Genomic DNA, 72,089 nt, shown 5'->3' with positions numbered 1-72,089 from the left:
TTTAACAGATAAAGAGTACAGACAGAGGTTCATTGTTTTGTAAGTCTGCAAACAGTGCTGGAAATGCAGAGTAGCCAACTGTTCTTTTTTCTTAAATCTGACAGTTACATGAATATAACCATTTTCCAGAAAGATAAAACAATTAAAAGTAGGAAAAAAAAACTTCTTACTTATTTTGTGCATTTATATATTTGGTATAGAAATGAAAACAAATTGTTTTTGTAATCAATGCTATCTTGATTTCCAATTAGGAAAATTGTATTGTATGTACATGGTCTTAACTATTATCCATTGTGTTCCTACATAAGGTCAAAGATATAGAAAAAAAAATCAACTTCCTCAGTTTCATTTTGCTTCTTCCTCCACCTATAATTTACCCTTGCAATGGAAATCACATTGGTGTGAATATATTGGCTAAAGGTACCTTGAAGCCTTCAATGTAGAATAGTTTATACTTCATTAAATCAATTGAATAATGTAATGATGACAGCACATTGTCACTGCCTTTTGTTACTCTATTTATTCTATATTTATGGAGTATTGTCCTGTTTGATTTTAATAATATTTGTAAGCCATCATGATCTATAAACTGTCTTATTACATTTCTGAATGGAATTGCAATCAAAATACTTGAGCTCATCAAAATAGTCACTAAAATTATAACCTAGTAGAATCTCCTTAATTAAGTTGATACACTAACATTTTAATTGTTATGGAGTATTTATGGAACACTTTGGTTTTTTGTCCCCAAAATACCCAATAATTTTGTAATTAATCCTCATAGTGATTCATAGTGGGTTAGAGCAGAAAAAAAATCAGCAACTTCAACTTAAATATGATTTCAATATAATGCTATTAGCATTAATTTTGAGACATTGATAAATGTATTGTCTTTCAGGGAGTAAGGTTCACGACTAATATATTGTAGTGTAGGAAGATGAGATAGTTGGACAGAGTATAGGTCACAGTCAGTTGTCAGCTGTCATTGATTATTCTTACCATTTGCCCCATTTTTTTACCACTTTGTAATCATTACTGAAGAAGTATAAGGGAGATATAAATGACAAGTAACAAGTAATTATTAAGCATCTTCTATATGCGAGGCACTGTGATAAAATCTAGACATAGAAAGACAAGCCAAAAAGTGGACTTTAGGTGGGAGAGAACATACTCATTTAAGGTAGCTCACAAAAAACACAGCCAGAAGCATGGCTGGCCTGGGAACATTCCCCAAATAGAAATGTTTCCTTAGTACTATTTTCTTCTTTCATCATTAGCTATACAGAATTATGTTCTGAACTATGTGTCCTCAGTTAAAATGGACACTTATTTTTAGTGAGTGAAACACATTAACCCTAGAAGCTTATATTCTTTTGTGTTTTAATAGGAAAGAAAAAAAATCAGTTATCATGGGAATTTAAACTATCCAAACAGAGCCTTGGGGTAAAGCTGACCACGTTGGTAACTAAAGCGTAAATATCTCAAAGATCCTAGAATGCACTATAACCAATCAAGCCTTAGGCCTTCATAAAACATTTCCATGGCTTAGTAATTTCCTTTGTCATATGACTTAGTATAACTTCTTTCCGCCTCCTGCTCAGGGGCTAATAATTGAATCAGTATTACCTTTGTTAATGTGGAAGGTATGACAACCTACTGCCCTTTAGCTCCAAGAGTTTCTAAAATTCTGAGTCATAAGGTGCTGAGCCCCAAATTCCCTTCTATCCCCACGACGATCATTCCTTATTTGGATCTTTGTCAGCCCCATATCCCATGTGTTCATGCATGTCTGTATCCTACCCTTCAATTGTGCCTTATCATTGGCAAGCTGTACTTCATATTAAATATGTGGCCCCTCTCTACAAATTACTTTTATAATAGGGGGTTTAAAAATTGTCTTTTTTTTTTCCAGAGAGACTGGCATGCCATATTACCACTGAGAGGGATATGAATTGTCATGATCTTGAGCTAAAAGACAGACAAATCATGATTGAAGTTTTGAAAAAGATATACACTGCCTGGGGAATTGTGGGTGGAATTGGAAAGGACAATAGGAGATCCCCTGAGCTGAACAATGTTAACAATGTTAGAGACGATGTCCTCAGACCTAACTAGGATTTAACAAGCTCAACTGGAGAGAAGTGAAAGTCCAAAAACAATAGATGAAAACAAGAGTTGAGCTGTAGAAAATAAAGAAAATGATTGAAGTGGGCCTCTAGGTTTCCACAGGTAACTTGGAGTAAGGAATTTAAAGTTGTTGGCTGTAACCTTCACATACACACACACACACACACACACACACACACATGTCATGCCAGAATCATGACAAAAAAAGAGAAAAGAAAGAAGCCATGAATTAGCTGCATATAAACAATATATAAATCATTGAAAGGCTAGCAATTTTCCTCTGACATTCTGAGCTAATGCAATGTATCAATAACTTTTTATTTGTAGAACCATAAAATAATAGGATGATACCATGTAAACTTAAGGCCCTCATATTGCCGCTGGAATAAAAGTGATAATTTCTGTAGCACAGTTATGGGTGGTTACATCTCTAGATTACAATATAAGAAAGATGGGGAGCATGTTTCACAGACCAGAGATCATTGGAGTATTAATCTATTTCTCTACCAAGAAGTAAAATAAACAAGGCTTGGGATAGTTTGACTCTAGCCTTTATGGAACAGAAGAGTTTTGCCCTACACAGCAATACTCCTCAATGTGTGGGGACCAATTTTTAATTGGGGAGTGTTAGCTAAGAGGCTTGCCACAATATTGGGGCAAGGTAGGAGACCAGTAGCCTCCCTCAAAACAGAACAGGATTTATTTTAATAAGAATTAACTTAAAAAAACCCACATACAACCAGGATCAGTAGGATCAAGGGAAAGGAAATAAAATGGGGAAAGGGAAATTATACAACCTGAAAAGATACCACTGCCCAGGAATCAGCTGAAAAGATGTCTCAGAACTCCTGTCCCCTTCCAGCGTCCAGCTAGAATGCCCGATTCTCCTCCTCCAATCCCAGAAAAACCCCACACAGCCCCAGCCAATGGGATGGCCACTCTGACAGTCACATGACTGCCCTCACTAGGCTTCCAATCATTATAATTTTGCCAGGCCCATGTAGGCGTCGGCGAGTGGTGATGACATGAGGTGCCAGGACCATGGCAATGGCTACAACCAGTGGGTGGAGCCCCAGTCCAGTGCACACCGAGACATAAAAACCTCAAATAACAATTAATTCTTTACAAATGTTACATTTTGTATTATTTTAAACTTAATCTCCTGTTTGCATATTATCCACCCTCCCTCAAAATAATGTTAAGCTCACTGAATATAGGAACTGTTTTATTTTTCCTTTTTTATCCCTAAGGTCCAGAGTGGTTCTTGTCATGTTTTAAGAGATTAATAAATGTTTTAGCCAATGCATTAATTATGTGCTACTCATCAACAATTGTTGAGAGATGTGTACAGTATAAGCATGTTTGTTATTTTTTTCTTATTTTTCAACAGAGAAAAAGCTTGTTTACAAAATGGGTTTTTAATTAACCTTAGTTTAGAATGCATTATCTGTTAAACTACGAATCTTGGCTTTATAGATAGAAATGTACTAAGTAATTAATTACTCAAAGTATTCAAGGTTATGGTAAAATGATGAATATTATAATAGCCTCCTAACTGATTTCACTATCTCAAGTCTTTCCCTTTTCTAATCTGTCCTAAATAGTTGCTATATAAAGTGATTTTCTTAAAGAGATCATCTGATTATATTATTAACTCCTGCTATGGTCTTGGGGTGCCTCAAAAGTTGTCTGGGGGAAATCAAGTAACCTTCTCCTTGAGAAACTAAACCAAAGGACAGACATACCTAAAGAGATAAGTGACACTGGATGTAGATTGAGTTAGCTCCAAGACCACCACCCTTTATTCCAGTCTCCCCCACCCCTTAGGGAGGTGATATTAGGTGTGGCTGCTGCCTTTGTGGTGTGAGGGGGGACAGAGATGACTTGAGAGATCAGAGCCACCTCTCACCCAATTTCCCCTAGCCACCACCAGTGGGGGATGATCCTCCCCCAATAAGGGAGGTTTCTACAGTCAGATGATCACCCCATCTGATCGCCATCAGTGATGTTGTAAGGATAAAATGAGACAATGGGTTAAGCACATAACAAACCATAAAGTTCCATATAAATGATATCTATCCATATGGATATATATCTAGATATCTATATCTCTATAATCTCTCTCTCTGTCTCTCTATATAGATAAAATCTCCATTTATATATGTACATATCCATATATATATATTATATATATATAAATCTATCCACATACTTCTATCCATATATATGTATGCATATATACATATACACACATGTATGTATAAACAAAGACTTCCTCTACTCCCATTAAGTAAAGCTAAATTCATCTTCCTTTTCACTGTTCATAATATTAGTGTTTTGCCCTATATGTCTATGATTGAAAGTCATGTCCCTTCCACCATCATTCTTCTCTGACTCATTGGAGAGTCATTTATACTTGCCCTAGTTAGTAACATGTGTATCTGCCATCTTCTTCACTCAGGAGACCAGAAGATATCTACTGTTGACTATGAGATTTAAAGGGAAAGGGGGCATTATAATAGTACCCTTCCCCTGAAGGACTGATGATGTTAGCAGTCACCATCTTCATGCCCAATAAATTGCTATGTATAAGAAGAACTGAAGACATAGCTAACTTTATTAGCTACTAAATATATGGATATAAAGGATGATGGAGATCTGGAAAGACATTTTAATGTTCATTTGCTAAACACTCTATATAGAAAGTGACTGTTGCTCCTGGAAAATGAAAATAAAAATCTCCCTTCCTTCTTGCCTCTGGTTGGTGGTTTCTACTGTGGCATTTTTTCCATCTCTTTTTTTTTTTTTGAGTTGCTTACAGTTTATTTTTATAGTATTTAATTTTAAGTATTGTGAAACTATGACTGATTACAAATGCTATGTGACTTGTGCAGGTTAATTAAATATATCATTGTGGGTTGAAAAGAGGGATGTCAGTAAAGAGTTTTTAGTACATAGGACCAAAAAAGACAAGGGTTTGAAATTTTTTTTTAAATTCTAAAATGAAAACACTGTTTTTCTCCTTATCTGTGGGCTGATCAAATGAGATAAAATATTATTATTATTATATTCATAACTCATATGAGCTCCTAAATATTAATTATTAACCATGTAACTTGAAACCATTCATACATTTCCTATTGAGTTATGAGCAAGCACGATTCATATGTCCTCATCAAGGCTTCTGGACTCTCAAGGGAAGGTGTGGACTGAGGGAGGGCCCATTTTGGAATTGTCTGAATGGAGAAAAATGAGAATGATTTTGTCCTCCCTAGCTAAAAAAAACGAATCAAGGCGGAAGCATGGAAGAGCAAGCAATTCTTACTTTCAGTTTCTCTGACACTGCCATTCCTCCTAGACAGTGCCCCCTGCTGGAAATGTGCACTAAACAAAAGATTTCATGACTTCATGGAGAATTTCCTGTTTAGAAACTAAATTAATCATTGATTTGCTTTAAACTTAGGTGTTCCACTTGATATTTTTTGTGTATTTTGATTATCAAATCCAATCCTATATGACTCTTAGTTTCATCAGTGAAATCTATGACTACCCAAAATATTTCCAAACAAAAATTCAAACAACAAAAATCAAATGAATAAAGATACTCCAGACATGAAATTACATTCCTGTAATCCCTGCTACACTTGAGGCTAAGGCTATTGGATCACTTCAGTTCAGGACTTCTTAATTATAATAGGGTTTAAGCAAATAGCATGCTGGAGCCAGTTCCAAATTAACAAATTGATTGTAAAATTTGAAGTGTGATAATTTACACCTCTGAAATCAGGGCTTGATTTATACTTTTTTTGATCATCTATAGCTAAGAAAAGTAAACAAAAAACCCAGATTATTTACAACAAAATAACCAAATGGGTGACATTTATTTACTTAGTATATCTGTATTTCTATCTCAGACAAACAATGCAAACAGACTATGAACTAGACTCAAAGTTAAATAAAAGGAAAAAAGTGGCCTGTATATCATTTAGGAAATTGTGTAGCAGTTTCATAATGTAAGAAAACTAGCTTTTCTTTTTTAAACTTTCTGTTTTGGAAAAGTTGCAGAGTACAAAGTCACTAAACTATGGAAAATGATGAATATTGTACTTATTAAAATATAACAGAAAAAGGTATGAATTGGTTCAACTATTTTGGTAAAGAATTTGGAATTATGTAACAATAGTTATTACACTGTTCATGTCCTCTAACCCAGAGATTCTGATGTTGGCTATACTGCAAAGAGAATTTTGACAACAAAAAAGATATATACGTAAAATGTAGCATTATTATTTATTATTTAAAAAGATCTGGAAACAAAATATATAACATATGATAGGAGAATAGCTAAACAAATTATAGCACATTTGTGTAATGAAATACTATTGTACCAGAATACATACAAATATGCAGAATTCAGAGAAATTTAAATTCAGTAAGGCAAAGTGGGGGAGAAAAGATCCAAAAAGAGAATATATATAGTGACTTCAGCAATGTAGTTAAAGCTAACCCTAAAATACAACAAAACTCTTGTCAATTCTATCAATATTATAGGACATTTATTCATTTATTAATTCACGTTTCAATTTAGATTATTGGGGTATTCAAGGAGGACTAGCACCTGTGCAGGGAAGGCTTACTAAGACATTTTCAGAGCTGCTTTTCAATCTTCAGTGCCTATCTGGCACTCAACTCTCACCTGTGGCTCCAAGAAGCTGTAGAATGCAAAGCAGCAACACCAAGGTAAACAGAAAGCAGACAGAATAAGCCAGTTTGGGGGTAAAACCAGTTCAAGGGTAACTGACAAGCCTCATAGTTGTTGGTGAGTTAAGGCGATGTCAACTCCAAGCATGGGAAGACTATATTTGGTGGAATGGACAGACAAGAACAATTTTTGTTTGTTTGTTTTTAAATTATAAAAGTATTTTATTATTTTTGACTTATATAGAGAGATAGTTTTCAACATCTGTTTTTATAAGATTTCTAGTTTCAAATTTTTTTCCCTCCCTCTTCTCTCTCCCCCTTCCCCAAGACAGCAAGTAATCTGATATAGGTTATATATGTACAATAACATTAAACATATTTCTGCCATTAGTCATGTTATAAGAGAAGAATCAGAGCAAAAAAGAAAAATCTCAAAAAAGAAAAAAAGCAATAGCACCAAAACCAAAAGAAATAGTATGGTTCAATCTGCATCCATATTCCACAGTTATTTTTTTTTGGATTTGGAGAGCTTTTCCCATCATAAGTCCTTTGGAACTATCTTGTACCCTTGTATTGCTGAGAAGAATCAAGTCTATCACAGTTAATCAAGACATAATGTTGATGATACTGTGTACAATGGTTCTGGTCATCTCACTCATCATCAGCTCATACCAATCTTTCGAGGTTTCTCTGAAACCCTCCTGCTCATTGTTTCTTACACCACAATAGAATTCCATTACATTCATATACCACAACTTGTTCAGCCATTCTTCAGTTGATGAACAGCACCTTGATTTCCAATTCCTTGACACCACAAAAAGAGCAGCTATAAATATTTTGTGCATGTGGGTCTTTTTCCCTATTTTATGATCTCTTGGGTAAAAAGACCCAATAGTGCAATTTCTGGGTCAAAGGGTATGCACAGCTTTATAGCCTTTTGAGCATAATTCCAAATTCCTCTCCAGAATGGTTGGATCAGTTCACAGCTCTACCAACAATGCATTAGATTTCCAATTTTTCCACAGCTTCTCCAACATTTATTATTTTCCTTTTTTTGTCACATTAGCCAATGTGATAGGTGTCAGGTGGTATCTCAGAGTTGTTTTAATTTGCATTTTTCTAATCAATAGTCATTTAGAGCATTTTTTCATGTGGCAATTGATAGATTTGTTTTCTTCATCAGAAAACTGCCTGTTCATATCCTTTGACCATTTCTCAATTGGGGAATGACTTGGATTCTTATAAATTTTATGTAGTTCCCTATATATTTTAGAAATGAGGCCTTTATCAGAAGTACTGGCTATAAAAATTGTTTCCCAGCTTTCTGCCTCTCTTCCAATATTGGATGCATTGCTTCAGTTTGTACAAAAAACTTTTTTATTTAATGCAATCAAACTCATTCATTTTGCATTTCATAATATTCTCTATCTCTTGTTTGGTCACAAACTCTTCTCCTTTCCAAATATTTGAAAGGTAAACTATTCCTTCCTCCCCTAATTTACCTATGGTATCACCTTTTATGTCTAAATCATGTACCCATTTTGACCTTATTTTAGTATACACTGTAAGATGTTGGTCTATGCCTAATTTCTGCCATACTATCTTCCAGTTTTCCCAGCAGTTTCTGTCAAATACTGAGTTCCTATCCCAGAAGCTGGAGTCTTTGGGTTTGTAAAACAGTACATTACTAAAGTCACTTACTACTGTGTCTTCTGTGCCTAGCCTATTCCATTGATCCTCTACTCTATTTCTTAGCCAGTACCAGATAGTTTTGATGACTGACCCTTTATAGTAGAGCTTCAGATTTGGTACAGCTAACCCACTTTTCTGTGCATTTTTTTTCATTAGTTTGCTTGATATTCTTGACCTTTTTTTTTTCTAGATGAATTTTGTTATTATTTTTTCTAGCTCTACAAAATAATTTTTAGATAGTCTGGTATGGCACTGAATAAGTAAATTAATGTAGGAAGAATTATCATTTTTATTATATTAACTTGGTCTATCTATGAGCAATTGATGTATTTCCAATTATTAAATATGATATAATTTGTGTGAAAAGTGTTTTTGTAATTGTGTTCACGCAGTTTCTGGGTTTGTCTTGGCAAATAGATTCCCAAATATTTTATATTATCTACCATTACTTTAAATGGAATTTTTCTTTCTATCTCTTGCTGCTGGACTTTGTTTCTCATGTATAGAAATACTGATAATTTATGTGGATTTATTTTATATCCTGCAACTTTGCTAAAGTTGTTAATTGTTTCAAGTAGTTTTTTTAGTTGATTCTCTAGGATTCTCTTAGTATTCACTCATAACTTCTGCAAAGAGTAAAGATTGTTTTTCCTTCTTGCTATTCTAATTGTTTTAATTCCCTTTCCTTCTCTGATGGGTAAAGTTAACATTTTTAATACAATGTTAAATAATAGAGGTGATAATGGACATCCCCGTTTCAACTCTGATTTTATTGGGAAGTCTTGTAAGTTATCTCCATTCCATATAATGCTTGCTGATGTTTTCAGGTAGATACTGCTTATTATTTTAAGGAAAGCTCCACATATTCCTAAACTCTCTTGTGTTTTTATTAGGAATGGGTGTTGTACTTTGTCAAAAGCTTTCTCTGCATCTATTGAGATAATCATATGATTTTGGTTAGGTTTTCATTGATGTGGTTGATTATGTTAATAGTTTTCCGAATGTTGAACCAGCCCTACACTCCTGGTATAAATCCCACCTGGTCATAGTGTATTATCCTGGTGATCACTTCCTGTAATCTCCTTGCTAATATCTTATTTAAGATTTTTGTATCAATATTCATTAAGGAAATTGGTCTATAATTTTCTTTCTCTGTTTTTACTCTGCCTGGTTTTGCTATCAACACCATATTTGTGTCATAAAACAAATTTGGTAGAATTCCTTATTCACCTATTTTTCCAAATAATTTGTATAATATTGGAATTAATTGTTCTTTAAATGTTTCTTAGCATTCACATTTAAACCCCTCTGGCCCTGGGGATTTTTTCTTATGGAGTTCATTAATGGCTTGTTCAATTTCTTTTTCTAATATGGGCTTATTTAAGGATTTCATTTCCTCTTTAGTTAACCTGGGCAATTTGTATTTTTGTAAATATTTATCCATTTCATTTAGATTATCAAATTTATAGGCACGCGATTGGGCAAAATAGTTCCTAATTATTGCTTTAATTTCCACTCCATTGGTGGTAAAAATCACCCCTTTAATTTTTGATACTGGTAATTTGGTTTTCTTCTTCCTTTCTTTAGTCAAATTAACCAGTGGTTTATCTATTTTATTGGTTTTTTCATAAAACCAGCTCTTAGTTTTATTGATTAATTCTATAATTTTCTTGCTTTCAATTTTATTAATTTCTCCTTTGATTTTCAGGATTTCTAATTTAGTATTTAATTGTGGATTTTAAATTTGTTCATTTTCTAGCTTTTTAAGTTCCTTGCCCAATTCATTCATCTCTTCTTTCTCTTTTTTATTCATTTAAGCATTTAGAGATATAAAATTTCCCCTAAGCACCACTTTGGCTGCCTCCCATAGATTTTGGCATGTTGTCTCATTATTGTCATTCTCTTGGATGAAGTTATTGATTGTTTCTATAATTTATTGTTTGATCCACTCATTCTTTAGAATGAAATTATTTAGTTTCCAATTAGTTTTCAGTCTACCTTTCCATGGCTCTTTATTGCATGTAATTTTTATTGCATCATGATCTGAGAAGGAAGCATTTATAATTTCTGCCTTTCTACATTTGACTAAGAGGTTTCTGTGCCCTAATACATGGTCAATTTTGGAAAATATTCCATGTACTGCTGAACAAAAACATATATTGCTTTCTATGCCCATTTAATTTCCCCCAGACATCTCTCATGGCTAACTTTTATGACATTCTTTTCACCTCTCTAACTTCTTTCTCATTTATTTTGTCACTAGATTTATCTAATTCTGAGCATGGAAGGTTCAGATCCATCATTAGTATAGTTTTGCTGTCTATTTCCTCTTATAACTCATTTAACTTCTCCTCTAAGAATTTGGATGCTATACCACTTGGCACATACATGTTTAGTATTGATATTACTTCATTATCCATAATACTTTTTAGCAAGATGCTGTTTCTTTCCTTATATCTTTCAATGAGATCTGTTTTTGCCCTTCCTTTGAGATGAGGATTGTTACCCCTGTTTTTGTGACTTCAGCTGAAGCATAGTATATTCTACTCCAACCTTTTACCTTTACTTTGTGTGTATCTCTCTGGTTCAAATGTGTTTCTTGTAAACAGCATATTGTAGGATTTTGGTTTTTAATCCACTCTGCTTTTCATTTCCATTTTATGGCAGAGTTCATCCCATTCACATTCACAGTTATTATTACTAGCTGTCTATTTACCTCCATGTGCACCACATGCAAGATGGGTACATTCCTAAAGGCCTACTCTAGTTAGCCTCAGGCTAAAGACCTGCTGGACTCCCCCAGCTTCACTACAGAGATGTATGCAAGTAAGACTTGAGGGCTCTGGGAATAGACACAGGCAGCTGGGAGGAGATGGCCATGGACCAAGCCCGATGGGTTCAGTACTTAGAAGCAGCTTGTGCACAGCTGAGTTGGGCCTCCAAGGTCTGGAGGAAGAAAAACGAATGAGATGCAGGAACCGATGGGCAACAGAGAGTGCAGTTTTCAGATGTCCTTGTTGAGGCTCCTGTATCAGACTGCACAGCCACACTGTGGCCTATGGCTCTTCAAAGTGCTGATCCATGGTTGTCCATGACTGGCAGAAGCCTACTATTTCCCTCCATACTATTTACCCTACCTTTGTACTTTTTCCCTTTTTTTCACCTTATTCCTCCTCACCAGTGTTTTGCTTCTTACCCCTGCCTCCCTAAATCTGTCCTCCATTTTATCAGCCCCCTCCCTTTTCTTTACCCTTTCTCCCCTATTTTTTCCCTCCTTTCAATCAGCCTCCTCCCTTTTCCCTTTACCCTTTTCCCTAAAGAATAAGCTCAATTTCTTTATCCAAATTAACATATTTGTTATTCCCTCTTTGAATCAAATCTAGTGAGAGTAAGGTTGAAACAATATTCACCCCTCCCTTCTTTCCCTCTATTGTAATAGGTTTTTTGTACCTCTTCATATGATATAATTCACTACATTCCACTTTGCCTTTCCTCTTCTCCCCATAAACTCCCATTTTAATCCCTTGTCTTTATATCATTATATCAAAGACAATTTATAGTGTGTATAGTTCTTCTGTCTGCCCAAATACATATAAAGTTCTCAAGAGTTATAAATATTATTTTCTCATGTAGGGATATTAACAATATAATCTTATTGAGTAAATATTTTCCCCTGTTTACCTTTTTAAACTTCTCTTGAATCTTGTATGTTAAGATTGAATTTTCTATTCAATTCTGGTCTTTTCATCAAGAAACCTTGAAAGTCCCCAATGCCATTGAATGTCCATCTTTTCCCCTGCAAGAGAATGATCAGTTTTGCTGGGTAATAGATTTTAAGCTGCAATCCAAGCTCCTTTGCCTACCAGAATATCATATTCTAAGACTTGAGATCCTTTAATGTAGAAGCTGCCAGGTCATGAGCAATACTGGCTATGGCTATATGATATTTAAATTACTTCTTTCTGCCTGATTGGAGTATTTTCTCCTTCACCTGTTAATTCTGGAATTTGGCTACAATACTCCTTGGAGTTTTCCTTTTGGGTTCTCTTTAAGGAGGTGATCTGGGGTTTCTTTCAATGATGATTTTATCCACTGATTCTAGAATATCAGGGTAGTTCTCCTTGATAATTTCCTGGAATATGGTGTCTAGACTCTTTTTCTGATCATGGCTTTCAACAGTCCAATAATTCTCAAATTACATCTTCTGGGTCTATTTTCCAGGTCAGTTGTCTTTCCAATGAAGTATTTCACATTTTCTTCTATTTTTTTCATTCTTTTGATTCTGTTTAATTGATTCCTGGTGTCTCATGGAGTTATTATCTTCCAACTGCCCAATTTTAATTTTAAGGCATTGTTTGCTTCAGTGAGATTATGCACCTTTTTTTTTTCCCATTTGGCCAAATGAATTTTTTAAGGAATTGTTTTCTTCAGTCAATCTTTGTGTTACCTTTTCCAAGCTGCTGATTTTTTTTTTCATAATTTTCTTGTGTTGCCCTCTGAAATATCATAATCCAAACCCTCCAATACTTTAGGGTAGAAGCTGTTAGATCTTGGGATTTCCTGACTGTGGCTCCACTATAATTGAATTGTTTCTTTCTGGCCTCTTGCAATATTTTCTCCTTGACCTGGGAGAATTGGAATTTGGTAAAAATGTTCCTGGAGATTTTCATTTTGGCATCTCTTTCATGAGGTGATTGGTGTATTCTTTCAAGTTTTATTTTACCTTCTGCTTCTGGAATATTGGAGTAATTTGCCATGACAATTTCATTGAAGATGAAGTCTAGGCTTTTTTGTTTGTTTGTTTGTTTTCTATCATGGCTTTTGGGTAGTCCAAAATTTTCAAATTTTCTCTCCTGGAACTATTTTCTAGGTCAGTTTTTTTTTTTTTTTACAATGAGATATTTCACATTGCCTTCTATATGTTTTTCATGCTTTTTATTTTGCTTTATTGTTTCTTGATTTCTAATAGTCATCTCCCTTTTGGTCATTCCTAATTTTTAAGGAATTATTTTCTTCAGAGAACATTTTACCTCCTTTTCCATTTGGCCAATTTGGCTTTTCAAACTGTTGACTTTTTATGTATGATTTTCTTGCATCACTTTCATTTCTCTTTCAATTTTTCCTCTACCTCTCTTTATTTTAAAATTCCTTTTTTGAGCCCTTCTATGACTTGAGACAATTCATATTTTTCTTGGAAACTTTGGAGGTGGGCGCTTTGACTTTATTATATATTTCTAAGTGTGTATTTTGATCTTCCTTGTCACTAAAGAAACTTTCTAAGGTCATTTTTTTCCTGTTTACTCATTTTCCCAGCCCATTTCTTGAATTTTAAGTCTTTGTTAAAGTGGGGAACTTCTTCCAGGGTAGAAGATACATTCTTCCAAGCTTCAGGGGTTTTCAGCTGATGTTCTCTGAGATACTTCTAGGAATTTGTAAGTCCTTAGCTCTTCCAAGGTGGTATGATTTAAAGAGAGATATGTTCACCACTCTCCTGGCCCATGTTCTGGTCTACAAGCAACCACAGGGCCACTTCTCTGCTTTGGAACCTGGAACAGAGTCATGTTCCCCTGTGGCTGCAAGCTGTGGTGTGCTTATTCTCTTTCCCCTCCTGGGACCACCACCCAAGGCTGCGATCCAGATGCAAGCATGGGCAAACAACAGAGTACTGCCTCAGCAGCAGCAAATTGACCCCTGTAATCTCCCTCCTAGTCAACTGCTTGACTCCCTCACCATACATGGGGTAAGTACCAGAAGCAGCTGCTACTGCAGCTGATTCTGAGGTTCCAGAGGCCTGGTACATTGGGGCTGAGTCTGTGATGGGGCTGGATATATGCTGGTTGCACTCCATTCTCTCCCTGGTACAACAAACCTTTCCTACTGACTTTCTAAGTTGTATTTTACTGGAAAATTATGTCACCCTGTCCTTTCATGGATTTGGAATCTTAAAATTTCACCATTTGAAGGAAAAGTACCCACATGTTCAAAAGTATTTATAGCAGCTCTTTTTCTGGTGAAAAAGAATTAGACATTGAAGGGATATCTATCAATTGGCGAATGGCTGAATAAGTTATGGTATATGAATGTAATGGAACACTATTGTGCTATAATAAATGATGTGCAGGCAGATTTTAGAAAAGTCTAGGAAAACTTACATGAACTGATGCTGTGATTTGAGTAGAACCAGGAGAACATTATACACAGTAACAAATATTTTTTGATGAACTATGATATACGAGGCTCCTCTCAGTAATACAATGATCCAAGACAATTACAAAGGACTCATGATGGAAAATGTTATTATCCAAAGTCACAGAAAGAACTATGGAATCTGAATGAAGATTGAGGCATTTTATTTTCACTTTTTTTCTTCATCATGGGTTTTCCCTTTTTTCTGATTTTTTTCACAACATGACTAATGTGGAAATATGTTTAACATGACTGTACTATATAATCTATACTAGACTGCTCACTGTTTTGGGGAGGGAGGAATGAAAGGAGGGAGAAGTGTTACGGTTAGAAAGAATCAATATCAGGACTCAAATTCCTGTTCTGATTCAAAGGTAATTGTTTCTTATAACTTAATCCATTTTAACTTATATTAACTTTATATGATTATGTTGATATTAATGTATATTTATATGTTACAATAATAATTATTTTATATTTATATTAATTTATCTTATAATCGACTTATATTATTATATCATTTCACAGTATAATGCTCCAAAATTATAACTGAAGTCTTTTAAATATAGGCAATCATGAAGAAAGATAGTATGAGAAAAGATAAGGTCCCAGGAATTCACACCCTCCTCATCTCTAGCTTCTGGCTTCTTTGGATTTCTTCAAGTCTGAGCTGATATTTCACTTTCTATAAGAAGTGTTTCTAGAGCCTCTTTAATGGTCAAGACTTTAAACTATTAACTGCTGATTTATTTATATAGATCTGTATGTAATTTTCCATTTTTCACTTTAGATTATGAGCTCCTTGATAGCAAGGACAGCTATGTTTTACATCCTTTAATTTTTTTACCATTCTAAGCATAGTTCCTGGTAAATTGTAGGAGCTAAATAAATGCTTGTTGACTTAATATAACATATACTTGGGAACAAGTAATAAATGGTGATGTACTAAAGAATAGTGAAGATAGAAAGTAAAAGAAGGAAGAGAACTAAAGGAGAGGAATATCACAGAAGTCCAGGGAGAATATTGTAGATTAGAAGAAAAGTTTGTCAATAATTTGATAAAATACAAAGAGGTCACGAAGTTAAGCACCAAGAATAGGTAATCAGATGATTGTTAAAGTGTATGGGAACAATTTCATAAAATAGTAGAGGTGAAAGTCATATTGCAAGTTGAGTGAATGGAATTTATAGAATAGTATTTATAGGAAATTTTTTAGTTTAAGGAAAGAGTGAAATGTTGCAGTAGCTTGAGGGAAACATAAGAAAAAGAGATTATGTTTTTAAAGAAAGGCAAAACCTACTTTTGTGCAGAACAGGTTCTAGTAGATGCATAGATGTATAAAACAAAGAAAAGAGATGCAATGATCAATGCACTATGCTATCAAAATAGTCATGAAGGAATGTGATGAAGGATAAAAGTAAATTGGTTTAGCCTTATATATGAGAAAAGTAACCTCTTTTTCAGAGATTGGAGAAATCAATCATAAAATGGTTTAAAATGTATGGGCATTTTGGGGTGTTGGTTAGAAGAAATGTTTATTCATGATAGATAACCTCATTTTTTTTACAGTAAGTAGAAGTCAGTATTACCTGCTGTGAGAAAGAAGGTGGAACAGAAGCAGAAACATGAAGCAAGTGAAGGTCAAAAAAAAACTGCAACAGGGATCCTAATGGAGAATTAATCAGGGAACACTAACAGAATTGATGTATAACAGTGATGACCCAGATGAGATTAAACAACATGAATTTGTTAAGGAATCACTTGTCATAGTTGGAAGACAACCTTCTCCCATCAGGGTTCAGGATCTATAAAGTAGAAGCAGAAAAATGTGGATGATATAGTGTTGAAGTGAGACAGTGTATAAAAGAAGCAGGCTAAAGACACAAGGGCATCAAAGATAGAAGATAATACAAATGAGCAGTCATACCATTCCTACAAGGCTAAAGAGCCATACTTTCCCTATGTTTTACATATTGATAGATAGAGAGAGATGGATAGATATAGATTGATCCATCTATCATCCATATGCCTATCTATCTATTTATCTATCTATCTCTACATCTATTTGTGTGCATGTGTCTGTGAATATGTGTGTGTTAGGAGAAGAGTGATGCCAAGGGTACTCCTTATCCTAAAAGTAACAAGACAAGTGAGCAGAGATGAGTATCCTATGAAGACTATCTTTAAACTCAATACATTTCTTCCTTTGTAATCAGAAAATATGCCAGAGCCCAGAAAGGAGCTTACTTCCTCCCCCCCCCCAGGAATCTGAAGAAGCAATGTCCTGTCTTCTACATATCAAGGTATAGGGGTTAGGCTTTCAGCTTTTCTGTATAAAACACAGTATATATTTATTGTATTTGAACAATTGATTGCAATTTTAGAGAAAATAAGAAATTTTTGTTATTGTTTCCTGAATTTGTAAAATAGCAAAAAAAAAAAAAAACAAAAACAAAAAACCCAAAACCCACATTAGTAAATTTATTAGAGGAACATAAAACCATAAAAGGTTATCTGCCAATAAGTTATCTAACACAAACACAGATCACATAAGATTCCTTGATAGATACAACCCCTTAGATAACTCAGTTTGATGATTTTATCACTGAGTGAAGCATAAAGCAAGGAATCATAATCCCCATGCATCTTCACCTTTGACATGGAGGGTGTCCATAACAAAGTCCAAGTGGAAGAGTGATTTTTAAACAGAAGGTAGTCTTCTTGATGCTATTTTATGCTGAATGTATGAATTTGAAGTATACCATCATCTCCTAAATGAGATCAATGGCTGCTCAAAAGAAATTAGCTTGACAATTCACACAGGACCAAACAAATCAATGAAAATGGCTTTGGGATAGGTCATTGGGATAAAGACCTAGTAGTGGTATTACTGTGTCAAAGGGTATGCACAAACTACAGATGGAGCAAATCAAAATTTCCAATTTTCTCTAGCTTAGACTGGAAGTTTTGGTGCAGTTTCCTAGAAATTTTCTCTCTGATTAAACAACAAGATTGGTTATTTGGATTATAGGATAGAAGCAGAATAGTTTGGTAGAAATATATCCCTTCAACTTAAAAATAGATCACATGGGGGGGTGGAGCCAAGATGGCAGAGGAAAGACATTAAATGCACAGAACTCCCGATACAATCAACCCCAAAACAGCAATAAAAGAACCCCTGGAGGAGAAAAATACACAAAAATACGGGCTGAGATTATTCTCCAGCTATAGATAGATTTCAGGGGACTGTGTATGATCATGAGTAAAGTCTTACCTTCCAATTGAACTGACTGACACACCAGACATGCTGCCAGAGGAATTTAGCCCAGAACCTCTGAATCAGCTATAGCACTGGCATCTTCTGGAGCTGAGTGTGTGGTTGGGTGAGAAGGCAGATCGGCTGGATGGGGGGCAGACAGAAACTGAAGGGGTTCCAGAGGGACAGGAAAGAATTTGGCTGCTCCACCCCAGCAGGGAACCAGGAAGAAATCCTTAGCTGTGGGAGGCTCAGGTAGGGGAGGTGCACAGGCTCATCTGAAGCTAAAAACCACACCACAGAAAGCTTTGCTGGTTGGTTGTTTAGTAAGCAGGTTTGAGGTTATCTCTGGACCAGAGAACAGGCCAGGTGAGAAAAAACAGGCCCTCCCTCAAACCAAAACACCTGGGATCCTCTGGAGCTGGGAACAAGAGTGGAGCTGAGAAGCCCCCCCCCCCCATCATCAAAAGATGAGCAAACAAAGGAAGTTCAAAACTATAGAAAGCTATTTCAGCAACAAGGAAGATCAAGGTGCAGCCTTAGATGAGGAAATCAACCACAGGGCCCCTACATCCAAAGCTCCCAAGAGAAATTTGAACTGGTCTCAGGCCATGGAAGCTCCCAAAAGGGACTTTGAAAAAAAATAGGAGAGATAGAAAGAAGAGAGAGAGAGGGAAGAAAGGATGGAAAGAGAAATGAGAGTGATGCAGAAGATTCATGAGAAAAAAGTCAACAGCTTGAAATAACAAATGGAAAAGGAGATTAAAAAACTGTCTGTTTAAAATAGTTGCCTAAGAATTAGGATTGAACAAATGGAAGCTAGTGACTCTATGATAAACCAAGACACAGTAAAGTAAATCCAATTGAATTAAAAAATATAGGGCAAAGTGAAATCTCTCTGGAAAATAAAGCCAGGAGAGATAATTTGAAAATAATTGGACTACCTGAAAACCATGACCAAAACAAGAGCTTAGACACCATCCTCCAAGAGATTTTGAGGGAAAATTGCCCTGATATTTTAGAAGCAGAAGCTAAAATAGAAATTGAAAGAGTCCACCGATCACCTCCTGAAAGAGATCCTAAAGGAAAACCTCCAGGAATATTATAACCATATTCCAGAACTCCCAGGTCAGGGAGAAAATATTGCAAGCAGCTAGAATAAAAGGAATTCAAATATTGTGGAGCTCCAATAAGGATAAAGCAAGATCTAGCAGCTTCTACATTAAAGGACTGGAGGGCATGGAATATGATATTCCAGAGGGCAAAGGAGCTGGGACTATAGCCAAAAATCAGGTACCCATCAAAACTGAATATAATTTTTCAGGTGTGATGAAATAATGGGACTTAGCAGATACTCAAAGACCCACATAGAGATTAATCTAGACTGATTGAATCAAGTGAGAGTGATTGACTGCTGATTAGTCTACTTCAAAGTTAACTAGATTGTAATCACACCCGACTATCCCTTAAGAAGGTATTGTTCTCAGAAGCTAGATTGTGAACTCAACTTGAGACCACCTTCAAAACCAATGGATTTGGATGATGCCAACCAATCACCCTGAAGCAGTGTGTAAGGACCGCCTCTGGTCCAGACCTATAAAAAGCTTCCACAATCAGCTTGCTGAGAGTTCCTGATTAAAGCAGGCTCATGGAGGAGGAATTCAGGAAGAACCCAACCAGGCTGGAACTCTAGGCTAGATTTTAAACATCACACAGGAGAAAAATAGAATTGCAATGAAAAAGAAGATTTTCAGGCATTTGTGATGAAAAGACCTGAACTGAATAGAAAATTTGACTTTCAAATAAAAGACTCTGGAGAATAATAAAAAGGTAAACTGGAAAAATAAATCATGAGGTTCATTAAAAGATTAAACTGTTTACAGTCATCCAAGAGAAAATAATACTTCTAACTCATAAGAACTTTTTCAGCAAGGAATATACAGTGAACACAAGTCTGAAATAAATATGAAGGGATGGTATTTCTAAAGCATTTATCTTTTGTATATCCTTGTTCTTTGTGGAGCAAACAAGGTGGGTTATCTGGTGTCTGTGGCAGGATTTGGACTCTGGGACTCCTGGACCCAGGTCTGGTGCTTTGTCCAATGTGCCATCTAGCTACTCATGATGACATCTTTAAAATAAGGGGGAGAGGTAGGAGGAATACACTGGGGGAGGCGGGAAGGGAGAGGAGGAATGGGGAGAAGTAGTTTCATACGAAGGAAACAAGAGAAAATCTGTGGAGGGGAGGGGAAGAGGGGAGTGAGTAAATTTCACTATCATCAGAATTAGCTCAAAGAGGGAATAACATACATACTCAAGTGGGTATAGTAATACATTTTTGCCCTAAGGAAAAGTTGAGGAGAAAGGAGATAGGGATGGGAGAAGAGGGGAAGGAGGGAAGGGAAGTTTGGGGAAGGGAGCTGTAAAAGCAAAACAATTTAGGGGAAGGAGGAAGATGTTCTGGCAGAACACACATGTATGACATATATTGAATGCTTGATTTCATAGGGAGAGATGAGGGAAAGGATGGAGGGAGGAAGAAAAATTTAGAAAACAGAATTAGCTCAAGGCTATAACCTCATCAGAGCAGGCTCAAGGAGGAATAACACACCCATCCAATAGGAAATAGTAATCTATTTAATCCTTCAGGAAAGTAGAAAGGGAAAGAGGATAAGGAGGGGAATTGTGAATGAAGGGAGAGTAGAGCGGGGTAGGGGGCAGTCAGTAGCAAAACACTTATGAGGAGGATTAGGGCAAAATAAGGTAGACAATGGAATAAGTACCATTGGAAGGGAATGGGTTGGAGGGAAATAGTTACACTGAATGACTATAAGGTCAACAATTATGGTACCTACTCTGATAGGCCTGTTGTGAAGAAAATTCTCTATCAAATTCAAGGTACTATATAGAAAATTGTGATGAACAGGATGCTATCAGAAAACCTGGAAAGACCCGCATTAACTAAAGCAGAGAGAATTGTACTGTATACAAAATAACAGCATTAGTGTAAGATGATCTGCTGAGAAGCACGTGGCTATTTTCAGCAAGGCAATGATCCCAATATAACTCTGAAGAACCTAGGAAAATTGCAGTATATCTACAGAGAAAGAACTGATGGTATCTGAAAACAGACTGAAACACATTTTTTTTGACAATTCCTTAATCTGAAGTTTTGTTTTTAATCTGTTTCCACTCACAAACTAGATAAGGTAGAATTGTTTGCCATGACTACTCATGTATAATTTATTGGAATTGTTTGAGTCATTGGGGTGGGGATGGGAGGGAAGAAGGAAGAGAAAGTGGAACACAAAGTTTAAAAAAATGATGTCAAAATTTGCTTTTACATATAATTGGGAAAATAAAAGTCTAAAAAAAAAGTGGATAGAGCACCGGCTCTGGATTCAGCAGAACCTGAATTCAAATCTGCCTCAAACACTTAAAATTTACTAGCTGTGTGACCCTGGGCAAGTCACTTAACCCCAATTGCCTCAAATAAAAAAAATAGCTCACATGGGACTAACAAATGCATCATATCATTTGACCATAACCATTACTGATTATACTCAGGATCTCTCTAGCTCAATAAAAATAACAAATAAATTAATTAAGCACTGATTCAAGGCATAAAAATACCTCAAAGAAAACAGTACTTCCAAATAACTCCTTTGGTACCTTAGCAGCTTGATTGATGATAGAAAAATAGAAGCGTAATTTGTAAAGGGTATTTTGTCCAAGAATAAACCACAATTATTTTCCCTTAAACCTTCCTCCAGACTTAACCAACTTCTATTAGCCTTCATTACCACAAAACTATAGCATCTAGATGTAATACTTAGAAAATAGTAGAAGATAGTAGAGTATTTTTCAGCAGATAAAAGTGATGACAGAAGAAAATGAAGTAATTTCCAAAAGGCACATATTTAGTAATTAGGAAATTAGGACTTGAGCCCTGGTCTCCTTATTCCAAATTTGGTATCTTGTTTTATTAGATCATACTTGTTCAATCACTAAGTTTTCATCTATTTTCCAAACTACAGCAACAGATGAGAGTTACAGAGTAGGATGAGGTAAGGTTGGAAAGGGATAAAAGTACAATATTGCCAAAGAACTACTGGAATTATGGTGGTCAGTACAATGTAGGAGAAGAGGGTTCACAATAATCCTGAAATAGGCTGATCCCAGAATTTAGTGAACATTAGACCAGACACTTTTCACTTCTCTTATCTCCTCCAACACTCTCTTTTTCTTTCTATGCATTTGTGCAACTCTGGGATGCTTAAGAAGGAATAGTATTGTATAGAGTAGGGAATGGTCTTGTTCATGTGATATTTATTTATAGCAATCAATAAAGTTGCAAGAGAAATAGAAATATGTCACCTTGATGATGGCAGAAAATTTATTATGGCAGTTAGGAGAAATGGGGGAGAATAGGACATAGAATCTCTAGAAGAAAGTCTAGGAATGTGTGTGTATATGTTTATGTATGTATATACTTACATATTTTTTCTAGATTACATTACAATGGATGGAATACTGAGTGACTTCTTGATTTTTTCTAACCCCATTTGAAATCCTGCATTCCTTTAAGACAATATTCATGTTTTCGTACTTTCAATAAATGTTTTCAGTGCATACTGTCCATGATGCTAAGTACTCTGAAGAAAAAGAAAGCAAAGAAGATGCAGGTCAAGACCTCAAGGAACTTCTCATCAAAAACAAAGAAAAATACCAACATACAAATAAAATGTACATTAATATTCTTACAAAAGGCAGAATGTAGTGTTTCATAGAGAAATATCAGTGCAGTGCAGGATTCAGAAGAGGAAGATATATATCTATATATCTCTATCTCTGTCATTTCTATCTCTCTCTACCTCTTTCTCTCCCTCTCCCTCCTTCTCCTTCTCTCTCTCTCTCCACACACACACACACACACACACACACACACACACACACATATGTATTTGTCTTTGGGGCAAATCTGTTGGATACAGAACAAGGTATTGTACTACTAAGACATCACTTACTGTTATAAATACAAGTCAAGTTCTGCTTTTTAGGATGTGCTACATCTTCCAGAAGGCAGAATAATATTTGATAAAAGAAATAATCTCTGAGGACATTTTTATTACTTGCCATCTTTATACACTGTTAACACAATAGGGTTTTCAAATGCACTTTCTTACAAGCAATATTAGAATAAATTTTAATCAATGGATCAATTGTTAAATCCAGGACAGAGAGTAATTGCCATCAACTCCAACTCATTAAGTCACCAGTCCTGATTAGTCATTTTTTTTTTCTGATGAGCATTAAAGTGACCATCTTGGATTTTTTTTGTTCATTATAAATGAATAATTTATGCCAATCAGGATTTGGTATAGTGCTTCAGTCTTTTCTTCTGCCATTCAGTCCTACATAATGAAACACATTTTTCTTATACTTATCATATAAATATAGCCAATTATCTTGCCTTGCCTCCTGTGGATCACATCCTTTATCTGCAGGCAGGTTTTTTGATGTAGCCTGTGTAATGTATAGTTGACTCCCAAGTGAAAGAATTAGTAATGCTGTAGTTAATTATTTTCTTTTTTTTTCATTTTTTGCTAAAATTTTGTTTGACTGGGGAATAAGTTTGTGTTTCAGAGAATGAATAGAAAATTACAGCTCAAGTTTTCATAAAATCCTTTTCAAGTCATTTACTTAAATGCTACTTGATATCATCATTGTGGACATTTCTTCCAATGACAAAAGACATTATCCTTCCAAATTTAGATGGTAGTAGTAGTAGGCCTCCACCAGTTGCGGAAGACCATGGATCAATGCCTTGAAGAGCCACGGGCCACTGTGTGGCTGTACAGTCCGATATGGGAGTGCAGCTCCTGAGTGACTTATAACTGGTAACTGCCGCATCCCGTGTTGTATCTACCCCATGAGAAGTATCTAGAGTGTCCTCTCCAGGGCGCTGGCCTGGGTGGATCCATATGGAAAACAAGCTGTTGCCTATACAGTAGGTTTTCCCTCTCTGCGACATTGGTGGATCCAAAGGAGAGGCAGAGCCAATAGAGTTTGGCACCAGTGCCGCCACAGAAGTTGCCAGAGGGATGTGATGTCCAACATCCATCTGCCTAAGGGACTCCAGCTCCTGATTTTTCCTCGGGGTTAACTCCCGAAGCCTTTCCCATATATGGTATAGCTAAAAGGCAGCTGAGGTTTAAAATCAGGGTTTCTTTCCCCTAGGTGGGTTGCCTGCCAAGGCTAAGGAGCCCCACCTGCCTGAAGCAACTGGTTTTAAGGCTCCAGTAACTCATCTTCATCCCTTCTCCTGTTAGTGAAAACAGTTCTGCCACGAGAAGGCCAAGAGTTGGGCTTCAGTCATCAGAGGCTATTTGAGATGCAGACCACTGGAACATTTTATAGAGAGTGGGAGCTTATCCCCACTCCCACTCCGGCATGACAAACCTTAAACAACATATCGCCTCTAGTGAGAAGTTTCTCTAAACATTGTATAAGTAACATTTCCTGGGATTGTGTTGACAGTTTTTCAAGCCTTTCATAACCCACTAGAACTTATTGACTTTCTTGAAAGAGCCTTCAAGAATCAAGAGCTCACTCCACACCATGTTATGTTAAAGGAGTGCAGTAGGATTTTAATGGAGGTCCAGTAAACAATAAAAATATATGAAACTTTCTAATCCCATTTGGGTACAAGCTCAAAAGAAAGTACTTTTTGCTAAACCTTAATAAGTCTGAAGCTGAGAAAAATAACAACCCTCTGTAAGGGGCTAAATTCTAGCTAGGATATCTAAAATCTAATGAGTGGTTGCATTAAATTAGAAGCTTTAGCAAGAGTTTAAACTTTTAATCATTTATTAAAGTGCATTAGGAGCTAGTGATCAGAGAGAAAGAGGCAAAGATACCTTCCCCCATCTATCTAACAGAGACAGAATCTCTCTTCTAGCCAAGCTGGGGCCCGGGAGAAAAAAAGCCTTTGCTCACTCCTTCCTCCTCCCAGAAGCCTCCTCACCAACATGAAACAGGGCCATCCACACACATACACACAGATCTCCAAACTAATTGGCTGGTAGCTTTGATTGAAAACTCCCATAGGTGGTTCTATAGATGTAACTTCTGAACACCAGTTAACTTCCAGACACTAAAGTCACATGGTTTCTAAATCACATGTTTTCTCCCCATGGTGGAGCTTCACTGCAATTCTTTCCCAGCAGGGGTGCCATTCCAATTGTCACACTTTAAAGGGGCATATATATACTTGATAGTGATTACCATATGGCCCAAGAACCATTGGAATTATGGTTGTCAGTCCAATGTAGGAAAAGAGTCCACAATAATCCTGAAATAGGCTGCTCCCAGAATTTAGTGAATATTAGACAATAATCCAATAGATTAGACATAATACAATTCTTTTTTTTTCTGATAAAAGTATTTTATAATTTTCTAGTTACATGTAGAGATAGTTTTCAACATTTATTTATATGATTTCCAATTTCATATTTTTCTCCCTCCCTCTCCCTCCCCTAGACAGCAAGTAATCTATATAGGTTTTAAATATATATATATATATATATATATATATATATATATATATATATATATATATATATATATATATATATATGTACGTATGTATGTATGTATGTATATGTATATGTATATGTATGTATGTATATGTATATATATGTATGTAGGTATATGTAGGTATATGTAGGTATTTATATGTATATATACACACACATATATGTATATGTATATATATATATAACATTAAAAATATTTCTGTATTAGTCATGTTATAAGAGAAAAATCAGAGCAAAAACGGAAAAACCTCAAAAAAGGAAAAAAACAACAGCACCAAAAATAAAAGAAATAGTATGGTTCAATCAGTATCCATATTCCACAGTTATTTTTTTCCCCTGGATATGGAGAACCTTTTCCATAATGAGTCTGTTGGAACTTTCTTAAAACCGTTTTTATTGGTGAGAAGAATCTAATCTATCACAGTTGATCAACACATAATGATGATATTGTGTACAATGTTCTCCTGGTTCTGCTCATCTCACTCATCATCAGTTCATGCAAGCCTTTCCAGGATTCTTTGAACTCCTCCTGCTCATTGTTTCTTACAGCATAATAGAATTCTATTATATTCATATACCACAACTTGTTGAGCCATTCCCAAATTCATGCATTCTCCTCAATTTCCAATTCCTTGCCACCACAAAAAGCAGCTATAAATATTTTTGCATTTGTGGGTCCTTTTCCCTTTTTATGATCTCTTTGGGAAAAAGACCTAAAAGTGGTATGGCTGGGGTCAAAGGGTATGTACAGCTTTATAGCCTTTTGGGCATAATTCCAAATTGCTCTCCAGAATGGTTGGATCAGTTCACAGCTCCACCAACAATGCATTAGTGTTCCAATTTTCCCACAGCTTCTCCGACATTTGTTATTTCTTTTTTTGTCATATTAGCCAATCTGATAGGTGTCAGGTGATACCTCGGAGTTGTTTTCATTTGCATCGCTCTAAACAATAGTGATTTAGAGCATTTTTCATATGGGAATAAATAGCTTTGATTTCTCCATCAGAAAAACTTCCTGTTCATATCCTTTGAACATTTCTCAATTGGGGAATGACTTGAATTGTTACAAATTTGATTTAGTTCCCTATATATTTTAGAAATGAGGCCTTTATCAGAAGTACTGGCCATAAAATTGTTTCCCAGATTTCTGCCTCCCTTCTAATTTTGGATGTATTGCTTCTGTTTGTATAAAACCTTTTTAATTTAATGTAATCAAAATCATCCATTTTGCATTTCATAATATTCTCTCTTGTTTGGTCATAAACTGTTTCCAAAGATCTGAAAGGTACACTATTCCTTCTCCTAACTTACCTATGGTATCACCTCTTATGTCTAAATCATGTACCCATTTTGACCGTATTTTAGTATAAGGTGTCAGATGTTGTCTCTATGCCTAATTTCTGCCATAGTATCTCACAGTTTTCCCAGAAGTTTTTGTCAATACTGAATTCCTCTCCCAGAAGCTGGAGTCTTTGGGTTTGTCAAACAGTACATTACTAATGTGATCTTCTGTGCCTAGCCTATTCCATTGATCCTCCACTCTATTTCTTAGCGAATACCAGATAGTTTTGATGACTGACCATTTATAGTAGAGCTTCAGATTTGGTACAGGTAACCCACCTTCCTGTGTATTTTTTTTTCATTATTTCCCTTGATATTCTTGACTTCTTGTTTTTGCAGATGAATTTTGTTATTATTTTTTCTAGCTCTATAAAATATTTTTTAGGTAGTATGATTGGTATGGCACTGAAAAAGTAAATTAATTTAGGTAGAATTATCAATTATTTTTTATATTAGCTTGTTCATGAGCATTTGATATCTTTCCAATTATTTACAGTTGATTTGATTTGTGTGAAAAAGTGTTTTTGTAATTGTGTTCATAGAGTTTCTGGGTTTGTCTTGGCAAGTAGACTCCAAGTATTTTATATTATCTACCATTCTATAAATGGAATTTCTCTTTCTATCTCTTGCTTCTGGATTCTTGTTGGTCATGTAAGAAATGCTGATGATTTATGTGCATTTATTTTATATCCTGCTACTTTGCTAAAGTTGTTAATCATTTTCAGAGTGATAATTTTGTTTCCTCCTTGCTATTCTAATTAATTCCTTTAATTCTTTTTTCTTCTCTGATTGCTAAATCTCACATTTCTAGTACAATATTAAAGAATAGAGGTGATAATGGACATCCCTGTTTAACCCCCTGATCTTACTGGGATGGCCTCTAACTTATCTCCATTATATATAATGCTTGCTGATGGTTTTAGGTAGATACTGCTTATTATTTTAAGTACAGCTCCAACTGTTCCTAAGCTCACTAGTGTTTTTATTAGGAATGGGTGTTGTATTTTGTCAAAAACTTTCTCTGCATATATTGAGATAATCATATGATTTTGGTTAGGTTTTTATTGATGTGGTTGATTATGTTAATAGTTTTCCTAATGTTGAATCAACCCCTGCAGTCCTGGTATAAATCCTACCTGGTCATAGTGTATTATCCTGGTGATCACTTCCTGTAATCTCCTTGCTAATATCTTATTTAAGATTTTTGCATCAATATTCATTAGGGAAATTGTTCTATAATTTTCTTTCTCTGTTTTTGCTCAGTCTGGTTTTGGTATCACCAACCATATTTGTGTCATAAAATGAATTTGGTAGAACTCCTTCACCTATTTTTCCAAATAATTTGTATAATATTGGAATTATTTATTATTTAAAATGTTTGGTAGCATTCACATTTAATCCCATCTGGCCCTGGGGATTTTTTCTTATGGAGTTCATTAATGGCTTGTTCAATTTCTTTTTCTTATATGGGCTTATTTAAGGATTTTATTATTCCCTTTTCAGTTAACCTGGGCAGTTTGTATTTTTGTAAATAAAAAAAAACTGTGGAGTTTATTTTGTAAATATTTATCCATTTCATTTAGATTGTCAAATTTATTGGCATACAGTTGGGCAAAATAGTTCCTAATTATTGCTTTAATTTCCATTTCATTGGTGGTAAAATCCCTCTTTCATTTTTGTTACTGGTAATTTGTTTTCTTCTTTCTTTTTTTAACAAATTAACCAATGGTTTGTCTATTTTATTGTTTTTTCTTCATAAAACCAGCTCTTAGTTTTATTGATTCATTCTATAGCTTTCTTGCTTTAATTTTATTAATTTCTCATTTAATTTTCAGTATTTCCAATTTAGTATTTAATTTGGGATTTCTAATTTGTTCTTTTTCTAGCTTTTTAAGTTGCATGCCCAATAATACAATTCTTAAGGACAAGAAAAATTTTCAATAAGTGAATGTTCTCATAACTTTGTGAATAGAGAAAAAATGGGGTCCATGGTAGCTCCTCTGCCCTCATGATAGGAACATACATGGTTGGAAGGCAAATGGCAAAGATAGATGCAACAGTAATTTGTTTACTAAGTACCATGGAACCAGTTTGTGTACCTAAAATTGTCATAATGATACCCACCAATAGCAACTCATTACAACCTTCTGGTTCTAAACAAAAATTCCTATGTAGCTACTCTATAATTAGAATTTTCTGACTCAACTTTGCTAACTTAATAATTCATCTATTATGCAGTAAGCCCACATATCTCAAAACTTCCCACATAATGACCTCATTTCTATTTGTAGTAAAGATTCTGATTTTAATTATTTTTTAGGTTTTTATATTAGAGAAATGTGTATAAACTTTAATTTATTGACTGTGTTGGTCTTAATATTCTGCATCTACATAAGAAACTAATATTTTATATTCTGAGTCACTGCTCTGCTCTGTAAATTTAAGTATAGCTCCACTGAATATAGAATTTGATCATTGAGGCTATGTCCTAGTTTATTGCTTACTATTTTGGGATCATTTAGACATCACTTATGTTAAATAACTTTAAGATTTAATGGCATGTGAACAATCTTTAAAGTTGGAGCCAAGAGGCAGCTAGGTGGTGCAGTGGATAAAGCACCGGCTCTGGATTCAGGAGTATACCTGAATTCAAACTCGGCCTGAGACAATTGACACTTACTAGCTGTATGACCCTGGGCAAGTCACTTAACCCCCATTGCCCCGCAAAACAAAAAAACAAATGAAGTTGGAGCCAAGATGGAACTTATAAATATATTTCAGAAGTTTCTCTATTGAAAAGATACATAAAACCCACACAGTCTAGCAATTTCATACCTGGAATGTTATAATCATGACTGTTAACATATGACACCAAAACAATAGTGTATCTTTATGTCAGTTAGTTATTAAACATTTATTAAGTACCTACTGCGTTCCAGGAACTGTTTCTGGGGAAACAAGAAAGGCATATGTTTTTTATGGTTCTAAAATATTTTATGTTCAATATTAATATTGTAAAAAGATTGTGCCATAAGTTTTATTATCCCCATGCTCTAGATGAGCACTCTGGGACCTAACAAAGTCAATTTTACATACTTAGTAAGAGATGATTCTGAAAGTCAAACATTTTTATTTTACTTACTGTCAGGTATTATTTTCTACTAAACTTGTGCTATCATCAGGCTATTTTGCATACACCTTGAATAAGTTAGTCATGCTAGTTTTAATATCAGAGGTCTTTGACTACCCTTCAGTCTTATGGTATATGATGTCATTTAATATTGACTTGTCCAATACAGATAGTAGTCTATCCTCATATTGCATCAACCAACATGTTCAGATTTTATGTAGTTACAAGAAATTATAAAAAGTTAAATGAATGTTATTACATTTATTTTGCCATAATGTAAAGCTAAATCAGAAGTCTAATTTCTACTCAGCACTAAAAAGATTGCATTTCCAAATGTGAATATTGTAAAAAAAAGTATAACAGGGTGAGCTGTATTTGTTACACCCACAATACCACATTTCAACATCTAAGTTTTATTTCCAACATACTAGAAACCTTTTAATTTTCTATTGACCATTTTCAAATCCTCAAAGAAATATTAACAAATTATTTATAGGCATTTTTTTTTGTACAGAGTTGACCTATATTCACAGAAACTTAGAGTAGATCAGGAAATATTGTTCCAAAGACAACTGAAATACTATGGAATGGGCAACTGAAAAGTCAACAATAAAATGTCTTTCTTCTTTAGGCCATTCTTTATTTTAATTTACACATTACTACCCATTGAAAGAAATCTCAGTTTTAATAATGTTTGTATAATAAAGCTAGAAATTAAAAATAAAAATTAAAGGAATTTTTAACCAAACCAAAAATGCATTTGAAAAGTATCAAGCATCAATTTTGTTAAGAAATTACTTATTTTTTCTCATTTGAATATGAATTTATCCTACTGTTCAAAATGAAAAAGATACCACTGTTATTTGTATTTCTATATATTATTCTATCATCTTATAATCAAAGAATTAGACATGAAAGCTATCAATACATAATTTATAAAAATCTTTTCATGATTTTCATATGTAAAACTTAAGTTGTGATATCAATATTTTTATCAGAGGAATTTGAACTAAATATCTCATTATTAATCTTCTAATCTAATTGCTTCATTTTAAAGGTGAGCCAACTGAGTCTGAGGCATTAAGTAGGTTGCTCAAGGCCCCATTGGTAACACATAACAGAGTGTCTTTTTAAACATAGGTTCCAAATTTATTACTCTTTCTATTTTATACCACACTGTAACGATGGAATAACGCCACCTGCTGGATACTAACTGTAGAAGAGTTCTGCCCATGAAGCGAGGTCTTTGAGGGCAAGGACCAGGAGTCTTGTCTTTGGTATCAGGAAGTGACGCGGGCTAGTGGGAGGAGGAAGGAGGAGACTGTCGTTCAGTCTCGTGCTCTTTCCTCTGGACTCTGGCGGAGAAGGGAGCTAGAAATGTGCTCTCCCTTTAATAGATAGGAAATCTAGACCTTTCTCTCTCTCTTTACCAAAATTCTTATTCTCCTTAATAAATGCTTAAAAGTCTAACTCTTGCTAAAGCTTATAATTTATTGGCGACCACTCATTAATATTTTAGACAGACTAGCTAGAATTTAGCCCTTAACAGATGGCTGACCACGAAGAGGAAAGCTGAACCTCACTTCTGATCTTCCGGTTGGGTAAGAAATTTCCCCTACCCTTTAAACTGCTAAGTACTGGTGTACTGGCTGTGTTTTCCTTTAATTTTTTCGAATGGACCTTTTAAACTCCCTAATTATCCTATTTTTGATTTAGTCTGTTTAACCAGACAAAATGGGAGATAAGATCATGTTAATGCTTTGTTTTTGTGGATTTTCTATTTTCTTTTTATTTTTGTAAAAGAGCCAGCAACTTACTCACACAAGGAAATATCTCTCCCTCTCCCAACCATGCTTTTCAGAGAAACCTGTAGAGATTCCCGCAGCTTTTCCCAGTTCTAACACTAATTGTTGCTCTAATTTTGCATGCCTGGAGGCAATGACCCACCCTCTAGAAGCTTTTAATCCCCTAGCACCTGGAGGCAAAGTGGGGGAAGAGGAATCCAGGCCTGAGTTTCAAAATCAAGTCTGATTCAAATTGCCCTGGTCCCTCCCCTCCTCTCCAAAACCCCACCCTCTACTCCTCCCATGGCCAAGCCCATTGCTTCCCCGGCCTGGGAATTCCAGAGATTTGATGCGCATGCTCAACTTTCTCTAACTACATTTGCAGCTTCAGGCTCAGCCCTTCCCCAGCCTGGCTGTGCTTCTGAGACAACCTTAGAAAACCCTTTAAATTCCAGATATACTCGTTTTGTTCATAATTTTGCTAACCTGCTTTTGTCTTTAATTAGTAATCTTATAAAGCATTTGTATGGTGAAAAGACTGACAGACAATATAGAGGGGTTAAAGAAGAAAAACTTAAGCTGAATAAGAATGACAATCATCACCATAGTTCAAGACTCCGCTTCTTTTGCCATGGAAGGGTATATATTGTACAGAAATGTAGAAGTAAGCAGCAAGGTACTGATATGAGTATTGGGGATTTTAGATTTCGGAATCAAGAGTGTTCTGAATTCACTCAGATTATTAATGTCAGTTCAGAGTTACATAGGATTTCTATGCTATTACATATACATTTTGGAATTAATGGTATAGGCTTATTTTCATAGAGATTTTAATGCTTTTGAGATTGTGTCTTATACTTAGTTTCTAAAACAAGGAGAATATTTGTAAAAGCTTTTTATAGTCATGCGATCAAGTTTATATTTTGTAATACTCTTATTAATATTAAGTTCATATTCATTTAGATTTCCCTAGTTTGAATTTCATTGTCTTTTATTATTCCACGTGTATTTTCTTCTATTCATTCATCTATCTAATTTTGAAACATGGTTTTGATTTTATTATACAATGTTAATTCTAGGAGTATTGTGCTCCCATATTCTGAGTTATTTGTTTTTGTTATTTTTTCTCAACTGATTATTTGATCAAACTCTTTAAAGCATTTCCCTAGCAAATTGTTTGCCATGGCAAGTGTAAATTGATTCTAGAAGTATTATTTTTGATAAGCATATTCCAAAAAAAAAAAAAGAGGGGAACATTTGTAAAAGTTTTCTTTTTTCAAAAAAAAGTTTTCTTTGAGATTCTGTTGTGCTTTAACTTGTATTTAAATATGTTCTGATTTTTCACAAAAGTAATTGTATACTAAGTAAAAAAAAGGGGTATTATTTGAAATTGTTGCATAATTATATATTATATTCTGAGTCAAGATGTATTCACATTTTTTTGCAATCATTTATTATCCTCAATTTTAAATCCATATGAGACTTGGATTATGGGAACTTATCATTTAAGACATTAATTGCCTTTATACTGAGTTATCAGATGCCAGTTGGCCAAGATGCCATCCAATCACAAGAGGAATACATGCAAGAGCAGACACTGAACTGTCACATGAGGGGGAGACATGCATGAAGTCAAGGTATGGCCGAGAGAACGGCTTTTGACAAATGTTGAGGTTGGATTCTCTTGGTTTAATATTTTATTCTCTTTTCCCCACAATATTGTACAGATGGGCTGGAAGTATTCATCCCACCCATCTCACTTCTACACCTGGCTTCTATGCTCCCTCCTATATGCCTGATGCCATGGACATCTCAATCCCATGCATCTGATTAAGTCTGACTCAGTTTCTTCCAATATCGTTCGGTGGCATGGACATATATTCCATCCACCTATTTTAAGCCTGGCATACTGTATGGCAGTACATATTGCTCAAGTGTGGGAATGCTCATATCCCATCATTTCTCTGTTCTTTTATGGTAACCCCCATAATTATCTCAGGTGTCATGATAAATACAGTGTTGAATTTGGCCTTGACACCTGTTACCAATTATATTAGATTTTTTAATTTCTCATAATGGCATGAGGATAATTAGGCAGATGATGCAAAAAGTGATGAAACAAAGATAAAAAATTATTTTTAATAATTAATATCGCAGCAATTGTCTTCTCAATTACCCTCCATAAGGGGGGGACTATAGTAATATTATAATTTTAAAGAATGGTTCAATTTTTGTTTTATTATATGTTTCATGTGTAACAACTAAGATTCTGAATTCCCTTAGACATGTTTTGAGAACTTTCATTGTTTGATTTGATTATTGACAAAGCTATTTTAAAGTTGTGTTAAGCTCAATTTTGTAGGAAATTTTCCTGGCTGATTACCAGCATCCACACATCAACCCCTGAAAAGACTTCCATTCCACGACTACACCTAGAGGACATCTGAGAAAAGACTTTCAGAGACTTTAAATGAACAGTTTTTGATTTGTTCTTTTTGTTGTTTTTTTTCTCTTTCTGTTATAATATACACCATCTGTAACATGTATTCTCTGCAGAAGGCCCTCCCTTTGCAAGACTAATGTCAAAGCGTCGGTTCATGAGGACAAAAAAAATCGCCCTCTGGACAAAACTTTCCTCTCTTCCTTTTCTATATTGTTGTTCACATATTATTAGTTATCAATAGTTATTATGTTCTTTTTACTGTTCCGTCAAGGAAACATTTTGTTTCTTGAGGAACAACAGGGGGGACTGTAACGATTGGAATAACGCCACCTGCTGGATACTAACTGTAGAAGAGTTCTGCCCATGAAGCGAAGGTCTTTGAGGGCAAGACCAGGAGTCTTGTCTTTGGTAATCAGGAAGTGACGCGGGCTAGTGGGAGGAGGAAGGAGGAGACTGGCGTTCAGTCTCGTGCTCTTTCCTCTGGACTCTGGCGGAGAAGGGAGCTAGAAATGTGCTCTCCCTTTAATAGATAGGAATCTAGACCTTTCTCTCTCTCTTTACCAAATTCTTATTCTCCTTAATAAATGCTTAAAAGTCTAACTCTTGCTAAAGCTTATAATTTATTGGCGACCACTCATTAAATATTTTAGACAGACTAGCTAGAATTTTAGCCCTTAACAACACTTTATTTGATTCTTCCTTTCCAGGACATTAATATATAGTATGTTTCCCTTCTATTGTATTTATCCCAAAGCATTACAACTACCCTTGAGACAAACAAATTTCCATGTATCAGTGAATGTTGAAATGGATTGGTGCAGTATTTAAAAAGTAGACATAATTGTTTCTTATATTAATTAATGGAATTAAGTCCACATTTAAATCTTAAGGCCCAGTTCTAGATTTCTTCAACTGCCTCAGTGGAGTAAATTTGTTTGTGGGAAATTTCAAAATGAGAAAGCTTCAGAAGACAGTACAAAATAGTGAATTAGTTTCACAATCCTTCTTGGATCCTGTCAATTAGATAGGATCCTATAGATTAGATGGGAGTGGAACTAGACTAATTTACTTGGCTTTCTTTACGGTGACCCAAAGTATACTCATAAAGATGACTCTAGATGAAAACGAAATAATTCCTCTTCTATGACTGCATATGTTTTTTTTTCAAAAGGAAAATCATTGAATCAACAAATGTGTAATAAGCACTAATAAGTAGCCTCTTGGAATAATGGATGAATGATTGGACTTGACTTCATGAAGACCTAAGCTCAAATGTTACTTCTGGCATTAAATAGATGCGTGATCATAGACAAGCTATTTAAACTCTCTGGGTCAATTTCCTCATTTGTAAAAATAAGAGCTCTGAATTTTATAATTATGATCCTTTGATTTTATATTCAAGAGACTCATGCTTGAAGTTGGTAGAGACATTTAAAAAGAGTCCTGCATTTAAAGAGCTTAAAACACAGTTGGGGTCACTGTGAAACCACAAATATCTATATCTATATATTTATATATATATCGATTTATATAATTTTATTTGATAGATTTCAAGTGGTACAGAATCAGAGAAATAGATAAGATTTCAGGGTTTTGTGGTCATAGAAAGCTGCATGAAGATAATAGTATTTGGAATGATTCTTGAAAGTAGGGTAGTATTTTGATAGCGAGAGACAGTAGGATAAGAACTTCTAGGCAAACAATCCAGAAGAATAGGTATGGAGGTAGAAATTTGATTGGCATATAAAAGGAGTTTTGAGTATGCCAGCTTGGTTAGAAAAGAGGAATCCACTAAAGGAATAGTAAGTGTTAAAATGGCTAGATAAGTGAGGGTAGATTATGAGGGTTTTGAATGTGAGATTAATGAATTTGGATTTTCTCCTCCAGGCATTTGAAAAGCTTTCAGATTTTTTTTTTTGGTCATGGCACTAATAATCATATATGTGTTTGGGAAGTTTGATATTAAAATTAATTGATAAGAATAATGACTAAAGCATGATAATCATAGATAGAAATCTTTTGCAGTAAAATAGACATAAATGAAAGAAATATTAATTGCTTATTAAATGCAAAGTCCTGGATTGAATTAATGCTAGTGATACAAATAGAAGAAAATAAGACATTCCTTGCTCTCAAGGAGCTCATATTTTTTATTTATTTTTTTTTTGGTGAGGCAATTGGGTTAAAGTGACTTGCCTAGGGTCACACAGCTAGTAAGTGTCAAGTGTCTGAGCCCGGATTTGAACTCAGGTACTCCTGACTCCAGGACTGTTGCTCTATCCACTGCACCACCTAGCTGCCCCTCAAGGAGCTCATATTTTAATGAAAGGGAAAATTTACAAGGAAAGTTTCAGATGTGAGTCAGGTGAATAAATCTCATGTTTCTTTGTTATAGTCAAAACAAGTGTTAATACCTCTTCTTTAAAATCATTTCAACTGGGGCAGCTAGGTGGTACAGTGGATAGAGCACTGGCCCTGGAATCAGGAGGACCTGAGTTTAAATCTGGCCTCAGACACTTTACATGTGACCTTGGGCAAGTCACTTAACCCCCAATTGCCTCACCAAAAAAAAATCATTTCAGTGGTTAAAATTATGTTTCTGATGTTAAACCACTTGGCAGTGCCACAGACTTTGGTGGCAGAAGAATTTCTTTGTTGACTATGATTCCAGCAATTGTAGCAGTATCTATAGTAGCAATTGTCACTACTTCATAAGGGTTACAACTTCACAATTGTCACAATTTCACAAAGGCTACTTTTTAGGATGATGGTTTAGGGTACTGGGCTGGAAGTATTGCTCTTTCTACGGCTCATGGATTCAAAATAGAGGTATGCTCTCAACAGGATCCAAGAGAAAATCATGGTCGAGTTTGTAGTGGTGATTTGAATTTCCTGCATGGTGATTTGAGTTGCCCTGAACATTTTACTTCATCTTCATTTTGCAGATACCTTGTTCCTTCAGTTAGGCTATCTTGTTTGCTCTGTTCATGGCAGCTAGTTAGTGGGAATGGCTGGCCCCTTATTCAAAGAAATTGCTTTCCTGGATGAGATTCAGATAGATTGTCTGTAAGTAAGAAGTATGAATCAAGAGGGGAGTTGTGTCACTACACCCAAGATTTCTGTGCCCATATAACCATTGGTAGCAATTAGTGAGTAGTTTGTGTTGTTGGTGGTGGGGGAAGAAGGTCAGTACCCTGTCTGTAATGATTTATGCCCTTAGTTATGGTTGTGGGTGCTGTGCTGGTGCTAATGACCTGAAATAAGTTGGTTCAATTGAAAACGTCACAAAAAAGTAGGATATAAGACATTGCAAATGAAATGCAAGAAGACTTGATGAGTAATTGAATAGGGTTACAAAGAAAAGAGCATAGCTAAAGAGATCTGATGTTTTGATCTAGTATAGACATGGTTAAGAATACAGTACCCTTGGGCAGCTAGGTGGCACAGTGGATAAAACACTGACCCTAGATTCAGGAGGACCTGATTCAAACCAGCCTCATTCACTTGACACTTACTAGCTGTGTGACCATAGCACAAGTCACTTAACCCTCATTGCCCCAACAAAAACAACACACACACAAACACAAACACACACACACACAAACACAAATTACCCTTTTTAAAACAGGCAAGAAGGATTGATATTGCAGGAAGAAAATCAATCAATGCTAAACATATTGATTTCAAAATGATCCTGGGACCATCTTAGTAGAGCTAGAGTCTACAAATTTTCCTGTTACTTTCAATGCTTGTTTAAGTAACTGTTTATTGAGTTTGAAAACCATTATTGAATGTTCAAAATGTCAATAGGTCATTTAAAAAAGTCCTTGAAGGCAGATGATTAAGTTCAAAATATATCAAGTGATGATTAGTTGTTCCCAAATTATCCTTGTCAATGCAAGGAATAGGAGAAAAGTATTTCACAAAATTATTTTTTCAGAAGCATCTACTCTAACCATATAAAGATTGAAAACTAACATGACTCCTAATAGAATATTCTATGATCCAGTCAAACTACAACATTATTCATTCTCCAAACTCTATACTTACCTCATTCAATGAACAACTCATTTTCCATGCTCTCTTTGAAACCTTTCAATTCCTCCCCACTATGCAAGGTCTGAGAAATTATTTTGTAATTACTATCTTGGGGATATAATCCTGACTCCCCCCCCACCAGCCCTCCATTCCAAAGTCCTTCTGATGAATTAAAATCAACTTTCCTTACTCTTGATAAGAACTACAAAGCTATTAGTCAAGATATTCTCCTTGGCCCTGGTCACAGATATAAAACTTTTAGGAATCTCGATAAGATAGGAATGACCCTTCTAAGTCTTGTAAGGGAATAAAAATTTGGGTTTGGGTTAAAGATTATAATTAACCATAGGTGGGGTGGTGGTTTGCTATCAGTCCTCATTTTAATGTAGCTGCCCTCCAAATTAAGTTAACCAGTCAGAATTAATTAGGCATCCCTCAGGAACCCTCCTCTTTGAAGGGTTTTCATCTATTACTCCACCACAATTAGGGTTCTTTGGTCTGAAAGGACAGCTTTATACCTCATTTTACTGATAACCCACACATCTTATTAATAAAACTATTAAATTACTCAAAAAACTATGTTTCTCAAATTTTTAAATTTCATAAAGAATACCCACATGCATGAAAGCATTTCTATATCCACACACTTGTAAACACATACATATGTGTCCCTCTCCCTATTCTTGTGCTTACACTCTATTACCACTAAGGTAGCTAGATAGTATAGAAGATAACTCACTGGGTTTGGAGTCAGAAAGACCTGCCTGAATTCAAATCTTACCTCAAACCCTTACTTGCCAGCTGACTTAGAGCAAATCACATAACCTCACTGTCTCAGTTTTCTGAATTGTAAAAAGAAGGTAATAATAGTATCAACATCTAAGGGTGGTTGTGAAGACTAATGAGAAAATAATCATATAAATTAGCAGAATGGAAGGCATACAGCAGGTACTTAATAAATGCTTATTTTCTTTCTTCCATGTACTTTACACTTAAGTGGGTATATTTTATATTTGGAAACTAGGTGGTGGAAAAGAAGAGAGGAAAGACTTATAACATGAAAGTTTGTGTGATAGAGAATAATAATCTAACTGTATTATAATTGTGAACAAATATAGGAAAAATATATACTTTAAGGAGAGACCATGTGACCTAGTGTAGTCAGGGAGAGGATAAAGAAATAATTTAATTTAAGAAGTAGAGAGTAATGGGGAGAGGGGTCAAAACTAGGTTTATCTGTCAGTAAGGAGGCTACACAGTTTACTATAGAATTAAATATAGACATTCTAATCTATTTATTTTTAATAAAAATAAAATTAGAGTATATGCAGTTTCAAACAACTTTAATCACACCTAAGTATCCTGATGAATATGTATAAAACAGTGATATCTATGAATCACAAAGTAGGGAAGCTTATCTATATGCAGATTTAGGAGCTAATAGAAAAGTATATCATTCTTCCTCCCTCTAATTCTTGGCAAAAACCTGAGCTGTTAAATGTAAAATTTGTATATTCATACACACGTGTGTATGCACATATATACATATACACATATATACATATGCATGCCCATACATATTTGCATGTGTGCATTTGCATGAGCATTGCACATGTATGTATTTGCATCTATCCATCCATATATATATAATGTACACATATATACATATATAGATATATACACACATATATATCCATAGTTATATATGCATGTATATAATTTTGATCTCATATAACTGGTAATAACAACTGTTTAATTTAATGATTAAGTGCATTAAAATTGTTGTGCATAATAATTGTGACTATCATCATTGCATGATTCCTGTTCCTTTATTTAAAAAATCTAATTAGGAAATATATTTACAAAATAGATGGTTGCATCTTTATTTATTCAAGCTAAATCAATGATGATGATTAAATTAATGAAATATAATTAGAACATAGAAATTTAACCCAAAGATGGGGAGGGATGACTATATGCACCAAAACATTTATAAAAGTTTTATATAGTTTTCAGCATCTTAAATTTAAAACAAACAAAAAAAACCTTACAAAAACCCTTGAAGAAATCAAAGTAAAAATAAAAAAGGATCCATTGGTTTCAGATCCAAGACTCCTTCCAAAAGACTAGTGTCAGTGGTAACCCATTTTATTTCCATTCTATAAAATCTCAAAAACCCTCAATGTTTCTATTTTCCAATGGACAAATCCAAAATGGAAACTCATTAATTGCCCAAAACACATCAGTCTATTTATATTGAAGGCACCACTTTCATTTCAGTCCTCAATATTTACACAGAATCTTAGTCATTTCTAACTCCCTAAATCTAATCAATTTCCAGTCTTATTGAATCTACCATCACAACAGCTCTCATGATCTTTTCCCTTCTCTCTAATCACAAGGCCATAAAACCAATTCAAACCCTCTTGCCTTTTCATCTGAACTGTTGTAATGATTTCCAAATCAGTGTCTCTCTTCTCTAATGCAACATACACTTTTTATTTTTTTTTTTAATTTTTAAACCACATATCTTAAGACATCACTATACTGCTAAAAAAAAAGTTCAAGCAGCTTCCTATTTACTTAATATCAAATAAAAACCCTTCTATGGTTTGTAGGGTTTATTTTTATATAAAGCATTCCATAAACTTGCTATAACCTATCTCGCCAGACTTAGTATTTAATTATAAACTTTATCCACTCTAATATCCAAACAAATCTATCTCCTTAATATTCCTCTTGCACAACTTTCTAGGCTGTCCCACAAAGTTAGAAAGTGCTTCTTCCTCATGTCCATTTCTTGATATGTTCACCTTCTTCAAATATCCAAAGTGAGGACCTTCGTTAATTCTCACAACTGCTAAGTCCCCTCTCTTCATGCCAACGACTACAAGATATATGCAAACTTCACATAGAAGGAATGAAGAATAGGATGAAATAAAGCTAAATACATAGGATAGACATAGTATTAGGAATTTTTATATTATCCTTTGAGAACAGGAAGCTATTGAAGACATTTTCTGTTGTTTTTTTTGTTGTTGTTGTTTTGATGGTTTTTGTTTGGTTTAAGCAGGGCTAAAATATGACTAAATCTATAGACTCAGAAGATTAATTTAATACTTAAAAAACATTTATTTGTTTGAATACTACATATTTTGAAGACATTTAATAAGAAACCAAAAAGGATAGTTTTAATATTACCACAAAACTTTGATCAACATATAGTGCTAGCCTAGTCAACTTGAGTCCCATAACAACTTAACTGCTTCCTTTTAAATTTTGTTTGAAGCAGCAACAGTGGGGAAGACACACTGTATCTGTGCTGAAGGGTAAAAATATACCTCCTTTACTATATCATAATCAATGATTTATAAGACTTGAGGAAAAAAATCCAAATGATAAATGGATTTTGTTTTAGCAGACCTGCAGAATTAAGCTAACAGTTACTCGAGAAATTTTGAAAAAAAATACTTTGCTTAGATTAATTTTTAATTAATTTTCAATTTATTACAATTATATTTCAATTAATTATATTATTTCAATTTATTTTCTTTCCAATTTTAGTTCTTGAATACCTGAGTCCTTGATGCTAAAGACAGTTTCATGAAATATAAATCTCTTGCTTTTATTTTTTTACAAGTTCATTTGTCCAGCATAAAGGGTTTATAGAAAAAAAAACTTCATTATTATTATATTACATGAAGTGTTTAAAATATTTTAATTTATTTCTTGTCACATCTTCTCAACTTTGCCTTGGAATCAGAGCTGGTGAAATGCTTACTGAGGCTTAGGGGAGAAAGATAGTATATCTAGGAACATTGCAATACTGACATCAGATGATTTTAGACCTTCATTAGGCACAATCCAAAGCCCTAAGGAATAGGACTATTTTCTATATTCTCAACAATATGGTAAAAGATCAGTTTTGAGAGTTTCAGGGTCATTTTACATTAGAAATAGAACAAATTAAATTATTTTTAATGATATTAATTTTTAAATGATATTAATTAAAGTAAAACAAATTATAATATTTGATGAGATAGTCTATGAATACAAGCAGAACATATGGCTATGCCATCATACGGAGCTTACCACATAGGAAAAATGGAAACTATATAAGACTTAGTGGATAAAACTTAGGAGGTAAGACAGTAGTGTCTCCCCAGAATCATACCACTAGTAAGTATCACAGGAGGGATTTTGAACCAAGCCACCCTAACACTCTATTAATGACTCCATGGTGTTTCAAATTAATGTCAGACTATGATAAATACTATTTAAGAAATATTGAACAAATAGCACTATATATATGTGTGTGTGTGTATATACACATATATACATACTTAGTATTGAAAATAAAATATAGGGGGCAGCTAGGTGGTGCAGTGGATAAAGCACTGGCCCTGGATTCAGGAGGACCAGAGTTCAAATCCGACCTCAGACACTTGACACTTACTAGCTGTGTGACCCTGGGCAAGTCCACTTAACCCTCACTGCCCTGCAAAAAAAAAAGAAAATATAATTTATCTCCTTGTCTCCTACCAAAAATAATAATAGATCAGAGAAATCAATTTTATAATAGCTCCTAAAATTTGTTTCCATACCTGTCCTCCTATGAACAAAATATATCAATGAACATAATGGTCTCTCCTAAAGGAAAAAACAGATCAGAGAAAGGCAGAAAAATGCTTAATACCAATTTATTTTTCTCTTAAGAAAAAAGAAACATGATCATTTATAGGAAGGGAGTTTGGAGACCCTCTTTCTGAGGGTATATAAAGCATTTTTTGTCCACTGGTTACAGAGTTTTATCAGATTCAATAGTATGATACAGTGGGGCAGAGGCAAGATGCCAGAGAAAAGCCAGGAAGCTGCCTGATCTTTCCCATGTTGCCTCAAAAACAACATTAAATCAAGCCTCTAACAGATTCTGGAACTACAGAACTCACAAAAAGAGAGATACATCCTCCTACTTGAGATAATTAAGAAGACTTCAGCAAAGGTCTGTCTCACCTGGGTGAAAAGGAGAGGGAAGGTCAGCACTGCTCAACTCATCTGGTGACTCAGCTTAACCCAGTTTGGGTTGGTGGGCAGCTTGGTTCAGCACCAGTCAGCTCAGTGGGTGGCTCATCACTGCTGCAACTGGACACAGCTGAGAGTGGGGCAGCTGAGAGCAATAAGAAGCTTGCAACAGGGAACCCTGTGGCCCAGGAACAGACATCAAATTTATAAGTTTAAAAATAGAATATAACATTAGCAAGAAATAAAAAAGGACCCTTACCATTGACAGATTCTATGGTGAGAAGGAAGACTAAAACTCAAAATCATGAGGTTGTCAAAATGTCTACAAGTGAAGACTCAAGTGTGAAGATGATCTTGTCTCAAGATAATCTTTGAAAAGCTCAAAAAGTCTTTTAAAAACCAAATGAGCAGGGCAGCAAATGGCACAGTGGATAGAGCACCAGCCCTGGAGTCAGAAGTACCTGAGTTCAAATCTGACCTTAGACACTTGACACTTACTAGCTGTGTGACCCTGGGCAAGTCACTTAACCCCAATTGTCTCACTAAAAAAAACAAAAAACAAAAAACAAAAACAAACAACAAATGAGACAGTAGAAAAAAAATGGAAAAAGAAATGAGGAGAAATGAGAGTTACACTGCAAAAAAGAAATGCAAAAATTGATGGAGGAAACAATTACTTAAATATATATTTGGCCAAATGAGAGAAAAAAAGACCAAATGGGGGGAAAAATGGTCAAATGCAAAAAGAGGTGCAAAACCTTACTCAGGAAAATAAGTCCTTAAAAATTAAATTGGCAAATGGAAGCTTATAAAGTCATGAGACACCAAGAATCTGTCAAGCAGAATCAAAAGATTGAAAAAATAGAAGAAAATGTGCAAAACAACCTGATCCTGAAATCAGATCCAGGGTTAGATAATCTGACAATTATTGGACTACCTGAAAGCCATGATCAAGAAAATAGTCTAGACACCATATTCCAGGAAAGTATCAAGGAGAACTGCCCTGAAATTGTAGAATTAGAGTATAAAATCTTCATTGAAAGAATCACTTATCACCTCCTGAAAGAGATCCCAAAAGGACACTTCAAGGAATATTGTAGTGAAACTCCAGAATTCTCAGGTGAAGGAGAAAATACTCCAAGCACCCAGAAAGAAACCATTTAAATATCATATGGAGCCACAGACAGGAATGCTCAGGACCTGGCAGCTTCAACATTAAAGGATCACAGGGCTTGGAATATGATATTCAGGAAGGGAAAGGGGCTTGGATTACCACCCATAATCAACTACCCAGCAAAACTGAGCATTCTCTTTCATAGAATAGGGGACTTCGAAGACTTCCTGAGAAAAGAACTGAACAGAAAGTTGATATCCAAATACAAGGACTCTAGAGAAATATATAGAGATAAATGGGGTGGGGGGGTGGGGGGGTTGTTCAATGATGCTAAACTGCTTGCATCCCTATGAGCCTGGATAAAACTTTAACTCTTGGGATCTGTATCTCTGTTAAGGATTGTTATTAAATTGACTTTGATGTGATGATATAAAGAAACTTAAAGGGCAGAACAAAAGAAAACTGGGGAAAGAGAAGAAGGGGGATGGGGAATGGGGATAATTACATCATATGAAAAGGCACAAAAGGGATCCATTACAAAAAGGGAAAGAAGGGAGGGGTGAGCTTTGTTGCAACCTTAGTCTCATCAGACTTGGTTCAGGGAGGGAGTAAAATACACTCCAATTTGTACAAGGAAATTAGCCTACTTTTTAGGGAAACAAAAGGGGAATGGGAAAAGGGTGGTATTGATAGAAGGGAGGGTAGAAGCAGGGGGGAAAGGGGCAAGAAGAAGAAGGGCAGCTGATAAAAGGGAGGGCAGATTGAGGGAGGCAATGGTCAGAAGCAGAACACTGGTTAAGAGGAATAGGCTGAAAGAAGGGAAAAAAGAATACAAACAAAGCAGAAAAGAGCATGGAGGGAAATAAACAGTTAATAATCTTAACTGTGAATGTGAATGGGAGAACTCTCCCATGAAATGGAAGCAAATAGCAGAGTGAGTTAAAATCAGAATCCTACATTATGTTGTTTGCAAGAAACACATTTGAAGCAGAGACATACACACAGAGTAAAGGTAAAAGGTTGGAGAGAGAATATATTTTGCTTCAGCTGACATCAAAAAAGGAGGGGTAGCCATCCTCTCAGAAAAAGCAAAGCAAAAACAGATCTAATTAAGAGATAAGGAAGGAAACTATATCTTGCTAAAAGGTATGATAGATAATTAAGTAATTTCAATACTAAACATGTGTGGGCCAAGTGGCATAGCATCCAAATTCTTAGAGAAGTTATATGAGTTACAAGAGGAAATAGACAACAGAACTATACTAGTGGGGGATCTGAACCTTTCCCTCTCAGAATTAGATAAATCTGACCACAAAATTAAGAAAGATGTTAAAGAGGTGAATAGAATTTTAGAAAAGTTAGATGTGATAGATATCTGGAGAAAATTGAATGGGGATAGAAAGGAATATATGTTTGGTTTTGTTTTGTTTTTTCTCAGCAGTACATGGCACATATTCAAAAATTAACCATTTATTAGGGTACCAATCCTTATAGTCATATATAGAAAGGCAGAAATTGTAAATTCATCCTTCTCAGGTTATGATGCAATAAAAATTGCATGTGATAAAGAGCCATGGAAAGGTAGACTGAAAATTAATGGGAAACTAAACAATCTCATCCTAAAGAATGAGTGGGTCAAACAAAAAATCATAGAAACAATCAATAACAATGTACCAAAACCTATGGAATACAGCCAAAGCAGTGCTTAGGGGAAATTTCATACCTCTAAAAATTTACATAAAAAAAGAAAAAGAGGATATCAAAGAATTGAGTATTAAACTTAAAAAGCTAGAAAAAGAACAAATTAAAACCCCCCAACTCAATACTAAATTGGAAATCCTGAAAATCAAAGGAGAAATTAATAAAATTGAAAGCAAGAACACTATAGAATTAATCAATAAAACTAAGAGTTGGTTTTAGGAAAGGAAAAAAACAATAAAATAGATAAAACTTTGGTTAGTTTGATTAAAAAAAGAAAGAAGAAAACCAAATTACCCAAAAATGAAAGGGGTAAACTCACTACAACGAAGTGGAAATTAAAACAATAATTAGGAGCAATTTTGCCCAACTGTATGCCAATAAATTGACAATCTAAATGAAATGGATAAATATTTACAAAAATACAAATTGCCCAGGTTAACTGAAGAGGAAATGAATCCTTAAATAGGACCATTTTAGAAAAATAAATTGAACATGCCATTAATGAACTCCCTAAGAAATAATCTCCAGGGCCAGAAGGGTTTACAAGTGAATTCTACCAAACATTTGAAGAATTATTAATTCCCATAGTATACACAATATTTGGAAAATAGGTGAAGTTGGAGTTCTACCAAATTGCTTTTATGATACAAATATGGTATTGATACCATAACCCGGAAGAGCCAAAACAGAGAAATAAAATTACAGGCCAATTTCCCTAATGAATATTGATGCAAAAATCTTAAATAAGATATTAGCAAGGAAATTACAGCAAGTGATCACCAGGATAATAGACTATGACTAGGTGGAATTTATACCTGGAATGCAGGGCTGGTTCAAACAAGGAAAGCTATCAACATAATCACCACATCAGTAACAAAACTAACCAAAATCATATGATTATTTCAATAGATGCAGAGAAAGCTTTTGACAAAATACAACACTCATTCCTTTTAATAACACTGGAGAGCATAGGAATATATGGAGCTTTCCTTAAAATAATAAGCAGTATAGGGGCAGCTAGGTGGCACAGTGGATAGAGTACCAGCCCTGGAGTCAGGAGTACCTGAGTTCAAATCCAGTCTCAGACACTTAACACTTACTAGCTGTGTGACCCTGAGCAAGTCACTTAACCCCAATTGCCTCACTAAAAAATAAAATAAAATAAAATAATAAGCAGTATCTACCTAAAACCATCAGTAAACATTATGTGTAATGGGGATATATTAGAGGCCTGCCAGTAAGTTCAGGGGTGAAAATAGGGATGTCCAATATCACCTCTATTATTTAATATTGTATTAGAATTGTTCGCTATAGCAATAAGAGAATAAAAAGTAATTAAATTATTTAGAATAGGCAAGGAGGAAACAAACTTTTGGTCTTTGCAGATGATATGATGGCATACTTAGAGAATCCTAAAGAATGAACTAAAAAACTGCTTGAAACAATGAACAACTTTTGCAAAGTTGGAGGATATAACATAAATCCCCATATATCATCTGCATTTCTATACATGACCAACAAAGCTCAGCAAGAAGAGATAGAAAGAGAAGTCCTGTTTGAAGTAACAGTAGACAATATAAAATACTTGGGAGTCTACTTGCCAAGACAAACAGAGGAACTCTATGAACACAATGACAAAACATTTTTCACACAAATCAAATCATTTCTAAATAACTGGAAAAATATCAATTGCTCATGGATAGGCTAAGCTAATATAATAAAAAATGACAATTTTACCTAAATTAATTTACTTATTCAGTGCCATACAAAACAGACTATCTAAAAATTATTTTGTAGAGCCAGAAAAAATAATAACAAAATTCAACTGGAAAAACAAAAGGTCAAGAATATCAAGGGAACTAATAAAAAAATGAACAGCAAGGTGGATTAGCTGTACCAAATTTGAAGCTAAACTATAAATTTGCAGTCATCAAAACTATTTGGTACTGTCTAAGAAATAGAGTGGTGGATCAATGGAATATTTTACACATAGGCAACACAGTAGTCAATGACTATAGTAAACTTCTGTTTGATAAACCCAGAGACTCCAGCTTCTGGGATAGGAATTCAGTATTTGATGAAAACTGCTGGGAAAACTGGAAGATAGTATGGCAGAAACTAAGCATAGACCAACATCTTACACCTTATACAAAAATAAGGTCAAAATGGGTTCAAGATTTAGACATAAAGGGTGATACCATAGATAAATTAGGAGAGGAAAGAATAGTTTACCTCTCAGATCTATGGAGAGGAAAACAATTTATGTCCAAAGAAGAGATAGAGAATATTATGAAATGCAAGTTGGAAGACATTGATTACATCAAATTTTTAAAAAAAAAAAGTTTTTTTTGTACAAACATAAGAAATGCAGCCAAAATTAGAAGGGAGGCAGAAAACTTGGAAACAATTTTTACAGCCAACATTTCTGATAAAGGCCACAATTCTAAAATATATAGGAAACTAAATCAAATTTGTAAGAATCCAAGTCATTACCCAATTTAGAAAATTGTCAAAGGGTCTGAACAGGTTTTCTGATGAAGAAATCAAAGCTATCTTTTGCCATATAAAGAAATGCTCTAAATCACTATTGATCAGAGAAATGAAAATTAAAACAACTGTAAGTTACCACCTCACCCCTATTAGATTGGCCAATATGACAAAAACGGAAAATAACAAATGTTGAGAAGCTGTGGAAAAATTGCAATACTAATGGATTGTTGGTGGAGCTGTGAACTGATTCAACCATTCTGGAGAGCAATTTGGAACTATGCCCAAATGGCCATGGGACTGTTCATACCCTTTGTCCCAGTGGCACTACTGCTAGTTCTGTATCCCAAAGAGACTAGAGAAGAGGGAAAAGACCCACATGAACAAAAATATTTATATCAGCTCTCTTTGTGGTGGCAAAGAATTGGAAATCAAGGGATTGCCCATCCATTGGGGAATGGCTAAACAAGTTGTGGTATATGGATGTAATATAATACTATTGTGTTGAATGAAATGATGAGCAGGAGGAGTTCAGAGAAACCTGGAAGGACTTACATGAACTGATGCTGAGTGAGATGAGCAGAACCCGGAGAACATTTTACACCATGACAGTAACATTCTGTGATGAACAATGGTGATAGACTTGGCTCTTCTTGGCAGTGCAATGATCCAAAATATTTTCAAAGAACTCATGATAAAAAATGTTCTCAAACTCCAGAAAAAAGGATTGTGGATTATGAATGCAGTTTGAACCATACTGTTTCTACTTTGGGGCTGTTTTCTTTTCCTTCTTTTTTGAGGTTTTTCCCTTGTGCTCTGATTCTTCTTTCACAAGATGACTAATGTAGAAATATGCTTATTGTGATTGTACATAAACAACCTATATCAGACTGCTTTCCATTTTAGGGAGGAGGAAGGAAGGGATGGTGGGAGAAAAAAAATTGGAACCAAAATCCTATGAAACAAATGTTGAAATCTATCCTTATATGTAACTGGAAAACAATTAAATACTTGAAAAATATTATGATACAAAAATCAACCCAGAAACAAAAGCAGTTAAAAATTTCAGTCATAACAAGTATAGAGGAAATATAGAAGCATCATGATGAGTTTAAAGGATTCCAAAAAAAGTGTTTGGCAACTATGAGGATGCCTAGATGTCCCTATGAGATAGGTACTTACTAACCTGAGGAAAGAATACACCAGGTAGGGACTTTTATCTGCTAGCTATCTGGGTTTAGTTTGAAATTCAGTTGAAGGAAATTTTGATCCTATTAACCCAGGGTTTCATAAAAAATACTTTTGGATAATAAAGCACCTCCATCACATCCAGGTGATGCATAAATTCATATTAACAATACATAATATTATAACAATACACACATACATACAACATTAAATTATTGAGTGAAACTCACAAATATAAATATTTTGTTTATATATCATAGTAAATGTTACTGATAGGATTGCATTCTCATTCACATTGCTGATCATCTTAGCATCACAGAGATATTGTGAGGATATACTCCTGGCAATTTATTTACAGGCATACCACATTTAATGAAGCAGTTAATCTGATCCAATAAACATTTATTATGTACCTACTACATGCCAGGCACCATGCTACGTTCTAGGGATTTAATAACAAAAAGAAAGACAGTCCCTGCCCTCAATGAATTTACAAATTAAGGGGGTGGGAAACACACAGAATGTCACAGGAAAGGTGGGGTGGCAAGGGATACCAGGTAGTGCATGGCACGGGGACATCATGTTCCATGGAATTGGAACTAGGCAGAGCAGATACAAAGTAGAATGATCAGAGTATCCATTTTCTGCATCATATAAAGGAAGGCATTGGGAAGAGTTTAGTACTCTATCCTTCAGCCCTCCAATTAGATAGCAGAGGAGGCTGTAAGAGGTGGAGTCAATTAAAATTTGACTTAGTAGTTGGTGGTGAATTTAGAGGTGATGAACCTTTCCTTGAAAAGGCATTTTGTTGAAGCCAGGTTAGAAACAGCAGATTGGAAGTAGAGAGTTAAGAAACTGAGATGTCATTTGTAACAATGATTATGCACAACCTATTTTGTCCCCACACACGTGGCTATTTCCCCAAGTATGTATCCTACACTACATGTATGTCTTTCCAGATATAGATAAATAGAAAGAAAAAGAAAGAAAGAAAGAAAGAAAGAAAGAAAGAAAGAAAGAAAGAAAGAAAGAAAGAAAGAAAGAAAGAAAGAAAGAAAGAGAAAGAAAGGAAGATAAATCAGTTCATATGGGCTGGGAGGATATAATCTAGCATATAGTCCACCACTCCCTAGTCAGATTGACATTTTTGGGGGGTCATTTAATAGAGAGGAAAGGATAGGAGTAGTGACCTGGCTAGGCTCTTACTCTTTCCTTCCCATCTCCAAGTATATCTAACTACCACACCACATAAACTGGGAGTGTAGGTGAAAATACTTTGGAAGGGGAAATGAAACCAACATCCTTTTCCTTTATCATTCTCAAGAGGAAGAAAACTTATTATAAAGAACTTATTCTTGCCAATTTCACTTCCTTTCACCAAATGCTAGACAAACAAATAACCATTATGAAGAGTTAGTAGATCTTTGTATTCAGGGACTTGCTAAACAGAAATGTGGGAAATTATACAGATTAAAGCAATCCAAAAGTGTACAAAAGAGTAAATGTTCTCTTCTGCTGAGATTGCAATAAGATCTGAATTCAAACCAGAGGAGATAATGATCTCTTCAAGAGGAACTCCATTCTCAGTAGTCACTAGGACTGAAAGTGCTTGAAATCAAGAGACATGATGAAAGACTAATTCTCCCAACTTGTAGATTTTAGAGCTTCATACACACACACACACACACACACACACACACATGTATATACATACTCACACACAAAAAATCATATATATATATGTATACACACACATATACATATATATAGCGAGAGCTCTCTGTATGTGTATTTTTGGGTGTGTATATGTATATATATACATATACACATATATGTATGTGTGTATATATAGGTATGTGTGTATGTATATGTATATATCTATGCATATATGTAAATATGTGTATGCATATATGAGACCTTGGATTAATAGGAGCAAAATGCCTTTTTCTCAAAAACTTCAAACTAAAACTAGACAGTCCCTATTTACTTTCCCCAAGAGAATAAATAAATTTAAATGCCTCTTTGAAATTTGTATTTACTATATTCTTTCCCAAGAAAGTGAATAGATCTTATTGTTCTCCTGAGAAACTATCTAGTCTTCCTTGGCTTTGATAATGCCCTTTCTGTCTCCACAAAATCTAACCATAGCATCTGCTTTAAGTTGAGCTGTTAAAATGATTTGTATTGTTTAACTGATTTACATTAGTACTATTTTGGGGTTGATTTTTATCATGCTAATGAAGTTATTCTGCAACCTGTGAGCAAAGAAACCTCAAAAACCCTTAGAAAGAGGGGAGTCTCTGAGCTCCCTTCTGAGGAGGGGAGTCTTCAACATGATCATGTTTTCTTTCTTCTTGTGACAAATTAATTTGGTATTATGCTTTTTTTGTCTGTCTTTTATCTGGTTTATCCTGTAGAAGTCATTATGTTCTCTGATCTGCTTTTTAGCCTTGTTCTCTGATCTGCTTTTTGGGGAGGAAGACAGATATGGAAATGAATTGTAGGAGCTATTATAATATTTATTTCTCTGATCTGTTTATTAATTTGTTGTAGGAGACAGGCAGATTTAATTATATTTAATTTTCACATATACATATACTGATATACATATACATACGTACATGTGTATGTGTGGATATATAATTTTCTACAATACACACACACATTTACACAAAGAGGCTCTTTGGAGAGGAGGAAGAAATACAGAAAACCAGTAAAATCTTACTACAGAAAGCAAAAGCAAGAAAAGTTTGTGAAGATGCAAAAACCTACTTCATACGAGATCTTCCTTTTAGATAATTGTATGTGATTACTATTGGATAAATTATCAAGAATATTATGTAATAGGCAAAACTCAAAATATGTAATTTACTTCAGTCTTAAGTACACTGGGTAGTGTCCAGAGGAGGGAAGTTAACCACAGTTGAAATTAAACTACAATATGAGGTAATATTTTTGTTTCTTTATTTTATTTAGATTTATCTGTAGAACAAAACAAAGAAAAAAAGTTAGCTAATGGATTTCTCATTTTGCTGTTTTCTGAACATTTCTCACACATATTACAAAGGAATTATCTCAATTATTGATATTTTTCACGACTAATAGTTATTATTTCTATGAAATAGCTTTTTAAAATATTAAATATGAATTTGGATAGAGAAAAAAGCTAATTGGTATTAAGAAATTTTAAACCTATGTCATCCTAATAATAGAGTTTCAGAGTTGGAATTTACCTCAGAAGTCATCAATCAAAACTTTTATACTTGAACATGATTTTTCTCTACAATGCCACTAGCACATCGTCATCCAAAATAGCATTTTATGTGGTACTATGAGTGGAAATCCATTACATCTCCATGTAGAGACATTATAGGAAGTCCAGGTAAGCCTTTGCTGAACACATGGACATTTGAAAAGGGCAGAAATCCAGCTTAGTAAGTGGGGAAGATAAGGACATTGTTTCCCTTGATCTTGACTTGCAATCTTTGCTCCATTTACATTCATATATATGATTACAGGATTTAGAATTTAGGGAACTGAGATACCAGAGCTTTTGGGCAACTAACCATTACTAGATTTATCAAACAGCTTTCAAAGATCAAAATTGTGAGGTGTGAGGAATCTTTACCACATACCAGGAAGAAGTCCTTGAAGGTACAAGGCCCAAGTCCCTGGACCAGATAGAGGAGACTAAAGAAAATGCTATCTAAGAGCATTTGTTGGCTGGAAGATCCCTGTTCTTTATTCTGAAGAATCCACAAAGGCCTAAGGTGTTTAAACTTAGGGAAAGGTAACAAATGCTCTTCCTTGGTTAGTTAAAGGTTTCAACCAAGGAATAATTTAGAAGACTTTTTGCCAAGAGACCAGCATACGATAGAGACTTTATGTCCCAGATAAAATGCTATAAAATTGGATTACGTTCAAGACCACCTACTAGCTTATAGTTTATAGATCTATTTTCCTTTTCCCATATGAGTTATTTCAGAATTCTAGGATGCAATGAGTTTGTGTCCAGTGGCTCATTGTAGGAAATTGAATACAACACAAAAATATTACTTAGGATTTATGAACTCCTCACTTATCTTGAGTTTCAATTACTTGATTGTGAGATTGGAACCACACCCCCTGCAGAGAGGGACATTATGAGAATCAGGCCTGAAAAGAAAACATGTGACTTCCACATCCAGAAGTGACCTTTCTGGAGTTTCAAAGGTCTGATTGGGATCCGGAAGTTGTGTCTAATGCCTGTGGGTCCTGTCAATCAGTGCTAGTAGCCAATTAGCTTGGAGCCATGTGTGAGGACAGCCTGGCTTCCTATTTCACAGGGGCTTTAGGGAGAATAAGGGAACCTTATCATTGGGAAATATTATCATCCTCCAAAACCCAATAAGTCATTGCACTGACATGTAATGAACACCATCTGCTTCTTTGATTTGGATGGTAGAGCCACAAACCTCAAAATTTCTGTATAAGGAGGGGGGGCCCAGGTTAGTCATCTCTTTCTTTCCCACTTGGATATCCTCTTTTGGACATCTTTGAAATTCTTCATCATACCTTCATGCCAGATATATCCTTTGGCAAATCCAACCTCTATCTTCTGGGCTTGCTTTTTTTCTTGTGTTCTCCAGTTATATTGTAACATCCTTGAGGATAGGGACAGTTTTTTTTTTTTTTTGCATCCTCAGTGTTTAGCATACTGCCTGGTACATAATAGGTTGTTATTAAATGTTTATTGTCTAATCAACTGTCTACCATATACCTATCCTTAACTGAAAAATTCCAGAAAATATTTTATCAGCACACATAAAGTATATTCTTTCAGAAGAATATATGTTCCTTCATGGCAGAGATAATATCAGGTTTGTTTTTGTTTACTTTGTATTATCATAGCCTGACATATTGTGTTGCATACAGAAAACAATAAATAAGCCAGCATGTCTGGGCTGTAGGGTACTTAAATTAAAAAAATAAAAATAATCTCAAAATTTTTAAGGAGAAATCCATTTTTAAGAAAAGAAAAGCCACTACATTAGTGATATGAATCTCAATGACATGAGTTAAGAACAGTAAGAGTAAGCTTATATAGAGACAATGAATGAAATACTTTGAAGACCATCTCAGTTCAAATACTAACTCTGCAATATGTGTTACCTAGAGCCTTGTTGAGACAAGAGTTTTCTTGCCTGTGAAATGAGGGATTTGTAATAAATATCCACCAAAGTTACTTTTAACTCTAATAGATAATTCTATTTAATTATTAAAAGTATATCTATAGGGGGCAGCTAGGTGGCACACTGGATAAAGCACTCGCCTTGGATTCAGGAGGACCTGCATTCAAATCTGACCTCAGACACTAGACATTTACTAATTGTGTGGCCCCGGGCAAGTCACTTAACCCTCATTGCCCCACAAAACAAAACAAAACAAAAAATGTATATCTATAACACAAAGCAGTTAAAAATTAAATGGGCAAATAGCATCACTTTATTACTATGTGAAATATTTACAGTCATCCAATGTTTTACCAAGTATTTCAAAGTGTTCATATTTGTGACAAACATTCTTAGACAATAAAATGACCTGTATGATATGAATAACCATTTAAGGACCTGAACACATAACTTATGATCTTTTTCCATGATTACACAGTATTTTCCATGCATATATTCAATTTTTATCTAGAAGTAAAAATAACAATGTATATCAGCAATCAAATATTTCATAAAGGAATTTAAAATGCACTTTCCATTAAGACACCAAGGCAAAATTACTTGCTGCTTATGGGGCAAAATTTAACACTTAATGAAATAACAGATGGCAGGCAATCATTCCAAAGAAGATGGTCAGACTAATAACATAAAGATAATTGCTTGCTTAGATTGGAACTTTTGATGTTGCCATTGCATAAATATATATCCTTCAGACTTTTATTGTAGGAATATTTAGTTCAGGAATTATATTTTGTTATAAAATGAAAACACAGGATGATCAAGTAAATATAACTTAAGTCTAGTAGTTAAAAAACAAAACAAGAACAAAAAAAAATTTTACTCAGCCCCAAGCTAAGATTTAGTGATATAATGTTGTGCTTAGAAGAAATACCATAGGAACAGATAATATTAGATCAAAAATGAACTTTAAAATTTAGTTAACACAGTGATCTAAGCACCTGATGTTAACAGTATCTGCAATTCAGTAAAGTGTAGGTTTAAAATGAGAGGTGCAAGGGAAAGGGAGCTCTTTCGAGGGTAGCATGGATGATTTCACAGTGAAATTAAGGGGAGTTTAGAGAACAGAAATTGTTTGCCATGTCTGGGGTCAGTTAGCAGACCATAGCCATTAACTAACTGTTCAGGAGCTGAGTTAATAAGCTTATGTAGTGAGTAGGTCACTTTATTTTTTAAATAATATTTTATTGTTTTTTAACAATTACATGTTTCAACATTTTTTAATATTTTAAAAAAGTTTTGAGTTTCAAATTTTATCCTTTCTACAGTTTTTCATGGCCCCTAGATGGTAAGCAAACTTATATATATATATATATATATATATATATATATATATATATATATATATATATATATATATATATATATATATATATATATATATATATATATATATATATATATATATATATACACACACATATACATATATATACATACATATAATGCAGGTGAAATCATGTAAAATATTTTCATGTTAGTAATTTCGTACAAAAGACTTGAATTAAAGGGAAAAATTTAAAAGAAAGTGAGAAATAGCATCTTTCAATCTGTATTTAATCAATATCAATTGTTCTATTAAAGCAGATTATATCCTTCATCATTAGTCCTTTGGGATTATCTTGGATCAGTGTATTTCTGAGAATAGTTGTCATTCAGAGTTCTTCACCATACAATATTGGTATTACTGTGTACATTATTCTCCTTGTTTTACTCTTTTAACTTTCCATCAGTTCATTTACGTTTTTTCAGGCTTTTCTGAGATCCTCCCTATTGTCATTTCTTATAACACAGTAATATTCCATTGCAATGGAATGGACCACTTTAAAATGACTCAAGTTCAGTTGAAATCATATTAGAGCCTGAAATATTTAAGGATCCTCAATATTTTAATATTTATTTTCTGCAATTGAATTTATGGTAAAATATTATCTAATACAGTTCATCTAAAATTGACTGTTATGTATATGTGATGTTGAACTATACCACTGATTATTACAACAGTTTAGCATTATATCTTTCTGTTCACTGTGATGAACCTAACTTGTAGATTATTTTATACTTAAAATGTAGAATAAAACTATTTTGACGATATTAATAAATGGCATAAATTAGGTATGCCCTGACAGGAAAGTAAAACTCTTAATGTAAGATGAGGGAGAAGGAAGGGATAGTGATAGAAAGCATGGAAATGAGGATGTTATAAAATGAAGAGAAAAGGAGAAAAACGTCATCTTGGTCGATGGTTTCAATTTTTTTCAGCGAAATATGAGGCAAGATTTTTAGCTAAAAGTATGACAGACCAGGGACAGCCTTAGGAGGTTTGACAAAGAATTAAAATGTTTGGAAGAACTGAGTGAGTTTATTGGGGATGCAAAAAAGGATTGCCATGCTAGAGTGAGGATCTAGTTGTGCTCATGTAACAGAAATCTTTAATGGACCCAAGGAACAAATTTTTGTGATTTTCTCTAGCTTCATCCAGAAACAAGTGAGTAGGAGAGAAGCCCATGTATACTGGGATTCTCCAAGATTGTAGCTTGTCCAGGAAAGACCAGTGATAAGGGCTCAAGGGATTTGGATTGGAGAGAACACTGAGTACAGTTGAACTGATTCACCAAAGAGTCAAGAGGGGAAAGAAAGTAGAATGTAACTTATGCTAGAATGATTGTATGAGAAAGAGCTGTGGTGTGAAAACAAAGAAGAGTTTGGCAATGGAAGAGTTTTAATGACAATAGACTGTGATCATATAAGTTTACTTCCTTACAAAATACTCTTTAAAGAAATAAAGAAGTATTTTAAAAGTCCAAAGACTATTCCATGCTCCTTGATGAGCCATGCTAATCCAGTAAGTGTGACAAATCTACCAAAATTAATTTATACTTTTTAGAAAATATTAATATTATCAAAGTGAATCTCTCCTGGAGTCAATAAAATAATAAATTAAATAAATTTTCTAAAGGAGCTATAATATAAGGGGCATAATGTATAGAGATAAAAATAAAAACAAATTTAGTATCATTTCTAGACATTAACTTATTTTATAAAATAATCATTATCTAAACCATTTGGTACTCTTGTGTGAGTGGAGAGAATGAGAGAGTGAGAGAAATATAGTGCCCAGGAGAGCATGGAGCAGACACTCTGGCTTCTGAGTTTAGCGGTGACAGCGCTGCATGTGGTGGTGATAAGCTCTGGTTCTCAGCCTGAGAGGCAGTTTTGGGATTCATCTGATCACCTGTGGCCTAGCACAATCACTGGCTGTCTCGAAACCATGAGATATGGTATGATAATCTTTCCATAACATTTTTCTGTTGTCATGAACACATACTAAATTTGGCTTTGATCCAGACACATGGTGGTAAAAAGTGTTATAAATTGCATAACTACCTCAACCCTCTATTAGAAGTCCAAGGATATAAAGGAGGGAATGTAATGGAATTTATTAATTTGCTCATTGACAATGCTATGGTAAGGTTTAGTAAAAATGCAGCAATTCAAACAGTTAAAGAAGAGAATCCAGCTTTCCAGACCAGAGTCCAGAATCCAGTTTTCCAGACCAGAATCCAGCTTACTCCTGATGACATCTTACTACTTCAAGAAAACAAGAGAACTCAGAGACTTTATGTGGACAATTTTGTTTTGTTAGTTTTTGTTATCTCTTTCTCTTATTATATACCATCTGTAACATGTACTCTCTGCAGAGGCCCTCCCTCTGCAAGACCAATGTAAAAGTGTCACATTCATGAAGGACTGCCCCACTGGACAAAACTTTTTTCTCTCCTTTTCTATATTGATATTATATTATTAGCTAGCATAGGATATTATTTTAGGGTGTTTCATTGAGCAAACTCATTTGTTTTTCAAATGAAACAAATGGGGGAAATGTGGTAAAAAGTGAAAGTGTTTAACAGTTGGTTAGCGATAACTGGAGGATGCCAGTTTTTGAAGGACCACCCTTTCGGGGAGGAGACCATGACAAACTGCCCATGTGTCTGCTAAGCACTCCACTTCTGGGGTGTGAGCTTAAAGGCAAGGAGAGAAAGGAAGTGGTGCCTTTTCTCTCGCTTGCTTTGCACATACACACTGACTCAGGTTCGACAGCATGGTCCTTGGTGATTGGCCTGGTCCTCCGTAATAGCATGTGCTTGACGCGGTTCTCAGCCTCAGAGGTGGTTTTGGAATTTGGTGAGTTCTATACGGAATATAGACTAAGCTTAGACCTAAGACTATTTATTTGTATTTCTACTTTCCTATTTCTCTAATCAACATCACCTTGTTTGTTGGCTAATTAATTCCCAAACAATAAAAGCTAAGTAATCCATCTCTAACTAAAGCTCAGAGGCTTCTTTCTTTTATTGGTCTGGGAGATATATAAGGGAAAGGTTAAAGGGGAGTTTAATGCTCTTGTATCCAATTTTAAATCTCACAATAGAAAAATAGATACATGTAAAGAGAGAGAAATAGACAGATGGAGACAGAGGCTGAAACAGAGACAGAGAACACAATGCCAAAGACTTGAAAAGGTTGTTCAACAAATAGGAAAATGTGCATATTTCAGGAAAGAACTGCCTTCTTAATAAAACAAAAATAAGTCTCTTGGGAAAACTTGAAATTTGGCACGTTGTCTTATGCACATATGCACAAGTGACATAGGTCATGTGACAAGATTTGGTTAAATCACTAGGCAAGTAGAGGGCTATCTAAATTCTAATTTGCACCAGGGTAAAAATTAATTCTTTTGCTATTTCTGGCACTACCTGGATGACTGAGAGGTCAGGACAGATGGAGAGTCATTTCCCTAAGGACCACCCCCTATGCTCCCCACCCCCCACACACACACTTCCCACTTCTCTAGGCTCCTGCAAAAGTAGTGGAAGGGGATGAAAGACTCTAGATGCAACTACTTAGGCCTGCCACCTGATTCCAAGTCCAAAGTCCCTACATATCCACTGGGATATGTAGATTTCTCTTCTCTTAGCCATCCTTTGGCTACCTTCATCCTAGCACTGGCCGAGACAAAATACATAATTTGGTGTTGCCCTTTTGACCAAGAGGCCCAACAAATACTGGGCAAAACCATGTCCTCTTGCTGTTCTCAGAACCTGTAAAATGTTTGGACCTTATTAACTTCTTCCACTGACATTTCAGCTTCTCTAAGCATTTCCTGCCTATTGTGTCAAATTCTGATACCTATCTTGAGCCCCTTGGAGTCTTTTATTTTTTTTGGTGCAGGGCAATGAGGGTTAAGTGAATTGCCCAGGGTCACACAGCTAGTCAATTTCAAGTGTATGAGGCAAGACTTGAATTCAGGTCCTCCTGAATCCAGGGCCGGTGCTTTATCCCCTAAACCACCCAGCTGCCCCAAGTCTTTTTTTTTTTTAATAAAAATATTTTATTATTTTCCAGTTACATGTGAAAATTGTTTTCAACATTTGTTTATATAAGATATCCAATTTCAAATTTTCTTCCTCCCTCCCCTCCCTCCCCTCCCTCCCCTCCCTCCCCACCTCCCATAGAAAGGTAATCAAATATAAGTTTTATATATATATATATATGTATGTATATATATATATGTATATATATGTGTATATATATGTATATATATACACACACACACACACACATAATAACATTAAACACATTTCTCCATTAGTCATGTAATAAGAGAAGAATCAGAGCAAAAAAGAAAAACCTCACAATAGAAAACCAACAGCAGCAAGAACAAAATAAAATAAATAGTTTGGTCCAAACAGCATCCATATTCCACAGTATCTTTTTTTTTCTTTTCTGGATTTGGAGAGCCTTTTCCATCATGAGTCCTTTGGAACTTTCTTGTACCATTGAATTGGTAAGACGAATCTAGTCACAGTTGATAAACACATAATGTTGATGATATTGTGTACAGTGTTCTCCTGGTTCTGCTCATCTCACTCATCATCAGGTCATGTAAGTCCTTCCAGGTTTCTCTGAAATCCTCCTGCTCATCATTTCTTACAGCACAATATAATCCCATTATATTCATATACCACAACTTGTTCAGTCATTCCCAAATTCATGGACATCCCTTCAATTTCCAATTCCTTGTTACCACAAAAAGCAGCTATACATATTTTTGTACATGTGGGTCCTTTTCCTTTTTTATGATCTCTTTGGGAAAAATACCCAATAGTTCAATTGCTGGGTCAAAGGGTATGCACAGCTTTATAGCCTTTTCAGCATAATTCCAAATTGCTCTCCAGAATGGTTGGATCAGTTCAAAGCTCCACCAATAATGCATTAGTGTTCCAATTTTTCCACAGCTTCTCTAACATTTATTATTTTCCTCTTTTGTCATATTAGCCAATCTGAGAGGTGCCAGGTGGTACCTCAGAGTTGTTTTAATTTGCACCTCTCTAATCAATAGTGACAGAGCATTTTTTCATATGGCAATAGATAGCTTTGGATTCTTCATCAGAAAACTGCCTGTTCATATCCTTTGACCATTTCTCAATTGGGGAATGACTTAGATTCTTATAAATTTGATTTGGTTCCCTATATATTTTAGAAATAAGGCCTTTATGAGAAGTACTGACCATAAAAATCATTTCCCAGCTTTCTGCCTCCCTTCTAATTTTGGATGCATTGCTTCTGTTTGTACAAAAACTTTTTAACCTAATGTAATCAAAATCATCCATTTTGCATTTCATAATATTCTCTATCTCTTGTTTGGTCATAAACTGTTCTCATTTACAAAGATCTGAAAAGAAAACTGTTCCTTCTTCTCCTAATATACCTATGGTATCTCCTCTTATGTCTAAATCATGTATCCATTTTGATCTTATTTTAGTATAAGGTGTCAGATGTTGTCTTTATGCCTAATTTCTGCAATACTATCTTCCAGTTTTCCTGGAAGTTTTTATCAAACACTAAGTACCTATCCCAGAAGCTAGAGTCTTTGGGTTTAACAAACAGTAGATTACTAATGTCATTTACTACTGTGTCTCCTGTGTGTCTCCTATTCCATTTGTCAGGAAATTTTTTTAAGTCCGACGGAAGAACGAAAGCAACAAAGTTTCCAGGCTGAAGCAAATAGGTTTATTGAGAGAATTAATCCCCCAACAAAGCTGGTCATCCAGGCGTTGGACCTGAAAGACCCAGAGTTACAAAATTCATGGGTTTATATACCCTTCCAAAGTTACACTTGTACAGTATTATATCATTAGTTATACTTCTATAATTAAAACATATTCTTAGGAAATATGAGGAACTACCTAAATGACTATAAATGTCAGCATTATGATGACAATAGAGTGGGTCATTGTCAGGCCACTGGTCTGTAGTGTGAACTCTTTATAGAAAAGTATGTCACTTGTGATTATTAAAATATAGCATTGTTGACTACTAGATCTTGCGATATTACCTAATGCTTGACATTGGAAAATTAGGAAATATGAGAAAAGACTTAACCTTTTGACCTTATGTAATCTATATTAAATAGAATAAATCACAATTTTTAGTTAATATATTGATTATTATCTTAATCAAATCACTTATAACTATGGTAAATCTCTTATAACTAAGGGATGGGGAAAATCTCACTCACACATTGGTCCTCCACTCTATTTCTTAGCCAGTACCAGATAGTTTTGATGACTAACACTTTATAGTAGAGTTCTAGATTTGGTAAAGCTAACCTACCTTCTTGTGCATTTTTTCTATTATTTCCCTGATATTCTTGACTTTTTGTTTTTCCAGATGAAGTTTCTTATTATTTTTTCTAGCTCTATAAAATAATTTTAGGTAGTCTCTTGGGTATTGCGCTGAATAAGTAAATTGATTTAGATAGAATTGTTGGGTTTTTTTATATATTAGCTCTGGCTATTCATGAGCAATTGATATCTTTCCAATTATTTAGAACTGATTTGATTTGTATGAAAAGTGTTTTATAATTGTGTTCAAAGAGTTCCTGGGTTTGTCCTGGCAAGTAGACTCCCAAGTATTTTATATTATCTACCATTACTTTAAATGGAATTTCTCTTTTTATCTCTTGCTGATGGACTTTGTTGGTCATGTATAGAAATGCTGATGACTTATGTGCATTTATTTTGTATCCTGTTACTTTACTAAAATTGTTAATTGTTTCAAGTGATTTTTGAGTTGATTCTCTAGGATTCTCTAAGTATACCATCATATCATCTGTAAAGAGTGATAGTTTTGTTTCCTCCTTGCCTATTCTAATTCCTTTAATTCCTTTTTCTTTTCTGATTGCTAAAGCTAACATTTCTAGTACAATATTAAATAATGGAGTTGATAATGGACATCCCTGTTTAACCCCTGATCTTATTGGGAAGACCTCTTACTTATCTCCATTACATAGAATGCTTGCTGATGGTTTTAGTTAGATACTGCTTATAATTTTAAGGAAAATCCCACCTATTCCTAAGCTCTCTAGTGCTTTTATTAGGAATGGGTGCTTTATTTTGTCCAAAGCTTTCTCTGCATCTTTTGAGATAATCATATGATTTTGGTTAGTATTCTTATTGATGTGGTTGATTATGTTAATAGTTTTCCTAGTGTTGAACCAGCCCTGCATTCCTGGTATAAATTCCACCTGGTCATAGTGTATTATCCTGGTTATCACTTGCTGTAATCTCCTTGCTAATATCTTATATAAGATGTTAGCATCAATATTCATTGGGGAAATTGGTCTATAATTTTCTTTCTCTGTCTTTGCACAGCCTGGTTTTGGTATCACCACCATATTTGTGTCATAAAACAAATTTGGTAGAATTCTTTTTTTCACCAATTTTTCCAAATAATTTGTATATGTATAATAATTGTATAATTATTATCAATATCAATTATAATATGTATAATAATTTGTATATGTCAGTAAAAAGAGAGTTGAAATTCAGTTTTCAACTGTCAATAGCAATCAAAAATATTTTTATGATTGTATGAAAGCTATTTATGGGCCAAAGACATATGGTGCATCTCAACTATTCAAATCTAATGGAGCCACATTGATTAGTGATAAGGACATGACACTGAAGAGATGGGCTAAGCACTTCCATAACTTTTTCAACAGTCCATCATCAGTCAATAATGAAGTCATTGACCATTTGACTAAGATTGAATTCAATCCCTCTCTAACAAATTTCCAGCTAATGAAAAGATTTTGAATGCCATTAAGCTCCTCTCCTGTGGCAAAGTACCTAGTGCTGATTCTATTCCAGTTGATATTTATAAAGTGGGGATTCCATTGGTCATATAAAAGCTTACTGAATTTTTCTGGGTTATATGGGAAGAGGAGATTATCCTCCAGGAGTTCGAGGATGCCTTCTTTCTTCATCTCTATAAAGGTAAAGAAAATAGATTATCCTGTGACAATTATAATCAGTGCTGCCAAAATATTTTCCAGGGTCATCCTTAATAAACTGATTCTTCATCTGTAATGTGGTCATCAACTTGAGAGCTAGTGTGGCTTCAGAAAGGGCTGAGGAATGGGTGATATGTTATTTGCTTCCTGACAATTCCTGGTGAAATTTCAGAAACAGAAAGGACTTCTGTACAAAGCAATCATCAATCTGACCAAGACTTTTATAGTGTCAGTCATGAGGGTACACATGTTTTTGCACTCAATGCAGCATGTGAAAATGAGATGAAACACATTGTGATTTTATTCTCTGCTGCTTTTGCCAATCTTGGCCTAACAATTTACACCAAGAAAACACAGATGCTACAACTAGCCAGCACCACACTATCCACATGTGTAACAATTGGTTATGGGAAATGGAGAAGTTTTGAATACTGTGGATAAGTTTACTTACCATGGCAGTATACTTTTCAGGGATGTACATATTGAAAATGAAGTTGACACATTCATTGCCAGAGATTGCTCAGTGTTGGGGAGGCTCCCAGGAAAAATGTGAGGCAGAAGAGGCATTAGTATGACTACCAAACTGAAGGTCTAGAGAGTTATTGTGCTGACCTCATTGTTGCATGCCCTTGAAACCTGGAGAGTTACCCATGCCAGGAAACTGGATTACTTTCACTTGGAATTATTTGGAAAATTCTGAATAACACATGACTTCTAATCTACATTTTTTTCTTTATGGCTTTGCTTGCAGATGTTTTTCATGACTCTGAAATTTCTGTTAGAGTTGGGTTTTGCTAACAATGGGAGTCATGAGGAATCATGGCATTTGTTATCTTACGTTTTTGCCTTCTTTACCATTCTATTTTCATTGCTAGTTCTGGGTTACTGTATGTTTTCAGTGATTCCAAGGTGGTGTGATCCAGGAGAGATGTGGTTACTGCTCTCCTTGTATTCACTCTGGTCCTTACCCAGGTAGGCATCTTGCTTCCTTGCACCAAAAGTGGTAGAACTCCACCATACCCTGGAAATGTGACTAGAGCCTCTATTCCCATGTGACCACAAACATTCTTCTCTGCCCTGGAATTGGGATACAGAAATTGGTAATGGACAATGGAGTTGCCAGTGTGCAATCCTATACTTAGTGCCAGGAAAAGGGTCCCTTGTAATAATCTTTTCCTATCAGTTGTTCAATCCTTCCCTAATGCTGCTACTGTTGCTGCTCCTTCTGTTGATATTTGTATACTTGTTGTCTTCAAGGCACACAGCTGCTCTTCTTCTGCTTTCCTAGCCAACTTCTACCCCTGTCTCACAAATCTTTCCTTCTGTCTTCCTAGGTTTTCTTTGGCTGGGAAATTCTCTCAACTTGACTTTTTGTTTACTATGCTGCCCCAGAATTATATTTTATATTTGTTTTAAGGACATTGTGGGATAATTTATCTTGAATTCTCCCTCTATTGGCTCTGCCTCAGGAAAAAAATGTATGTATACACATATATGTATATGAGAAAAATACTATCCAATGGATTTAGAAATGTTTGGACTGCTTCAGCAGGAAGGGAGTAAGCATTTATTAAATTCCTGCTATTTGCCACATGCAGTTAAGAGCCTTAAAAGTATTTCATTTGATTAAATTACAATAATAGGTTTCAATAGTATAACATCAAAATGTTAGGATGTCTCTGGAGTAATATCCAACAGATACTCATATAGTTTGCAGGAATAGGGGGCTGAGACTGTTTCATTGTTTTCTGTGTACCTTAGAATTAAACAATTTTACAATGTTCGCTCCTGGTCACTACAGCCTAAGAGGGACATTGATAAGTTCAACTGTTTAAAAGAGGAAAATAAGACCAGAAAGGACCTTGAGTTCATTTCTTATGAGGAGCCTTTGAAGGAACCAGAAATGTTTAGCCTAGTTAAAAAAAAAACCCAGAGGGTACATAATGGCTATTTTCAAGAACTTGAAATATCAAAATTAGGATAGGTGAAATTTAATTACGAATTATATATGTGGTTGTGTGTATGTCCTGGACAATTTCTGAGACAGGAAGCTTGATCATTCTCTACAGATCATTCCCAAATATTAAAAGAAATCTCACTCTAAATAGATCTTACATGTTTACAGTTATGGCTATCATTATAAAAGTAAAAGCAGAACCCAACAGATAACTAACTGTATGTACTCAGAAGGGGATTATTGTTCAACATAACACATACCTCAATGTGTCCCCAAAACATGAAGATGTTTGTTAGATCAGAAATGGCTGAAACATTACAATTTTATATTTCATCCTCTCCCCCACTTGGGGAAAGCAAGCAGCAGTGAACCTTCAGCATCAGTAATCTTTTGTGGACATGAATGTTTAGTAGAATGTGAGCTGAGCTTGAGCTATTATTTCTTTTATTCAAGAAAAGCTTTGCTTCTGTTGATATTTCTCCAGCAAATTACTACCTTTGACTTAGTCCTGAAGGCTTTATGAGTGTTGTTTGGCCAGGGTACAAGGTTGTATGTCAGTCTTTCCAAATTCATAATTGATTTATTGGCAAGCTTGATTTTGCATATAGTCAACTCGTTCAGTGGCCACACATGTGGCTGTTATCTAAATGAGAGGTCTATACTGAACAATGTTTTGTAATTCTCCTAAGATATATATATATATATAATTCTCCTAAGGTATATATACAAATTCCACCTCAGCCACTTGACTGGATTGGCTATCTTCCCTGAGATAACAGTAGGTTAAAAAGGTTACAGCATACCAGTCAAGTGTCTGAGGTGGGATTTGAACTCAGGTCCTTCTGAATCCAGGGCCAGTGCTTTACCCACTGTACTACCTAACTGCCTCTAAACCCATCAAAGTTTGATCTATCATTTCGTCTTTTGTCTAAAGCCAGAAATTCATATAACATTACTATACTGAATTTTTTTTGAGGAAATTGGGGTTAAGTGACTTGCCCAGGGTCACACAGCTACTAAGTGTCAAATGTCTGAGGCCAGATTTGAACTCAGCTATGGCTGACTCCAGGGTCGGTGCTCTATCCAATGTGACACCTAGCTTCTCCTATTATACTGAATTTCGAAGTGGGTCTTGGCAACCATAAAATATAATAGCCAATAAAATGGACACCTATATCAATGGGTGCTGGGTAAATATTGTAAATCCTTACCCATACATAGAGAATGCAATATTGAATAAAAAATGCTAATAGTCATTCCAGCATTTCTTTCTTTTACTGATTTTTTTGGAGCCTAATAATTTAGAGTTCATTTCATAAAAAGAAACCAATTTACTGCTGAACAAATATATAAACTGAATCAGTTTTGAAAAGGAGGGGCAGAAGGTGGCTAATGATTATATTTTCAAAAAATAGAATCAGTACAGTAATAAGGATATCACCACAGATGCTCATAGCAGTCTTCTACATTCTTCTTTAATTTAGAATCTGAAATTTATCAGAAATTAATATCAAAACATCAGGGAAATATTGCCACCATCAGCAATAAAGCTGGTAAGAATTTCAGTTAAATGTACCTGATATGCTTCATTGAATATATTTCATATTACTGACAGATTTAATATCTGTTTCTGAACACATGTTATGACAGTCAAAGGATGTTACAAACTAATTTGTTTCATAAAATGACCATTTCTATGTACATTCAAGATTATACTGCATTTTTATGTCTGTATACATATTGATCAAAGCCTTTAATTCCATAACTTTTTCCTCCTCCTCACTTACTTATACATATGACAACCCAGTGACTGAATAATCTTAATCACATAGGACATAGGTTGTATAATTTTCCTTGAATTTTAATTTATATGTGTTGTTTACAGAAAATAAAAAGAAAAGAAAAATCATTTTGGACATGTAGTTTAGACTTGGACATTTTATCATTATGATTGAACTTTTATGATGTCTAAATAGAAGAGAAAATATTAAGCTTAATAAGGAGAGAAGTCTCTTTTGCAAAGTGAAAAGAGCAAGAGAAAAATATGAATCTTTTGATTATAGTATTGGTCTAGGTAAAACCTTTAAAATGTTACCAAAGAATCACTATGTATCAAGGAAATAAAATGGAAAGAATAAAGCTATCATACTATAAGATCATAGGATTACATTCTTCATAAGTCAAATGGGTCTTTTAAAAGTTTTTAAATTCTGTTTCTTACATTGCCACAGTTATCCCATGTATCCCTTTTCCTTACCCTTACAAAAAACCATCACATATAACAAATACTTTTATTTTAGAGAACACAATTCAGCACAACTGACTGATTAGTTGAAAATATCTGAAACTATATTATATTTGTGAAACTCCAATCTACTTAAAGGTATAGTTTGGGGAAACCCTCTCATGTCTATTCATTCAAGTTCTCCTTGATCTTTACAATCTTCTTGTATTTCCTTTTTATTTTGTGGTGTGAACTTATTCTTTCAATATATATTATTGCACTCACTTTGTATATTGCTTTCTTGACTTTGCTCACTTCATTTTGCATCAGGTCATATAGATTTTACCATGTTCCTTTGTATTCATTACACACATCATTCTCTTTTTCCTTAAATTTTATTTTGCTATCAATTTTTCTTTTTTCTTTTTGCTTCCCCTGCTCCACATTAAGAAGGGAGGAAATGCAAAACACATTTTAAATTTTAAAAAATTAAGACAAATAAATTTAAACTTTAGCCATGCTCTAAAAGCCAAAAGAAAAAGGAAGGAAGGATTTAAAAAATTGAAAATGCTTCAATCCATATTCACACTATCAGTTCTTTAACTTGAAATAGCCAGCATTTTTCTACATGGGTGCTTTGGAATTTTATTGATTAGAGTTACTGTCTTTCACATTTGATTATATTTTATAGTATTTCTCTTACTGGATAAATTATTCTCCTTGTTCTATCACAACTTCCAATCTGTTGATATACATCTTTATGGGTTTTGAAACCATTTCCTTCATCATTGCTAACAACACAGTCATAATAGTTCAGTCATATACCATAAATTATTCTGCCACCTTTCCCCCATTATGGGTCATTGGTTTTCAATCCTTTGCAATTATAAGAGAGATATTCTAAATATTTTTGTACCTATGTGTCCTTTCCCTTTTTTATTTCTTATGGATATTGACCAACTAGGAGTATTGCTGTGTCAAAGAGTACACAAAGTTCAATAGGATTTTGGGTATAGATCCAAATAGTTCTCTAGAATGGGTGAACTAGTTCAGGTTTCCACCAACAGTGTTTTAGTGTGTCTATTTTTTCTCCACATTGCATAAGTTCATATAAGTCTTCTCAGGGGTCTCTGAACCCATCATGTTTGTCATTTCTTATAGCAAAATTGCATTTCATCATAAGAATATACCATAACTTGTTCAGTCATTCCTTAATTGATAGGCATCCCCTAAATTTCCAATTTTTTGACACCACAAAAAGAATTAAAAATAATTTTATGCAAATAGTCATTTCCCCTTTTTTCCTTGATATCTTTGGGATATATACCAAGTAATAGTATTTCTAGGTCAAAGGCTATGCATAGTTTTACTAACTTGTGGGTCTAGTTACAAATTATTCCCCAGAATTATTGGACTAGTTCATAATTCCACTATTAGTGCATGAGTTTTTTCAATTTTTCCACATCACTGCAGGAGCTGTCATTTTCCTTTTCAGTCAGAATATGTATGAAGTGGAATCACAGAGTTGTTTTAATTTTCATGTCTCTAATCAGTTATTATTTAGAACATTTTTGTGTGATTATTGATAGCTTTTATTTCTTCTTCTGAAAACTGCCTGTTTAAACCCTTGGTCCTTTAATAACTGGGGGACAGCTCTTATTTTCATAAATTTGTTTCACTTCCTTTTTTTTTGAAAATCAAAGCTTTCATTCCCAAATTTATAGATGATCAAAAGATATGAAGTTTTCAGGTGAAATAATCAAAGCTACCTAGAGCCATATTGGAAAAAAAAATGTTCCAATTCACTGTTGGTTGGAGAGATGCAGGTCAAAACAATTCTTTGGTACGACTTCATACCTGTTGGATTGGATAATAGGACAGCAGAAGAAAATGACAAATGTTGTAGGCTATATGGGGAAATGAGACATTAATAGAATCTTGGTAAAGTTGTAAAGTGATTAAAAAATTCTGTAGAGCAATTTGGAACTATGGCCAAAGGACTGTAAAACCATGCATACTCTTTGACCTAATAATACCATTATTAGTTTCGTATCCAAAAAGAGATTTAAAAAAAAAGTTGAATTTGAAATCGAGGAGATGCCCATTAATTGGGGAATAGCTGAATAAATTGTGGGATGAGATTATGATGGAAGACTGTTGTGATATAAGAAATGATGAGCAGGATGCTATCAGAAAAACCTGGAAATATTTACATGAGCTTATACAAAGTAAAATGTACTGTATAAAAAATAACAGCAATATTGTAAGATGATCTGCTGTGAATGACAGTTATTTTCAGCAATGCATTCCTCCAAGAAAACTCTGAAGGACTTATGAAAAATGCAATCCATCTCGAGAGAAAAAACTGGTGGTGTTTGAATATAATTGAAGTATACTTTTTAGTTTTTTTTCTAAAGTTTTTTATTGTCTTTTTTCTTTTACAACCTGAACATTATACTAAAATTTTCTGGATGGCTTATTTTTTTCTTGTAATTCTAGCTCCTTTTCCTTCTTGAATATTATATTCTAAGCCTTCTGGTTTTTTTAATGTAGAAGGTGCTAAATCTTGTGTTATATCTGATGGTGGCTGTATGATATTTAAATCGTTTCTTTCAGGATGTTAGCAATATTTTCTTGAACTGGGCTCTGGAATTTAGCTATAATATTCCAGGGACCTTTTTGTCATTTCAGGACCTCTTTCAGGAATAATTGGTGTATTCTTTCAATTTCTATTTTAATCTCTGATTCTAGAGTATCATGGCCATTTTCCTTGATTTTTTTTTTAATATCTAGGCTCTTTTACATCATGGTTTTCAGATAGTCCAATAATTCTTAAATTATTGTTCCTGGTTCTATTTTCTAGTTCAGTTGTTTTACAACAAGCTATTTCAAATTTCCTTGTACTTTATTTTTCATTCTTTTGATTTTTATTGCTTCTTGATATATCATGAAGGCATTAGCTTTAATTTTAAGGAATTATTTTCTTCTGTGAACTTTTATACCTCTTTTTGCATTTTGCTAATTCAGATTTTTAAGGCATTCTTCTCCTCCTTCTCCTTTTGTGCTTCTTTTTTTTTTTTTTTTATTGAGGCAATTGGGGTTAAGCGACTTGCCCAGGGTCACACAGCTAGTAAGTGTTAAGTGTTTGAGGCCGGATTTGAACTCAGGTACTCCTGACTCCAGGGCCAGTGTTCTATCCACTGCGCCACCTAGCTGCCCCGTTGTGCTTCTTTTAACATTTGGCCTATTCTCTTTTTTAAGGTGTTATTTTCTTCAGTGGTTTTTTTGTACCTCCTTTATCAAGATCTTTATTTTTTATCATGATTTTCTCATATCACTCTCACTTATTTCCCCCATTTTTCCTTCTACTTCTCTTATTTGATTTTTAAAATCATTCTTGAGCCTTTCCACACCTTGAGAACAATTCATATTTTTCTTTGAGGCTTTGGATCCAGCAGTTTTGACAGTGTCTTCTGAGTTTCTGTTTTGATCTTCCTTGTCTCACCATAGTAA

Source organism: Dromiciops gliroides, chromosome 1 (genome assembly GCF_019393635.1).
Source record: "Dromiciops gliroides isolate mDroGli1 chromosome 1, mDroGli1.pri, whole genome shotgun sequence".
NCBI lineage: Eukaryota > Metazoa > Chordata > Mammalia > Microbiotheria > Microbiotheriidae > Dromiciops > Dromiciops gliroides.
This window is presented reverse-complemented; position numbering follows the sequence as displayed.